The sequence below is a fragment of the Stegastes partitus genome, unplaced genomic scaffold, assembly GCF_000690725.1.
Source record: "Stegastes partitus isolate 25-593 unplaced genomic scaffold, Stegastes_partitus-1.0.2 Scaffold2120, whole genome shotgun sequence".
Classification (NCBI taxonomy): domain Eukaryota; kingdom Metazoa; phylum Chordata; class Actinopteri; family Pomacentridae; genus Stegastes; species Stegastes partitus.
Window position 1 is genome coordinate 12,752 of NW_007579851.1, and position 62,934 is coordinate 75,685.

Consider the following 62,934-nt stretch of genomic DNA (forward strand, 5'->3'; position numbering starts at 1 on the left):
GTAGTAGTAGTAGTCATGCCACAGTGGCTGTCCTTTGAGAATGGCACCAAACACAGAGTGCAACTTGTACAGTCTAAGTGTGAAAAACAGACAGTGAAGTGCTTCACACGTTGCACAGGAATTATCAATGGAAATCCGAGTCTCTGTGACCGCTCAGACCGTGTGAAGGTCGTTGCATAACATCGACCTCTATGGACGGCGTCCAAGAAAGAAAAAAAAAAAAACTGTGTTTGCTCTCTGGCACAAAACTGCAAGATTAAACTTTGCTTAAGAGCACGAATAGAAACCTGATGAATATTTAGAGCACAACCTTTGGTCAGATGATACCAAAGTAAATTTGTTCATCGTGTTTGGCACGAACTTGGCCACGACTACCACAGTGAAAACATAACCCTCACAATGAAGCGATAAGATGTGAGTGTGATAATATGGAGCTGCACGAGTGCAGGAGGTGTTAGGGAGATGACATTTATAGATGGCGCCATGAATGCCTGCGGATATGACAATGAATGAGACCGAGAAGAACTTTAATAATCCCCACAGGGAAAATGCTGCCTGACAAGATGACTCCCAATCTGTAGAAGCTTGGCAGAAGAGAAATATTGCAGCGTGAAAACAATCTAAAGCACGCTGCCAAAATCACACACGAGTTTCAAAAGAAGGAAAAAAGTGAAAACTGTGACCTGACAAGCTACGTCACCTGACTTGGATACAATAGAACACCTTAGGGCTATTTTAAAGAGAGCAGTAGAGCCACAACTCTTCCTGGATATCGCTTCGTTCGACAGTGGATCCCTCCATGGAGGAGAGGAGTGAGTGTGTCATCAGAATGAAGGAGGACGTGTAAAGTATTGTAATGATAAAAGAGTTGAACCTCAGTAGGTAATTAGACATGAGAGAAAATGCAAATTTTGTTGGATACTGTAGCTTGTGATACTGCGTACAGTATCTTTAAAATCTTTTTTTTTTTTACTTGACTCATTAAATGCAAAGAAAGCCACTGCTTCTCCTTTCACAGGTTTCACAGCAGATGGCAGAGGCTCTTCAGCAAAACACTCGGATTATCTTTAACCCAAACTAAAGGGAAAAAAAAAAAAGAGATTGCAAGTGAGGGAATATTTGAAATCTCAAAACAGTCATTCATTGTTTGGAGAGACATTGTTGCAGATAGAGTTAACAGTTTTCCCAAAGGCAGACCGGCGGTTTGGGAGGGGGGAATAAAAGGCTAATAAACAGAAGCTCGGACTGACGCAGGCACCAAGATGCCCAGTCGGTCCTGGAAATATGAGCACCATTTGTGTGGGCTGACAGTGTTGCCAGTCAAAATGGCTCCCACATGGATGTCAAGGTTATTTCAGTGTCTTTGAGCACGGAATAGCAGCGTCATGACTGCAAGCCATTTGTGCCAAATAAACTGCTGCGCTGAAACTGAGCGCTGAGGGTGAGCATCACTTGTAAGGTTTCTCCCACACAGATATGATAAGGGAAAAAAAAGAGACGGCACCTTATTAAGTATTAACTAACTTTTGCGTCTTACATACTACAAATGAGAATTATTTGATTATTAATAGTAATCAATTATACATGATCTAATCTGCATTTTTACATGTGATCCACAAGTTTGATCACAGGTGTGGGGAAAACAGTGGATTAAATGTAATTAATTGTATAGATGAAGGCTCAGCGTCATCGTCTTTGTGCCGCAAAGAAGTCTGCAAGCAGGTTTTCGTGACCCCAAAGCCCCGTGTAAGACCATGAATGATTCATAAGGTAAACTACCTAATTACTTTTCATACCCACTGTTTTATGAAACATGAAACCCAAAACTTCCGCTCAGAACTAATCTAAACCCAAGGGTGGATTCATTTCCTACCCAGCATGCCTTGCAATTTGCTCTGAGACTACTTAGGAGAGCGGTGCTTCTTTTAAGGGAAGGAAAGCCAGAGAGGGGAGGAAAAAAAAAGTGATGTGATGAAAGAAATTTGCTATTTAAAGGAGTCATGTCACAGTTTGACCCTGAAATTTTCCTAATGTCTGCTGCTAACTGCATTCACTCTCAAATTGCACTGTGATAGATTTAGGGGCGCCGAGGGGTCTGTTTTCACTTTGCATAAGGAGCAACAAAAAATAAATAAATGACATTCTCAGCTCTCTGTTTCTGATGACAAACTAATCGTGGCTTATCTCTGACCTGTTGTTGTATTGACACCCTGCAGTAATGATTCTGCCACCACTGTTACCAGTTAAAAGCCTTTAAATAGGGACTGGATAGACAAGCTGTGACATTGATTTTATAGTGCGAGTTTTTAATTATAAATGGATCAAAAGAAGCCCTCGTTTTTCCATGGAAACCGGTGACCGTGGTTAAAGGCGAAGTCATGATGGCGGCATCGGTGTTTCACTCAAACAGTCACAGATACTTGAAGAAACGTGTGGAAATGATGGAAACTGGGGATGGCAATTAAGTGAACTAATATACTGAATGGCATCCAATTTTACAATTAGAGGGGGATCAAAAAGCAGCTGTGCAGGGAATATTATTAAATAAAATATGGATCACATAAGTGTTTTTATGTGGAGGGCGGTCTCTTGGGACAAATGCGTGGAGAATTATTGCCGTTCTCGTCAAGTTTATTGAGCATTTTAACGTGATTGGCTCATTGTTTTGGTTTTATTGCCTGCCGCTTTCTAACTGTGGTTCACTCACATGTGTAGGAAAATCTTTGTCTGATAGAGCACCAGCGATCTAAATTTTTTGACATACTGTGCAGTCGTGAGGCCAGAGAATGGGGACGGAAATTAGTTTGTACAGCACCACATGAACGCATTGTGGATTCAAAAAGTTGCTGCTGTACAAATATATTACCATGTAGGACTTAAGTGACCCAAGAATACACCTTAGACCACTAAGTACCACATGTTTTAGGAGCATTTGACCATCAAAGCGGTCTTTATCTACAAAGCACCATAAAAATCTCCAACAAATTTAAAGTTATAAGCATTTTTTTTTTGGCATTGACAGAAGCAGTCACAGGTTTCGAGTGTTTATCTGTAGCCTGTCAGCCGTGACTAAATGAATTTGCCCTAAACAATATGCAGCACAGAGCCAAGAGTATGATAGTTTTCATTCCAACCAAACACCACACCATCTGATTTCACTAAGCCGCAAAAAAAAAAAACCTCAACCGGAGACTGTTTTACGGCACACTGAGTGCCAGATGGAAGGGAGCGACCAAAGCAAGGGAGTATCTGTCACAAGCTGTTAATTATAGAATATATCAAAGTCTCAAGTAATTTTCCGTGATTAGTTTCTGATATTACTGAGTGTGGTCTCCTAGTTATATTGGGGAGCACTGTCCATCGGATGAGTGCTACATATGATATAGAGGCCTGACACTGACAGAAGTAATTTCAGTGGAGTGTGAAACTGCACTTTTTCCTTTACTACTAATAAGTCAATAAAAATTAATGCTTACTCTTAATGCTACTCCAGTGCCCCTAACCTTATTCATATGCAAAATGTCATTTTTTCGGCTCAAAACATCCCATTATTCTTAGTCTTATATATAATTGAGGTGGCGCAGTTGGTAGCACTGTTGCCTCGCAGCAAGAAGGTCGCTGGTTCGCGAATTCGGAATCTTTCTGTGTGGAGTTTGCATGTTCTCCCCGTGCAGTGTGGGTTCTCTCTGGGTTCTCCTGCTTCCTCCCACAGTCCAAAAACATGTTGAGGTTAATTGGTGATTCTAAATTGTCAGTAGGTGTGAATGTGAGTGTGCTTGGTTGTCTGTCTCTAAGTGTAGCCCTGTGATGGACTGGTGACCTGGCCTTCACCCTGAGTCAGCTGGGATAGACGACTCCAGCCCCCCCATGACCCTCGTGAGGATAAAGCGGTGTGTAGATAATGGATGGCTGGATAATTGAGGTGGTGAACAGCGTTAGAACAACAGAGTGGTGCAGTGGTGCGTGTAACTGTATATGAAAGCGTCAAATGGGAATGTGGCTTCCAAGATTGACTGAAAACTTGGTAGCTAAACCAAGCCGCCATGCAGGATAACACCCTCTTACTAGCTTGGACCCAATCGATAATTTGGTATCATTTTCAGTGCATCACAATTCTGACGTGCGTGCAGTCACATTCATGGATATGCATGTACAAGTGACGTACTTTGAGTTGCATGAAGCAATTTTGGGGACATTTTTTTTCCACACTTCAGCACCAGTGTTGGTTGAAAAACATCACAGAGACCAGAAGACCCTCAGACAGACTCTAAGGCTACCTACAGACTGCAGGACTTTATGCTCAATTCAGATTTTTTTGTGAAATTAGACTTTTTGTTCACATTTCCAATTAGATGTGACTTGTATGTGATCTCCTGTGTGAACTTGATACGACCCAAAAGTGTCCCGCATGTGCAGAAGAGGACACGACGATGTGATGCGCAGCGAGCTTGCTTAATGTTTGCGGAAGTAAACACGGATGGTAACTGTGGAGCGTATCTTGCGATTTTAAAGCTGTTGTCCAACCGGAGCCAGCACATTTACAACGTAATCATTTTAAGGAGAAGATTAAAAAGGAAGAGGGCCAGGTTGGTGTTTTGTGGGGCAGTGGCAGCAATGTCTATTTCAGTGTCGTGTAGTTTGGATAAATGCGACCTGACTGTTCAGACAGAAGTCGCATGGCAAAAGGTCAGATACCTATTGGATGTAGGACCACATATCCAAGTGGTCTGGGTAGCATTTGAAAAAATTGGGTGTTTTTCAGACTGTTACAAAAAGATCAGATACAGGTTGCATCGGGGCAAAAGAAAAAAATCAGATTTGGGTCACTTTAGCCTGCTGTCTGAACGTAGCCTATCAGTTCAAATTAATGAGGCTCACCAATAATGTAAGTAAGCCAAGTTGTTGCTTCCAGCTGTTTGTAGGAGTTTTTCTTAGTTTCTTAAATACCTGCAGCAGGATCCATATAACCGTCTCCAAAGAGGTACACGTTATTTGTGCAGTGGAACAACAGTGGCAGTAACTTCATTAATCCCTTGTAATTATAAATGATCCCCGACACAGAGACGAGATCGGTCAGGATCTAATCTCGAGTCACCCTATGTTCTTTTCTTCACCTCGGCTACGTGAGCTGCCGCGCAGAGTCACATTCTATCAGCCACAGTTGAATCGTTTGTCACATAGTGGACGTCCTCAGGTTAAATCCTGAGCGCCGTGATTTGAGATGTCATGAACAGACCAATCTCACACGAGTGATGAATACTGCACATGCTCCCTTCGTCACTGTGGTGGGTACGTCGTGAGGAACGTTGATGTAAAGACGATCTATGTGTGGAATACAGAGCAGACTGATGAAGGCAGCCGCAGTACGTGTCCCATGTTGAAAAGGGCAGATGAAGTTGAACATTTTGTGAAAAATGACGCAGCATACTTCTGTAACTCGAGTAACAGTAGCTAAAGCGTTTCAGATTAGTTTGTAATCATGTTAAGGATGCTGGAAAGGTAACAATCTGCATACGTCTGGCTTCAAAACATCTTTCATCTCCATGCATACAGGTTTGTTAAGCACCACAATGTAATACCCTTTTTATTATTATTATTAGTATGTTGTGGACATTTAGGTGTGTAATAACATGTAATAACCTTTTAAAAAAAATGTACATAGACTGGCATTTATTAAGTTTTTTTTCCTTTGGCTTCTATTTGAATTGTTTACTTAATAAAATTAATAATTTTGACTTTGCTACAATCATGAACACATAATGTAAAATATTCAAGTAGATTTCATTCGTCTACTTCTATAGGTTGGTGGGTTTTTCTATATAAAACCTTGTTCCATTACGAGTACATTCTGGTTCTTCATGCTCCTCTTGAAGTGTGTTGAGGACACTTTACATCAATGTGAGTAACCCTTAGTGATTTTTTTTGTAAATAACAAAGCTGTCATGCTGAAGTTATTGAACCTTGCGTAATCACAATGGGCCTCCTACATATAATTTGAAGCTTCCCTCCTTTTCCGGCAAGGTTGTCAATTGTTTAGCGCAGGGATTATCGCTCCTTATTTCGACGTGGTGAATGTGCTACTAAATGCAATCAGGGACTTTGGGAGCACAATCAAGAGCTGCTTGAAACTACGCATATTTAACAGCCATGAAAGATTTGGTGAGGACTGATGGTTGAGCTGTATACAAGGTGACCTCCTGTCGCCCCCGAAGAGGGGAACTGTTAATTTGCAACATGCCTGTGGACAAAGGCGTCCCCTGTGGCTCGGTCTCTTGTGCACACACTCCAGCTGAATGTCAGACCACAACATAGCTACATCCAATTAACGGCAGTGACTCTTTTAGACGGAGCTAACACTTAGAGTGGGAGACACTATAGGGTGTTTGTGCCTCCATTTTGTTTTTGGACTAAGCTTTAGAACTTTGTAAATAGACCTTCAGACTGAAGAATAAAAGTGGCCCAAATCTGTTTACTTGCTCATGTGTGATTCAAATCCGTTCAGCACAAATCACGTGGAATTGGGTCTTTTCAGTTCTGAAATGGGCCACTTCTACATGTGGATCTATTGCAGCGTGACCTCAGGCTGAAGAGTCACATCAGAATTTGTGGGAGTTTTACATCACTCGAGATTAAAATTGGTCACAATTTTGTGCTGGCAGGAGTCACTCCGTGGCCCAATTCCTGTCCAGGCCCTTCACACTCTTACTGCTCACTCTCGCTCTGTTTGTGCGTTCGCATGGAGGGTCGCCCATTATGTGCCATTCCAAGCCAACCAGTGTCAAAGTAGGAATGAGTTATGAAGCCCCGACACAGAATGGTGGATACTCCAAACACCGACAAGGCAGCGTTGATGGCAAGACACAGTCGATGGAGGCTGTGATTGTAATTCCATGATGCTTCCACTAGTCTTTAACATGATCTTGTTCTTTAATATTTGTCATTGAGAAGAAAAAAACAAAACAACACGAACAGGAAGAAACTTTGCTAATGGCCTGTAGAGTCTTTTAACACGTCTGACACAGCAAAGACAGCAAGATAACTTCATCAAATATATGAATATATATATAAATATGTTCATAATAAACAAATAAAAAATAAAAAGTAGAAGAAGAAGACAAGAATGAACGCCTGAACGTAAGGGAAACAAACAGCATATGTTAGCACTTGATCCTAATACATTCATCTGACAGCAGCATGAATCCCCACAGACGCTAAGTGGAGGTCCTTGTTTCTGTCGAAGAAAGAAGAGGGCTTCACATGGCTTGACAGTATGTTTGTTTAATTAAGAGATCCTTCACGAAGAGTGTGACTCCATGTGGAGTTACACTCCATGATGGAGTGGGAGGGTATATGGGCCGGGCTGGAATTGGATCGGTCAATCAAGCGAATGGGGGACTTTGCAATGCAAAACAGGTTACAGCAAACATGTGGCAACACTGCCCCTGTTTCCAGCCAATAAATTTTAACTGTTAAGTGCTTTCTCAGGGAGATGGGACACCTGAATTGTTTGTCTTGCTACAAGAGTTGTGTGGAGAGGTGCTCTCAGATGCAAATAGGTCTTCTGCTCTGACTTTCAGGAAAAGCTCCAGCTCTTATTTCTCTTGTTCTGGTTGAAAAAGGGATTCAGTTTAGCCAAAACTGGTCACAACAAAGTTTTTGAGCAGTGGAAGTGGTGAGAAATGTTTGACCATTGAGTTAATTTTAAAGGAGAATGATCAGATAGGTGGTTAGCACTGTTGCCTTGCAGCCAGAAGATCCCCAGTTCGCGTCTGGTGAGGACAAATGGGATCTTTCTGCGTGGAGTTTGCATGTTCTCCCCGTGCAGCGTGGGTTCTCTCCAGGTTCTCTGGCTTCCTCCCACAAGGTCCAAAAACATGTTGAGGTTAATTGGTGGTTCTAAATTGTCCGTAGGTGTGAATGTGAGTGTGCTTGGTTGTCTGTCTCTAAGTGTGGCCCTGTGATAGACTGGTGACCTGTCCAGGGTGTCCCCTGTCTTCATCCTGAGTCAACTGGGATAGACTCCAGCCTCCCTGTGATCCCAGTGAGAATTAAGTGGTGTATAGATAATGGATGGATTGATGATCAGATAGAGTGACCAGACACTCCTTTGACTAATAAAGGCCAAATTTTAATGCAGCTTTATTCAAACAATATGATGCCAGAGGTGACGAGAGAAAGGGGCTGTTGACATGTCAGTTGGGGGCATAACCACTTCAATGTTCACAACTTACCATCTGTTGTGTAAGAAAGCAGGACAGACGATCATGATGCTCTGGATAGACGTATCTTTATACAACATAATGTCCCTAAAAATGTCCATCACCTTCACCAAGCCCTTCAGGAAGAGTGGGACAACAGTCCACAAGCAGCATCAACATCATCAGCATCCCAGATGTGTGACTTGTTACTGACTTGTGATTTCCTGTCCCCCCCAAGACCCCTATGACCCCACTCTCCATCTGCCAGTTTGCCAATATAGTCATACTTCAATCATTCTAGACGCCATGTAATGGAACAACAAACGTTAAAAAAAAGAATGGATATAATTTCATAAAACTCTGCATGCTGCTTTGTCTTTCAGCGTAGTTAAAAGCAGCCCTCCACATCATGACATTTCAGTCTAACCAGTTTCAGTGAAGTCATTCATGTCACGCTTGCATCGTTCCTGCCTCCAACTCTGCATCCACACACACCTCAGCGCAGAAGTAGCAGTCATCGCTCTACAAAAAGCCATAATTAAAAATTTGGCTCTCTTTCTCCTCATCCTCATTAACACCTGCTCACGAATTCATTGGCTTCCACCGCACATCGACTCATGAACAAAATTGCGAAAAGCTGACTTCAGTGGCCTCCATGTTTACGCCTATAAAACATTGTGCTGTGTGTGATGTCTTTGTTCTTCTTCTTCTTCTTCTTCTTTTTTTCTGTGCCTGTTAGGCAGTTCAGGACCCTGACCAGTTCACACTGGGATCTCATATTGGCCACGTTAAAAAAATAATGTGGACAACCAAACAGAAAAATCTGATTTGAGAAATAAATCCAACTGGGGCACTAAAGCTTGCAGTGTGAAGTCGCTAATGTGAAACAGTATAAGCTCAGACTGGAATATTTAACCTCTGGTGTGAAAAGCAGACAAGTGGAACCAGCAGGAGAAGTCTTTAAGGCAATCATTAATATTAGAAGTACTAATTGGTAAATAATCTCTCTCTGGACAGAGAATAGCAGGTAAGATTTGCATCTGCTTGCATGGCACAAAAAAATTGGTAGAGCTGAATCAACACAGTCATGACATTAGGAGCATTATTAACGTTACAGTTTTTTCCGGGGATGTTGCTGTTGATTGCATCATATTGCAAGGTGTTCCCGGTATTTTGTCCACCCCCCTGCACATTCCTGTACGCTGTCAAACATTCTGACAGTCTGAAACAGAAACAGATCCGGACTGCTTTCACTCAAAACACGGTGGTCTTGCGCACACCTTTAACAATAACTCTGGGACGAGCTTAATGAGATTGCAAGAAAAACACTTTTCCCATCAGTTTTAACCAGGGTTCATTGTGAGAGCGCATGTGAGCGTTCGGCACAGTGGGGAAACCACAACCTCGCATGAGTCAGTCACAGATTGTTTGAGGAAAAAATAGCAAATGTCTGTTACCTTCCTAATTGCCATAAACCTGGTCTGCAGGTTGCATTTGGAGATTTCCGGTTGCTGTTGCCTCCACTTAATGGTCATCAAGGTGTGCATTAGTATTAACTAAGTGATCTCACGCAGGGTTATCTTGTCCTTATTTGGAATTAGCCTGACAGAGTATTCAAATGTGCTCATTTGGGACAGGCAGGTGTACGCTGTTTATGTGATGCTGCCCTGCTGAAGCCGGCCCTCCAGTGCGCCGCTCTCCTGCTGGATGTGACTCCGCCTGTGGCAGGGTCAAGAGAGAAGCGGTGGTCTGAATGGATCACAAATCACTGCATTGTTTAAATGCTGCTCAGCCGAGATTTTGTGATCCCAGTCCCACCTTTTAGCCACATACGAACGGTGCCAAAGATGTCTTTTTAAAGTTTACATCCAATTTTATCTACTGGTGATACCAAAATCATTGTACGTGCCTTTAAAACTTTGCTTTGCTCTTGTTTCCATCCATCCATCCATTCATTATCTATACACCGCTTAATCCTCATTAGGGTCGCGGGGGGGCTGGAGTCTATCCCAGCTGACTCAGGATGAAGGCAGATTCACCTGGACAAGTCGCCAGTCTATCACAGGGCTACACTTAGAGACAGACAACCAAGCACACTCACATTCACACCTACGGACAATTTAGAATCACCAATTAACCTCAACATGTTCTTGGACTGTGTGGGAGGAAGCCGGAGAACCCGGAGAGAACCCACACTGCACAGGGAGAACATGCAAACTCCACGCAGAAAGATTCCGGTGTGAACCGGCAACCTTCTTGCTGCGAGGCAACAGTGCTACCAACTGCGCCACCTTGCAGCCCCTCTTATTTCCATTGGGTTCAAAATGCAGTAAAGAAGTTACATCATTTTTCACTTTTGAGCTGATTTCTTACCTTTTCTGAAATGCTACAAATTCAGAGGCCCAAATCAGGCAAGTCTGCAGCATATCTGTAGGTTTAATTCTTCGTCTTGTTTCTCCGTGCTATGATTTTTCCGAATTTCTTTTGCTGACTGAAAGCTCAATGATATTATTGTTTTATTTAACTATTTACCTGCAGTGGGATTCTGTATGTGTGAATATTTGTGTGGATGGAACCCATACTTGTGTCCGATGTACTCCTTGTGGGATATTACACTTTAAACAAAGTGAAACTGACTTGTTGGAACACGTCATACCCCCTAAAAGGCAGAAACAAAAGAGCACTACTGTGGTATCCCTCAGGGCTCCATTCTAGGACCCACATAGTTTGATCTGGACATGCTGCCACAAACTGTCTTGTTGCATTATTATGTGGATGTCACACAGCTTTCTGCAGTTTTACAGAGACAAAGCTGAGTTTTGGGCTAATGAAAGGAGACTTCCCTTTGTGCTCATTTAAAAAAGCTGCCTTTGAATAAATCGCCTCGGTGCCCTCTTTAATTGTGACCTGTCCTTTGAATCCGAGGTGAGAAACAACACTTAAATTGCATTTTATCGGCTCAGAAACACTGGTCATGTGCAAATGTTTCCGTCTAAAGGAGACACTGAAAGACATTTTTTTAACTTTTGTAATTCTCAAACTTCAAATGATCCAGAAGGCAGCAGCACATCTTCTCACCAAAACTAAATGTAGAAAACTTGACTGCAGTTTTAAAGGCTCGTCACTGGTTCTCTGTTCCTTTTAAGATTTTAGTTTTAAGTTTTAAATCACTTTATGGATTTTCTCCTGACTATTTACATCATTCGTTGGCAAGCTATGTCCCTCTAGATCCCGAAGATCCTCTGACTTCTTAAAGCCTCTTAAATTTTGCCCAGAGTAGGACGAAGGTGTCTGGAGATGCTGCGTTCAATGTCGTCAGCCCTCAACTCTGGAATATCCTTGTAGAGGAGGTTGGAGCTAATAAATAGTTTTAAATGAAACCTTAAAACATACCTTTTTAGGCATGCGTTTATGCAGTTTCATGCATTTTACTGCTTTTACTATTGACTCTTGCATTATTTTTAACAATTTATTTCAATTTATTTTAGTCTGTTTTGGGAAACAAAGCTCTGAGTTGCACCTGGTTCATAAAGTGTGCAATATAAATGAAGTTATTATTATGAAGTTATTCTAAATGTTTAATTGGAAACATTTAACAATAACACATCTCTGAAACGATTCACAAAAAGACAGGAGAAAAAAAATGAGGCCAAAGTCAAGGGAAAAAACACAAACTTTATTATCTCCTTTTTACAAAACATTTCAGAATCACTCTCAGTAAATAATAAATCCAAGACGGACCTTCGTGGTGCAAATGATCAAACTCAAACATGATCTGACACCTTTCCTCAAACAGCGTAATGAATCATCTGCTACCTCAGTGCTAACCTTTAATTTTTTGCTGCTCTAGCACAGTAACAAAAAAAAGTGGCAACGAATCAGTACAAATGACAAAAGCAACACGACGAGATGCGTTCGACTTGCACAGCATCGTACAGTGATGAGAACACAAGCAATGCCATGAGTATGAAACACAGAAGTATGGCGATCGAAAAGGCAACTGAGATGTTTGCAAATTGGTCGCACTGCAAAGTGTCTGCGTCTTGGTTGGTCTGAGTGCACCTAACCAGCAGACACCTTGAACCTACAAACCATTAGCGTGCACTTTACAGAAGATATTAAACTGCTTTAATGATCAGGTTCTGCAGATGGTGGATAGGTTTTGAATGACGCCTAATGCTGCATTCATGAAATGTCAGCAGAATGGAAAAGCACCCCGTATACTGACTTGATGGTGTTCATGCATTATTCCAAGGTGGTGAGCCCCAGCGTACCTGATAAATAGCCTGAATTAGCTACTTTTTGTTGTGTCGAGCATTTGAAGCACTTGGCTGCCACATAAAACCACATACGGTGTATAATCCTTACAAAAATTGGTTGTTTTAGTGTTAATATTAGATTCTATACTGATGTGACTGCCAGCAGCAATGCATTTGCAGCCACTGTGCCAACAGTTTGTTGACATGTCTGTAGCTACTTTCACCAAGAGGGACATTTCACCTGTGTCAGAAATTCATCATTTCTGACAGATGTGAACGGCGTTTTCCCCCTTCCAGTTTGAACAATATGACATTAAAAAAAAAAAAGCCCTCAAAAGGCCATTTGTTCATCCGGCTGCATCCAGATGAGTGATAATAATGTACAGATTTACATTTGTACGTGTGCAGCGATGGTACATGTGTAAAAACTAAATATCATCATAACATGAGAAAATCAGCAAATGGCAGGAACATGAGTCCGAGCTGTAACAAATCATATCCCACAAACATACTCATATAAATACAATTTGACTAAAGAAGATTTAGGCTGCAGGAGTGAAGTGTCTCCTTGTTTTAAGAACTTTAAAAGCAGTAACAGCAACAGTGAGATAGAGCAAATATAAATCGTTAGAGTGCCGGGGCCGCCTGACTGCTGAGCGGTGAGGGTGTAAAACAAAATGCCCTCAACAAACGACCCTCAGCAGGCTAGAGCGTTGCTGTATGTCATTCCCCTGCTCTCCCTGTCTCGCTCGTGTATTCCAACTACAGCTACACAATAAAGGCAAAACAGCCAAAAAATAAAAAAATGCATATTTGAAATTTCTGGAGATATTAAATATTTCACTGTAACAATAAAGATAGAATTTTTGATCTGACAGCCAACAATCTGAAATGAGGCCATTCGTTTATGTTCTCGCAGAAAATGCAAGAAAGTCTTGGTTTTAATTTACATTTCATATTCAAGATAACACAAAATAATCTGATCATATAACACTGTGTGTATCTAGTGTAATAAATTGTAATCACAATTTCAAAGAAGCCATCCGTAACAGATCCCAGGTTGAGAGCAATCCTCCCAATCTAATAAAATTCAGAACCTTTCCATAAATAATCACCTGTGTTCTATTGTATACATCATTCAGCTCTGACGCACCTGATTAAAAAGACACCAGTGCAGGAGTTATAACCTACTATGACGTGTAAATTTTTTTGCAGTTAAATGCATTTCAAAATACATTCAGCTTTAGATCAAACAGGGCCGTAAGCTGGGTGTCTGTTCGCTCGTAGATTCGATGGGCAAACATCAGCGAGAACAGATACACAGTCGGTACAGTAGATGGCACCTGCACAGAGCCATACATGTATGTAAGCAAGACTAATAACTGATTTATACGTCAATGCATACATTGAAAAATGTTTCCAATTTGTATATAGGCCAGTGTTTCATACATGCTAACCAGATACACGCTATGTTCCCGTATATCTCAAATGGCTTGTCTCCTTTCAAACTATAATAGGCGTCTGTGAGGACGGAGCTGAAAAACAGGCACGATGACCATGAAAGTCTTTGCAGGCGCTGTTCAGCCCTTTTGACGCACAAAGAAATCTGAAATGAGCTACATGTGACACACAATAGGCCTTTCCATATGGCCCATGCCTCGTATACATAGTTGCTACGAGATGGCAGCATGAATAACATGATTATATGGTTGTGGAGTATAGGTGAATAAAATGGGGCATATTAATAGCATGCATTTGTATTTCACCCTTCGCTGCAGTCATTTTATTCATCATGTTTCCGTCCCACCTCTTTGTCAGGTCTCACATGAAACTCGGAAAGACTGATCTGTGCATTAGGCTGGGTGTTTATCGGCCCGCGCCGCGGGTCATTTTTTTAAACTGGAGTCCATTTTCCTTTCGCCATTCAAGTCTGTGTTTCCACCTGTTTGATTTTCAAAATGGATTTGAAATGCAGTAGGTTTTTGTGCGTCATGCAGATCATTCTATAGTGTACATACAACACTAAGACAAACAGGCAAGTGTCTACAGGCACACGGGAGAACACTCGTCTCATCAATCATGGAATCAGTGTGAAATCAGCTGGAATAAACATTAGTGTTGAGTAATGCAGTGTCACAGCTAGTCGACTAAAAAATGGGTCACTGCATAAAGACGGAGGAGGGACAACCTTGATCGAAACTGTTGTACCAATCGTGTAGCTTTACTTTGCATTCGCTTTCAGATGCCTGCAGCACAAAAAAAACAAGAAGAAAACGCACAGTGACGAACGTGAGGTAAAAAACAAAGGGTGCGGCGCATGAGATGCCAATGAAAGGTACTAGAGTGTCAAAAAAGTAAAGCGACCTTTCAGAAACAGAAACGACAGGGCTTCGGATAGGCGCGAGGAGGAATCAGCAGGAACAGTGCAGATACACATGTTTACAGCAAAATACGAGAAATGATCAAAGTCACTAAAATTATCCGGACGGTCAATCAAACACAGAGAAATCAATAAAACTAGGTGCAATGCCGTTTTGCTCAAGGGTCATGTGATGCACTGAGGGAAGATGGGTAGAAATTAGAGTGTGCCCATTCCAGTGACTTCAGACGTCAGCCTAAAAACAGTTGAAGGGAGAAAGGAGGGGGGGAGGGAGGGAGAGGAGAGGGGAGTGAGGGGTGGTAGACAGAAAATAAAACAACTGTGAAAGAGGAACTTTCGCTTGGAAGTGAAAGTTATGCTGCGATGGCTGGCTTTGTGCTTGAATTTCCTGGCACATTTTGTTCACAGAGACTTGACACCGTGCATTTCATCGTACCCTCGCACATAGAACATTCCTACTGATATGGCGACGTAACCATGCAGCGCTAACCCCCTCGTGAAGCCATGCAGTGGACCGAAAAAAAATGATGGTGTCATGAAATATCCAACTGTTGTATTCCCTGACGGAGGCATCACATCACTCTTCCTTCTAACAGCATTGCTCAGTGGCAGTCATGTGTTCTGTTGGTTTTTTTTTTCTTTGCTTTTATTTTCTTTTCCATTTTTTTTTTAAATTTTACTCTTTGCAGACAATGACACAATAGGACTTAATAGGCAAATTTATCTAATATAGTAATGACAAAAAAAAGAAATACAATATTATTCTTGGAATGAGGCATGCTAAATAAATAGTGAAAGGAATCGTTTGACATTTTTGTTTTGCGCTCACAGAAAGTAAGATAGTACTGTCATGTCAGTCCATTGAATATGAAGCTGGAGCCAGGAGGCCATTAGCTTAGTTTAGCATGAACGCTGAACAAAAGGGGGGGAAACAGCTTACCTGGCTCTGTCAGGGGGCAACAAAATCTGCCCACTTGCACTTTTAGACTTCACTCATTAACATGCCAGAGCTTATTTGTTCGCTCGGTGTAAAACTGACGCCTTAAAAAAAACAGTAATGGTTTTACAGGGTTGGGTCTGGAGTCTTGGGGATATGGAGCAAACTTTTAAATGGCACAAAAATGTTTTAAACACAATTAGGATTGTGTCCATTAACTGTTTCTTGTGTTGTCAGGTTACACGTGGCTGTAATAAAAGTAGAAGCACCTGACTCAGATGTTATCCCATTAAATTGTCTGTGATCAGCATATCATTCCCATGCATATAGGCCAGTAGGGATCTCTTCCATGTTCTAGTCCAACTTTTGGAAGTTGGAGATGATGGAGCAGAGAAGTTTAGGCACTAAAACTACTTGGTAAGGTTTAAAAAAGCATCATGGCTTGGGTTAAAACACACCATGATGCTACATTTACAAGCTCCATTTTGTTAGTTTCTAGGGTGATCAGATTTTAGATGTACTTATTCACACCCCTGCAAGAGGTCGCTGATGTTATCGGGGCTACTTTCTGTTTATCAGTGCTCAGAATGGATGGTAGTGGGCCAGCTGAGCCTACTAGAAGGTGGAGGAGGTCCCTGTTCAACTGTATATGTGGCAATGACATGCACTGATAACAGGCCAGCTAATGAGCTGATAACATCTGAATTGGGTGGTGGAGGAAGAAGCCGGAAACAAATACCTTGTTTGCCAACCTCTAAAAAAAACCTTGAAGAAGAACTGGAAACAAACAAAACTTTGATCAGATTAAAAAAAAAAAAGGATGTATACATATCCCATAATGTGCCTCAACTCTTTATCAGAATTTGGCATGTTATGTCAGGTTTTCCCATTTCCATGAGCTTTCTCTAATGCTCATAAAAACACAGCTGTTGTGAAGTTTCCAGGCAATCAGCACGCTAATTAGTCAGCATTAGAGGTGCTGCCGGGTGGATTCTGTTTGCTATGGAAAGAGCCCGACTCGCTGTTTCCTGCATTTGCGCTAATCTAACCGCTTCCATCATATAGCTTCATATTTAAGAGACAGAAAGTGATATCAATCTTCCAATCAGCCTCTCTGCAAAATGTCAAACTATTCTTTTGTCAATACACTGGCTACATCAATTTTGAACAAATCCCAGGGTTGGTACAGGTCTCCCCACAGGCTAATGCGTTAAGTGTTGTGCACAACCAATTGAGTATAGTGAAAGTTCCACAGGATAACACATAGAGGTTAATTGTGAAGCTGTGGGTGTTTGGATGTCAGCTTCTGAAAACAGAACCAGATTTGGGGGGGTTGGACTTCAGGATGTTGTCATGGATGAGGGGTCATTCCACATGGCAGCCACGTCCCTGAACCTGCCATTGGAATTGTGGGAAAGCAGCAGCCATTAGTTTCTTTGCGGACTCGTCTCCGAAATGCCCATTTCAGAAGTCAAAAACATAAAGTCCTGTTTGCTGAGCGTATGGCTTCTCCTGCGCTAACGCTGATAACATTTGACTTTGAGGTGCAGGTGGCCTGTGGACATCAGTGACGCTCAGTTTTCTCAGAGCAGCGGATTTTACATTTATTTTCACTGTTGATAATGAATTAGAGGTTTCAGTGGATACAGGGAAAAAGAGGTAGCGGAGCACGGCAAGGAAAACTGGCATGCACACTCCAGCCCTGGTTTAGATTGCCCTGGGATTTAACAGATATTGTCTTACACTCATTTGCTTTTCATTTAATTACACTGATGGCTTATGTGCAAAAACACTATCTTGCGTCTGCGATATTAGACATTCTTTATATCGTGTTGCTTTATAGATTCATCATGAACAAATTGGCTAACATTTCAAACTGAGGTAGGCATTGAACATTTGATGATTCATTTATTGATCATCCAATTTACTAATCTGCAGGTTTGGTTCAAAGACACAGCTTACTTGTCTCAGTAGCTGGCATTGCTCCCATGAGCCACTTACTTGCAAAGAGTGTTCTTGCAGAAACTTAATGCATTTTAATGTCTTCACTTGGGTGGAAATAAGGAACAAAAGTAGAAAGGAACAACCAGGAAAAAAAAAACTTGAGTAACCACATTATTCATCAGCCTCTTGTCTAAACTTGACAGATACTGTGCATTTTCTGGCAACTCATCAAAGTATAAGTGTCATGAGTGTCAAACTAGTAAGATATTTCTTTCCTCTCCAAATAGCACAACCACAGATAGCAGAGTTCTTGGATCTTCACTATGAGCGTGGCCATTCAGATGTTGCTTTTATCTTTTAGATTGTGCTGGAGCCCAGCAGTTAGAGTTAAAAGGTTACCTGGCATTGATGAGATACTGGGCCAGACTGATGTTAGCAGGGGTCCCTGTGATGGTGATCTGGCGCTCTGACGAGCCCTCCATGGCATTCGCAATTTTGATCTGCGCCCCAGACATCTGTCGAATCTCATTTATTTTGGTTCCCTGGCGTCCAATAATGCAGCCTATTAGCTGCAGAAAAAAGCAGAAGTCTTTGAACCTAAAGCCAGGAAATCTGTGCGATGTCTCAAAGCATTTATATTTAACACCGAATACGTTTAACATAGAAAAGGAAACCTAATGGGTTATGAAATGATCCGAGTTTAATTTAAATGCAGGAAATTAAGTCTGAATAATGATGGCATGGTCAGTAAATCAGCTTATGGGGGGTATTCTGCTGTGTCAACAGTAAGAACTAAAGTTTGCAGGATCATTGTTGGTAATGTCAATCATTTGCTCATATAGCAGTAATAGGTTTAAAAAGGCAGGGATACCTCACTGCACTGCAAATGTTCCCCTTATCTGCTAATTGCCGATTAACGCTTTCACCCTTCCTACTAAAAATGTATTAAGTAATTAGAACAGTGTGCTCTCTGACAAAAGTCTGAATCATCTTTTGTATTACGCTATCATACAGACTTTTTAAACTGCTTTTTTTGACATCCTTTCAAGCTCTCTATATATCTATCAGTGCTTTCTATCTATCTTTCTATATATATATCAATTGAAAGACACATTATTATCTTCAACTCTCCAGGATTACTCACATCATTAGGAATGGTGAGTTCATGGGTACTGGCTGGTGGACTGGCATCCAAACCTGAGTTGGGGAGCAACAGTATAAGAAACAAAATCTGAATTTATATAAAGTCATTTTAACAGAGATGAAACCTTGAAAAGAATGATTTTTTGTCATTTTGGAATATACATGCTTGTTCGCTTGTGGGGCTGGGGCTTGACTTAGATTAGGATTTTCATGAAACCATGAAGCCAGCAGACAGTTAGCCTAGCTTAGCACAAAGACTGGAAATGGGGGGAACCACTATCCTGACCCAGTCCAAAGATAATTCAGGACGTCTTCCAGCAAGATAGCAGGGCTAAGCTAAGCTAACTTAGCTATCTTGGCTCAAGCCTCATATTACTTAAGCATCCCAGACTCACAAAAAAAATGTGTAAAACCTACAATGCAAAATATATTATTTCAACTAAAGTGAATTGTGAGATGCATAAATTTTTTTCGGGACAGAATTCGTCACCCGAGCAGCGTAGAAAACAACTGAAGCTTCATGTTTACCATTTGCAGGGATGGTTTATAACTTAAACCATCATCTTTTCCTAAACCTAACCAAGTAGGTTTGGTGCCTAAAGTTTACGAAGTAGTTTTATAGTGTCAATAAAAAGAAAACAGAAACTAAATACAACAGTGACAGACCTTAAGAATCAACAATAACTCAAAATGCCACAAAACAATGTTCCACACAGGACATGGACACGAGTTTTAGGCAGAAAGTGAGGCCAGTGTTACACTTAACTCACCCACAGTTTAAAATGTGTGTTTGCTACGAGGACAACAGTGTTCAGAATATGTAGATACGTGCATTTATGGAAGGGAGTCTTCCAGAAAGTAGTAGAAAAACAACAACTGTGTGTCCCTGGATGGAGTGTGGTTCTTTTTATGCGTAAAGAGAAAGAAAGTCAGTCACATGATGTGGATGCAGGACAACAGAACAGTTTCACAGCCTTTAATGTGAAGATAATACGTCTCCGTGCTACCAATGAATGTAGCTGTTATGCATTTTAACATGAGGCGGTGTTGTAATGTGGGTATGAGTATGATCTTCTCAGATAACTCACCACTTTAAAAGTGTTGTTGGGGTACTTGTTCTCCCACAGCATCCAGTGTTTCTGCAGAGCTAAACTAACTGCTGTCGATACTATAGAATTTTCTTAAGATCCCCACAAGAAAGTGAAGGTGGCATGAACAGAGTAAAAAACGTACAGTTGTGACTCGATAATCCGACCCTTAACAATCCGAAAACCTTGCTATCTGACAAGTTTTTAGGAAAAACGAACGGAACCCATTAAAAACAGCCTTAACATACCTACAGCCTTGGATTCCAACTTCGACATGACATTTTATGTCACAAATAAGGATAACGGTGTATTGTCTGACTGAACAATCCGACAGATTGGCTACGTTCAGACTGCAGGACTTAATGCTCAATTCAGATTTTTTTGTGAAATCTGATTTTTTTGCGAGTTTGTTCACATTTCCAGTTAAATGCGACTTGTATGTGATCTCCTGTGTGAGCTTCATACGACCCAAAAGTGTCCCGCATGCGCAGAAAAGGACACGACGACATCACACGCAGCAAACCTGCTCAGTGTTTACGGAAGTAAGCACGGATGGTAACAGTGGAGCGTATCTGCCAATCCCTCGCCGCCACTGCCACCGCCACCAATGGTGGAAACAGAACTGTAACCGCTAACTAAACCGGCATCAGCAGCCAAGCACTGCCTGTGTGTTCCAGCCACTTCCAACCCATTGGAGCGCACTGCCGGGGTGGAAGTGGTCCCCCGACCACGGAGAATATTCAGATATTCATCATTAATTGGATCTGTGTTGTTCAGACTGTCATGAAAAGATCAGATACAGGTCGCATAGGAGGAAAAAAAAATCGGATTTGGGTCACTTCAGCCTTCTGTCTGAACGTATTTACCTTTGATGTCAACCGATGGGCCCGTGCACAATCGCACCGGTCAATTAGGTGTGAAATCCAGCGATGCGTAGTGTTCTAACAATATACTAGTTCTTATAACAACTATAAACAATAAATATTAACAACAAATGACCCTTCAAGCATCAAGCCCTCCTTGTATCTCGACCTCCGTCTTGACAATCCGACAGCCTTGCTATCCGACATAAAAGAAGGTTTTAAATTTAGTGTCGGATTATCAAGCCACGACTGTACTTCCCAAAGGATGAAATTGTTCCTTTAAGAATGAACGCTTATTCCGCTTTGGAACCTTTAATTGAAATTTCACTGACATCTGTCCTTATAAAATGGTATGTATAAGACTTTGTAGGATGGAAGAAAAAAAAATGGAAAAACACATTTAATAGTGGGCCCATTGTCTTGAAGAGCCTCGTTGATTCAACAGCTTATCCCATGTGCGATGGTAATTTCCACGTCCTTTTGGGTGAAAGTTTACTTACAAAGCCTTCCTTTGTTCTTTTGCAAGTAAATATGCAGGGCATGATCCAGGCAGGCTAATACGTGTACCAAGGGCTATCTGAAACAGTTTCAAGTCAAACGTGGAGATTCAGTTGATCGCTATAGTACAATGTGGCTGAGCTATTCCCCTGGAGGTTTTCATCTTTAAATGGAAAGTAAAAAAAAAAATTTGTTAGAGGAAGAATGTATCCTGTTTCCAAGCGATAATGCAAGTTTGAATGCATAATTTTAAAGTGAAGCCCGGTGTCATTTTTTTCCCCCTCCCCTTCGCTGGCATAGTATCAGACAGAGCCAAGAGAAAAATATATACATGGAAAAAATCAAAGGATAGAAACCACGGGGGCCAAGACATGCTGTGCCAAAAGAGAGATAAGGTGCAAGGTAGGGAAAGAGAAAAAATGTTTCTCTGGATGCAAAGAGGAGGAAGTAACTATAGGGCCTTGTGGGTACGTACCAGGGAAAGCAGGGGTGGTCTGTCCGAGAGGGGTAAAGGGGGTTTGCTGCATAGCCAACTGGTGGAGCTTGGTCAACTGCTGAAGGGTTAGGAGGGAAAGTAGAACTAAGAGGTTACTGTTACACAGGACACACCAAGAAATGAAGCCAACCAAAACTAGAGTGAAGAAACGGTGAGGAGAAGGAGGCCATGACACAGGGTGGTGGAGGACAAAAAGTAAGAGAAAAAGAGATACAGAGAGAGGGTGATTGTCTGTCATGGAGAGGTGAACTGCTGTATAATTTGATTCATTTTTTTGTTCTTTTCTACCTGTCTCCTTTTTAATTTCACACACTCCAAAGTATTTTTTTTTTTTTTACAAAAAATGGATCCACTGGTGAGCACATTGACATTAAATGCAGGAAATCATCTAATTTGCCCTCTCAGTTACCATGTGCTTCTCTAGTCGGCACTGATGACTCACACCCGGTGAACCTTTGGTTTTACATGGCTGTCAGAGCCACCGCTTCCCCCCCAACTCCCACCCCCCGAACATGGTCACAGGATGTCCATCCCTTGCTGTATATCATTTCCATCAGGAATGAGGGAAGACGGATGCTTTAAAGGCTTCTTCTCCTTTTAAGAGGAGTTTTAATGAGGGTGGAAGAGGGTGTCAAGTCTGTACTTGAGTGATTGTACCGTCAACCACCACCTCCACCGGCATCAATCACTGCCCAACTTTGAATTAGTGGATCTGACACGAGGTAGCTCTTGAGATGCTCTTACGACAAGGACAGATGAAGGCAGATTATTAATGGAGACTATATGGTCCACTGGAATTAAAGGGGTGTCTACATCAAAACTGCCATTACTGTCTTTGCCTTTATCATTAGCACCAGGCGTCACTGTTTGTTATCGACCAGATCTTCCCGGTGGTTGAGCTGCAGTATGACCTTTAACTATAGACAGACAGCGATTTTGGAAGTGCTAGCACTGTATGACTTCCCTCTAAATCACTTAAAGCAGATGATGTGTCTGTAGGAATAAGATGTCCGCTGTGAATATAATCCAGAGACAAGTGTCGCTATTGGTTTGAATGAAAAGGAGACTAAGAACTCACATCTGGGTGTGGTATGGCGTACTGTCCCTGAATTGTGTAGGCCTGAAAAGAGGGGAAAAAAAATATGAGAGAGAGCAGATTTTACCATCAAGAGGAAAAACAAATCAAATGAAGAACAAATCAGCTCTGACAATCTACGCTCTGTACAAACAACCCTTTGCACATTTAGCTCAAATAACATATCAAAGACGCTGATTGGAAATTCATTATGATTTTCAGCAGCGATAGTGGCGTTAAGTGATATCACACTTATGATGATACACTTAATCATATGCACCGTTAGCATATTTAAAGCAGTAACTGAAACAGCATGTCACATGTAGATGAATATGAAGTCCAGTGAGACCTTCAGAGACCTTCGTCAGAGTCTTAGGAAAACAACCACTTTCACGGCTGGCAGGAAGTGTTGGGCTACTTTATGTTGTACACTTTGTCAGCGCAGAGGACTCATAAAGTTTCATTTTAAGGTCATAAATTCAATGCTACAGACAAAACAAAAAAAAACTGCCAAGGTCTCAGAATTATTAAATCCCAGACTAGACTGTGGAAATTGAAGCTAAACATATCATATTTCGTGCAAGGGTTCACATTTAAATTCCAAAAAAACTGGCATGGGCACAACAACAGAGTGACAACATCAAAAACTACACCTCAAAATAAATGGATTTTGTATGAAAGCCTTGGACAATGTGTGCAAGGACTGGATTGTGCCATATTGTGAGCCATGTCTCCCAAAAATGATGTTTCTATACAACCAAACTGCATTCTCAGTTGCATTTTAATGGAAATGTGTGTCGTCACATTTTTTTCTGTGACATATCATGAGTACTTTTTCATCCAACATATCTTTGCCACCTGATTAAATATGAGACAGGTCAGGATGTACCACCCTGGCAATCCAGAAAGTAGAGGAGAGGCTTCAAACATTAATATTTTAATCCAAAACATGATATTTTCCAAAACATAACAAGGTAGTTCTGGTGCCTGTTCCTCACCAAACAGCAACTGCAGTGAAAAATGTAAAATAATGTTTCCATGTGGGAAAAGACTCCCAGTCTCCTCGGCGTTACCAAAAGCAATATGTTTCTTTCATAACATGAGAATACAGCTTAATTGTAAGAGAACCAACTTTTAGGGGATCCAAGGTTGATATCGCAGGTACTTTCCTGTTCCTCTCAAACCTTTGTTCTTTACTCTCCAAAATTTTTCAAAACAGGCCTTTGTAGTATGTCGTCTAAAGACTCTGATTGCGTGGCATTGATTGCACACTGGGTTTGATTTCCAGACAAAAGAAAAGCTCCCAAATCTGAGTCATTACAAGGGCGCTGTGTATCTCAAATCTAACGCTTTTGTTTGCTAAATTTTCAAATGCATTCAACAGATTTTAGCCGAAATCTGCAACTGCATCCTCTGCATTCGCTGGACAGACATTAGTATTCACCCAGCATCTTTGCTGACATAAATGTCATTGTTGCTGAATCAAACATTATGGTGCAACTGCCTCCCTCTCCCTCCTGTGTGTGCACAGACCACCCAACCAACAATGACTGTTGGTCAGAGACAATGAGACGCAAATTAAACAAACTACAGCTGACCTCCCAAAGACATCTTAGTGGCAACATATTGCATTATTTCTGTCACTGCTGCTGACAGCGAACATCAGTTGCACGACTGCATGAGGTCACACACAGGTTCATTTCAGTGTTTAAACATACAACTAATGCTGTCTAATGGGAACGGTCAGTCTTCTGCTCAAAAGATTGTGTTACCTAAATGAACAGAAAACAGCAAATGTACTTTGAAGGAAACACAATCACAACCAAATCCTATTTTATCAATATATGTATATTATCAAGTGGCAAATACATTGATACTGAACATGTCATTAACATGATCACTGACAGTGTACATTTTTCTGCCAAAATAGCCCTCATTGCTTTATAATTACAAATTATAACCACTGCAGCACTATTCAAATTTTCACAGTGAGGCAAAGATAGCCCTTGGTTGAAGCTGGGGAACGTTCGTGCTCTGGTTTGAGATCACTGTGGTATGAGACACAACACGTTTCCATCCATCCATTAACTACACCCTCTTTATTCCATAGAGGGTCGCAGGCAGCTGGAGGCTTCACTGGCTGACATTCTGCAAAAGGCAGGGTACACCTTGGACAGGTTGCCAGTTCATCATAGAGCTAACACAAAGTCAGCCTCACACTCACACACAGGGCGAGTTTAGAATCATTAATTAACTTACCATGTATATATGTATATATTTAGAATAATCCTTTCCCAACCTCAACCAAAGTACTCTCTTGACTAACCACAGATGGGCTGCAAGTGCAAACTTCGGTCTCAGGCGTGAAAGTCGAGTGTTTCATATGTCAGTCACCTGATTTCATACATGTGTCACTTTAGTCATTGAATAAAAAAAAAAAAGAGAGAAGACACATAATCCAATCCTAGTCAAATCGATTACAATGCCCCTAAATGTTGTTAGGGAAACAATTTCGTTATATGGAAAAGTAATTTCTAGGAGGCAGGGTGGAAAAGTGTACAAGCGTGCATATGAATGTCAAAAAGGCTTGCAGTAAGAGGCAGTGGCTGATGCTGCATTAAGTAAGTCACAAGTTGGCTGTAGGCTCAAACTAATGAGCTAAAGCTAGCTCAGCGCTTACCTGGCCACCAGAAAAAATGACTGGGGTGGAGGCGGGCTTTGGGCGATAAGGGATAGTGGCACCTTTTGGTGGAGACTAGGAGGAAGGCAAGAGAAAGACAACGCAGAGTCAGTCTGAGGCAAACTGCTTTATGTAAAAAAGACAAACACTCACTTAAGGGCACCACTCTCATGTCTATACCCTAAAACAGCGATCAGCTCTAACATTTAAACTACTTGCGTAAATACTGTGTAGGTGACCCTCATGCTGCAAAAACAGCTTTGACCAATTTGGGATTTGACATGAGACCTCTGGAAGCGTTCTGTGGTGTCTGCAGCCGATCCTTTGGGTCCTGTGGGTTGCAGTCAAGCAGCCTGAGTAATGAAGTGCCAGTCAAAGTGCAAAATTGCAGTTCCTCAAATGGCCAATAGAGGCTGGCTCCCAAAACAAGTCAATTCCTATAGACCCCATGTTAAAATGTCCAACTTTACAACAGAAATAAACATTTATGGACTAGTTTAAAAAAAAAAACAAACAAGCAAACAAAAAAACAGTTTTGGTCTCAATAGCAAATTTACAGATTTGTGACAACTGTGAAAGGGTTTGATTTTTGTATGACCAATCTGTTTAACTGTATTAATGTTTAAAACTATGCCTATGTAACGGTGGCAGCTTTGAATGTCAGGCTGGTCCTGTCACAGGAAAGCCCATGGCCTAGAGATGTTTGCATGGCTCCAATTAGTTACATTCATCCTCAACCTGCTAATTTTTGGATTAGCCAGAAGTCAAGAGGAGTCAGGTACAGCCAAGATAGCAACAGGCAGAGGCACCACACTGAGATTAAAGGGAAAATAAACCATTGTTCAGGAGACTCAAAGTCAGTGGTTGCCGGGTGGGGCCTCCATGGATCAGGCTTGCTCTGGTGCATCCTATGAATGCTCGAACAGATTGCAATCTGGGGGGAAGATGTGCTTTGTGTGCAAAAATGTTTAGGTACGTGTCAAAGTAACATGTGCATGAATACCCAAGGTTTCTCAGCAGAAAACTGCTACATACTTAGCCTGTCAGTTGTGTTAATGTGCCGGCTAATTGGTTTACATTAACTGAACATAAAGATTAAAAGCAGGAGAAAAGCAGCTTGACTGGATCTATCCCAAGTCAACAAACTACCAGCACCTCCAGAGTTAGATGACGACATCAATATCCCTCACATACATCCACAAAATATGATAGCACTGGAGAGACTGGAGAAGACGAGGAACAAGTTGTGTCAACTTGCCTGTCAGGAGGAAACAAAATCCACTATAGCGACACCTCTAGTGCCAAGAGTTCAATAAATATCTGGAGCTACAGTCAGGAGCTAATTAGCTTATCTTAACTTAGCATAAGGATGATATGCAGATTAGTATCAGTTAGCCTGGCTCTGTCCAAACACAAGCTGAAAGATTCATAAAAGTCTCCTAATTGTACATCACCCTTTCCATTTTCCAGACCACGAGGCCCAAGAAGTACTCCAGCATTTAATGCCTAGTAAAACCAAAGTCCTTTTATTCCAACACAATTTTGTGGATCAGACAGACAAGACATACAGTGCTGATCTGTGAACCCTGGAGATGCTGGAGACCTCCAGACAGAGCCAGCAAAGCGGCTTTCACCTATTTTAATGCTTTCTGCCCTGTTACACCACGTAGCTGCTGGTTGTAGCTCTACTTCATAGGGGACAGGTGGGATAGTATTGATGTTCTCATGTAAGTCTCCACAAAGGAGCAAATTTATGCATTTCCAAACTATTTTTGAAATACAAACACCCTGGTTTCCCATGTGGTGTGTGTTGTAACGCATGCGAAGCTGGACGCTGATTATAAAACACATGTCCAATAATCCATAGGGCAACATTTTCATTGATTCAGCTGGAAATTCACATATTTCTACTCTCTGTTATCACATTTCTCAAGGTGTTATACTTCCTTCCAGCTGTACCACACTAACAGCATCAAAATTATTCTGAGGCGATGTTGTGTCTTACTGTGAGAAATGTTAAAATTTGCTGGCAGGTTGTGAAAACAACTGGGAAAAAGGAGTCATGAAGATCAAAGGTATTAGCAGTCTCTATTCACAGAGATTAGAAAAATATAAAGACCTGGCATGTGCGGACTAACTAAATGCATCGCCACGTGTTTGCTTTCTTTCTTCAAATGCACGGGCCAGCAGGGAGGTGGTTTCGATGAGAGGGCAGGGAAGTTCCAGTTTGCGAGTTTGCTATAATGACATAGAGTTATTGATTCATTGTGCGCTGCAGCAACAAGGCTATTCAAGACCGTAGAGAGAGCTTAATCAAATTTCCTCTGTAGCTGCTGTGCTGTAGTGGGAGGAGTATCCACTTAGATATATATGTCCCAATAGAACATCCAGTACAATCTCCAGACACGGCACTGGTGCTCTTAATGTTACTGACAGTAATGATAACAGGGTTTTCCTAACAGTTCAGTTGGATACCTGCGTACAAAGACGACGTGGCACTTAGAGATTGCATCCTCTAAATTGCGTCTTAATTCTTGAAGTACTTAACTACAAATAATTCCCAAGTTACTTTGTGATACAACTGCAACAGAATGGAAATTATAGAGGCACAAGTTGCCCTTTCACTGCCTCAGTTATGCAGGCAGATTCCCTGTCAATTCACATTCATGGACAACAATCGCCAGGTGATTTTGAACCATTCAAAAAAATCATTTCCTGAGAAAATGTGTTCTACAACCCCAAACACTGCCGATAAGTGTTGCACTTCAGGAGACAAGGTTCATGTCTGCCAGAAATGGAATGCAACCCAGATAGCCTCAATTTGTTAAATACAATTTTCTCAGGGCCTCTAAGAATAATATTAAATTTAGCACTAAAATGAAAATCTTTACATACTTTACCTCCAGCATGACCACACAGATTTGTTTGACACACTGGATGATGGCTTCAGGGGTCCCAGAGATTGTCACTGCTCGTTCCGTGGAGTTGGGCAGCATGTCTCCTGCCACCTGAACCTGGGCCCCTGTGGACTGGAGTAGAGTAAGGGGACTTTGAGGGATTTGCATGTTGACAGGATTCAATTTAAGCACGCAGGCTGCACTGTGCAGCACTCTCAAGAGTACGGGCGCTCACTTCTGCAAGGAAATTGAAACTGAAAAGAATTTATCAGCCTTTTTAACCCACTCTTCCATGTGCAGGCTGTACAAAAGACCCTACCCCTGCACGACCACCTTGTTATTCAAGATGCCTATCTTGGCCTCGTCTTTGATATTGGCGTCTGCTGTGACGTAGCCATCTGGAGGCACAACATGTCGCTTTTTGGACCATGCTTTTCGTGCTACATCTTCGTTTTTTTATTTACCCGCTTCCATTTGGTGACATCAACCTGAAGGCAGCGTCAAAGCGCTCCCCCACTTTTCAGATAGTGGAGCTTTTATACACAGTATGTTCATAGTGGTTATTAGACGATAACAAATGTCACTGGCTACCCTATGCTGTCACTTAGCGTGTTTAAAGCTGTGTTGGTTATTTAAATCATACTGGCAGCGTGGCTCTAGGGATGGCAGTGTTGGATGGTGGTTCCACCACTTTGATGCAGTTTGAAACAGCTCAACAGTTACGGAAACGCTTTGCATCAAATTTTCAACAAACATTAATGGCTCCCGGTAGATGAATCACACCAACTTTGTTGATCCCCTGTCATTGCCTCTAGCCCCACCAAGAGGTTGACATTTATGTTGTTCAGAGACATGCCTCTGAACTGTTGGGTGGATTGCTACAAAACTTTGTACAGATGGAGGTGCCATGGTAGCCCTATTCCTAAAGCACATTACCAAAGAACTGCAACATCTATCACCTATCCCGTCTCTTCCCGGCCCTGTCAAAACATACATTCCCATACACCTAGGCTGTGTTCTAACTTATGTTTCAAAGGTACATATTTTATATATTTGTTTATGACATATCAAAAATGTACTTGAAATCCACATGTCCTTGCTGTTTATCTTATTGCCTTACTGTCACTTCCTTTCAACCAATCATATATCAGATGGGGTGGGACTTATCACCCTGGCAACCCAGACAATGGAGAAGAAGTGTATTTTGATCCAAAGCTTGACTTTTCCCAAACCTAACAAAGTAATTTTGATGCCTTTGCTTTACCAAGCTTCTAACATATAGCTGTAGTTATGAAAGTGTCAACCAAAGTGTGATGGTTTGGGGGGGAAAGTGTCTTTTAAAATTTAAATACAGTTTAGTTGTATAGGAAACAAACATATGCTCTTCCTGGACTCAGTGTCACAACATGGTGGTGGTCTGGTGACACCCGGTTGTGATGTAGCACTGTGCTGTGTTACCTCCCTACATCATTGCGCCGCTCTTCTCTCGATGGCGGTGGAAGTATGATTATGAGACGGGTATGGTTTTATTTTTTTTAAATGATCAGGCTCAGCGTGTTGGCACGGTGACATTAGCATTTAGGTCAAAGCACAATCATGTAGCCCCAGCAGAGCTTCTTGATCATAATCTATATACGAGGGCATCCTTATCTTTGTGTAGATTCCCAGCATGTTTTGTGCCACTGCAGGCCTCGAAGTCGCTCACAACAGAGATAATCATCTGCTGATGTCTCCCTAAGCTTGGAGACTACACTAAAAATATTACACAATATAGCCTTACTTCCTCTGAATGAGTGCATGTCATCCTGACATCATTAAAGCCACTGATGAAGCAGTAGATAGAAGCTAAAACAAGCATTTATACAAAATATAATGAGTACTGCTTGTGCGTCCATCCTATGAGACTCATCAATCAAAGTTTGATTAATTGGAAAAAAAAAACAATTTCAAAATAACATGAATCAGTTTTCACATTTATCCGACATTAGACTGTTAATGATGAATGTAACGTTCAGAAAACGTAACTAACACAAAGGGTGCATCTTTTGCTGCATTGCATCTTCTCTTTGTCTTAAAAAAACAAGGGAAAAAACTCATCTATCGTCATCGTAATCTATTGGTTATCCATAAAATGTCTCACATACCTCTCTCATTTCTTTTATTTTGGAGCCTCCTTTCCCTATGAGGGAGCCGCACTGGCTGGCTGGCACAACAAGCCTTAAGGTGACGGGGGGCTTGCTGGTGGCTGGGCTGTTGCTCATGGAATTGATTATGTCCTGGAAAACAACAACACATATTTCATTTTGCACGAATAACATTTTCTCAGTGTGACCCCAAACATTCACGGTGTTAATTGTGTTAGTAATGACTATTCATACAAATCAATTTATAAACTTGAAAGTTGGTACAAATGAGCCGCTAAAGCGCATTTGTTTCACTCATCATCTCGGCGTTTTTATCTTCTCCGCTCGCCGAAAGAGCTCCGTTCGTTAGTTTGAAAATAACTAGCCTATTGGTCCTGCACATTTTACACAGATCAGTGAGGACACAGCAGTCAGTCTCCTCTTGGAGGTTCCAGTCACAGTAGTTACACAGCATCAGTTTGATGAGTGGCATCAAAGACGAGATCAGAGGAAGAGATAGCTCAAAGGAGACTACTTAAATCCCCCTATTAAAGTTTAGCGGTAACAGATACCTTAAACACATCCACTGTATATACTTTACATGCCCTATCAGACAAGCCTGCTACATTTTTTATTGACGACAAGCATTGCGTATGTAAAATAAAAACAAAAAACGTTTGCGGTCCAGTAACAGACAGTTTGTATCTGCTGTTTTAAACTGAAATATCCATCTAAGCAGACAAAAATTCAGATAAAATGACTGTTAAAACTCATCTACAGTGACGCAAGTTTCACACAACAATAATCCTTTCATCAATACCTCCTCAAATTTGTAGGCGATCATAGCGAAAGCCTTGAAGATGGTGTCTGTTGGTCCAGTGATGGTGACGATCCTCTCCGGACAGTTGCCTTCAGAAATATTGATACGTGCTCCACTCTGAAAAACATAGCACACACATATAGTTGATGGAGTCGATGCAGGTGACCTTAATCTCGGAATGGATTTTTACCGAATTTGAATAATCTATTCACCGATACTGAACATGATGCCACACTAGAATTACATGACAGTAGTCTGGAATAAGATGTTTGCATTGTTTACTGATTTTTTTGTGACTTTGCTGTGGAAAAAATGCACATATTGCTATTTTTTAATAACGTAGACGAAGCTTTTAATAAACTAAAACCCACCTCTTCTCGCATCTTTTTAACTGTTTCTCCTTTCTGGAAAAAAAAAATTAAAATTAATAATCACGATTATGAAAATAGTGAAAACAATGTATGGTTTTAATGCACAAGTGTAAATAAGAATGATCTAAAAATAGTAATAATAATAAATGCATACCTTTCCAATTATACTTCCAACCTCCTGCAATAAAAACAAAAAGAGAGAGAACAGTATGATAACTGCTGGCTACTGTTTGTCCTGAACAAGGTGTGAACTGTGCAGAGGCATGCAGAGGATAAACACAGCTTCATGGCGGTGTTGAGGGTTCCGTATGCATGTAATCACTTGTGATGTGCTTAGTGTGGCACAGTGGTTAGAGGGCAGAGAGGCAGTGCTGGCTGCAAGCGTCAACACTCCCTGACCTCACCTCAGTGAATGTGAGGGTTACAGCCATTGTGACGTTAAAGCTGCAGGCTTCACAGCGGCAGGTTCTTCCTTTGGCGTTCATTTATCAAGCACTATGCAAAATTTCACATTCAAGTCAACACTTTCACTTCAAGAGAAGCCCCAGCTACGACCCTTCTTACAGTACAGAGCTTTTATCTCCCCCTTCTGGCAATGAGAGAAATTACACAAACACTGTTTATGTGTGCTTGTGATGTTTGTCTTCACCATTGATCGCTTTCTCTTTCAGAGTATGATCCTTCCTCTGAACATGAGTTTCTTGTTTACCGAGATGCTTCTTAGGTTTTTTAGCCCTACTCCTATTTGCTGTAGCCTATTCTATCTGTGACTGCTTCCATCTTCAGCTCTGGCAAACCAGTTACTGCTGGCTGACAAAACACTCATCACTACTGGTGCACCAATGAAGGAATGTCACCACAGAAACCAGATTTTAAACTCTAGTATACTGCAAAATCCAGAAAGATTTACCAGGCACTGATAGCCTTAATCAGCATTGTGTTAACTTGCTTATCAGGGCTTTGATGGAGCTGTGAAAAAGTATTTCCCCACTAAAGATATGTTCTATTTTTGCACATTTGTCACACTTAAATGTTTCAAATCGTCAAACAAATGCTAATATACGACAAAGACAATGAAAGTAAACAGAAAATGCAGTTTTAAAAAGGTGGTTTAATTTATTGAAGTAAAATACTGTCCAGCTATATCTTTCCCAATGCGGAAAAGTAACTGCCCCTTTAGCTAACGATCTACTAAATGATCAAGTTCATTTGGCAATTGGTTTCAGTTTCACCGGCCACACCAACATATGACTACTGCCAGGTTTGTTGAATCTAAACATCACTTAAACAGAACCAAGAACAGAACAGCATGAGACAAGAACAGCAGGAAGGTACAACAAGAACAGATGAGAAACAAAGTCATTGACATTTACCAGTCTAGATCTAGAAGGTTACAAAGCCATTGCTAAGGCTCTGGGACCCAAAGAGAACCACAGAGAGAGCCATCATGCACATATGGAGAAACATGAAACAGTGGTGAACCTACGAATGGCCGGCCGACCAAACTTTCTCCAAGAGCAGGTCGACATCTCATCCAGGAGGTCTCAAAAGAACAGCAGGCCTCACTTTCCTTAATGTAGGTCTGTTTACATGATTCCACAATAAGGAAGACACTGGACTAAACCGGATGTATGGGAGACTTGCAAGGTGAAAACCATTCCTGACCAAAAAGAACATCAGGGTTCGTCTGGCATTTGCACAAAAAAAAAAAAAAAAAAAAAAGATCTAAATGAGCCCAATAACTTTTGAGATAACATCCTGTGGACTTATTAGTCAAAGGTGGAACTTTTTGGAAGACATGGGTCCATCTGGCATAAAGCTAAATACCACATTCCACAAGAGGAACATGATGCCAGCAGTGAAACGAGGAGGTGTTAGTGTGATAGTTTGGGGCTGCTTTGCATTCACCGGACCTGGACGACTTGTCATAATTGATGGAACCACGAATTCTGCTCTCTATCAAAAAAATCTTCCTGGAGAATATCCCCCCCATCAGTTCATGACCTGAAGCTCAGCTGTTATGCAGCATGGCAGTAATCCAAAGCACAGAAGCAAGTCCACCACTGAATGGCTCAGAATGAACAAAATTAAGGTTTTGGAATCAAAGGCTGGACTTGAATCCAACTGGCAGGCTGTGGCAAGACATTAAAAGGGAAGTTCATGCTTGAAAACCATCTAATGTGGCCGAATTAAAACTATTCTGCAGTGAAGAGTGGGCCGTTTAGCTGCAGTTGTTGCTGCCAAGGGTGACCCAGACAGTTATTAGGTTTAGGGGGGTAATTATGTTTTCACAGGGGTGATATAGGTTTTCAATAAATCTTCAATAAATCATCATTTTTTAAAATTGCATTTTGTGTTTTGCGCGCTATCTTTGTCTAAGTACATGTTAGTTTAATGATCTGGAACATGTTAGTGTGAGAAATATGCAAAAACACAGGACATCAGGAAGGTCGCAAATGCTTTTTCACAGCACTGTACACATAAATGGATGTAATAGACTTTAATTTATACGTTGAAGTCCCCCACTCTAGCTGTAATGTACAACACTCTTCATTCCTACTCAAAAGATGTACAGCAGCTTAGAAAAAAAAAAATCTCTTTCTGCTTTAAAAGGGCTTAGATGTAGCTCCACACCATTACTTCGTTTAGAATGCCTCGATCTATATAGTGCCTGTTTCTCTCTTCAGTCAAGGCAGCTCTGTTCAGACAGTAAAGCTACTCTACCCTACACAATGGCAAGTTGTGACATTCAACCATACGTGTTGGAACTAATTCTGAAGAATAATGACACAGAAAGGCCTACAGCTCCACAAGCTGGTTTGTTACATATGAAACCCCAGAGGTCTGAATCTGCATTTTTAAGACAGTCATTGATCATGATGTATCTTTAGCATATAAAAAGTTTAAAAACATGTTGAGGTTAATTGGTGATTCTAAATTGTCTGTAGGTGTGAATGTGAGTGAGCTTGGTTGTCTGTCTCTAAGTGTAGCCCTGTGATAGACTGGTGACCTGTCCAGGGTGTCCCCTGCCTTCACCCTGAGTCAGCTGGGATAGACTCCAGCCCCCCGCGACCTTAGTGAGGGTTAAGCGGTGTATAGATAATGGATGGATGGATGGACATGTTAACAAGGTAAAAAAAAAAAAAAAAGAAAAAAAGCTTTTTATCGGAGGGGTTGTTAAACAAGACAAGAAAACCAAGCACTCAATTCAGACAGCTAACCTAACAGTAAATCCATTAAATACAATCACATTTTTAATGCAAAAGTAATGCTTCAAGTACACTGAGAAACGTGTGCCCAAAACAAAGAAAACAGCTCGAAAACTAAACCACCACTTCTAGAAAACACATCTGCTCAAGTCCAGCAGGGCACCTGTGATGCTATATATACTCTACCACCAAGTCTTTCAAATGCTGTGGCCAGAAAAGGGGGCATGAATACGTAATCCAACCCAGTAGTTGCTCAGTTTGAAGGATAGGCTCTTCCTGTGCTGTGGAACAGGGATGTGGGTCATTCTGCCAAACTCCTCCCTTGTGGCAGTCGTGGCTGTGGCCCTGCCTGGCTGCAGGGTTATTCAAACAATTGCCAGGTCACTGGGTTTGCAAACACCTACATGAGCAGCCACGCAGCAGATGAACCACATGGGTACTCATGGACTGCTTGGCACACGAGACAAAAGGAAGATGTTGGCTCCAATCTTCGTGGCACACAATCCACCGACATGGCAGCTCCGTGGAGATGTGTAGTGCAGGGTTTCCAGCTGCCCAGCTGCCAGCAGACCTCCCTAAAGACTTTAGTACTGAAACTGAGCTACTGCTACCGAACAGTCATTCTGTTCTACGCATACTTTGCCCTTTCACAAACTCTGGGAGGCCAAGTGCTTGCAGCTATTAGGTGTCAGAAAATCATGTGCAGCGAGGGCAGGAAACCACAGATTGATCTTACACAAGCAGGCAGCACACATACCAACTCTAATCACCTCCTAAACAGAAGAAAGGAGAGAGGATGCTACGTAGAAGTGCCTGAAAAAACAAATCGACAAGATGTTGGTGCCCATTTACGGGTTATGCCCTGGGAAATCTGGAAACACTAAGGGTAGACGGGAACACACTGAGCGGAGTCGACAGATAAGAAACACCGCAATAGAAGTGTATCGCTCTTAAAGCTTGGAAGTGGAGTCTCTACTTGTAAAAGCCTGTGAACCTCAGTAAAACTTGTTTGTATAATCACACAATAAAGTTAAGTAAAGCTAGAGCAGAGCAGTGCTGTGGTAATGGAAGGATAAATACATCTGCTGCCACTTAGTGAGCGCAGAAATGTTCTTCCACCAAGAAACAGCAATTGGTGGAAGAGTAAAAAGAGCCAGCAAGAGTCCTGCATCTCTTTCAGTGCCATTATACAGCATAAAGGATTAAGAAGCTGCAAACTACCATGGGAGCTGCAGAACCAGCACCTTTGTTTTACTCCCAGATGGATGCTGCTGTTTAGATGGAACCTGTTGCCATGGTGAGATTGGGCAGAACATCGGACCAGAGGGATCGGATGAGATGATTGTCTTATTTTGTTGATCTTTCAGAGCGAAAGTCAGGGTCAGGCGCAACCAAATATAAATATGGTTCTTTCTGTCAAACAACTCGAGACTGTTTTTTATTTATTTATTTATTTATTTATTTTTTACAAAAGTAAAGCTATTGTTGTGCAATGATTTTAAATTAATTTTGAGAGCGGCTGAGATTAGTGCGACTTAAGAAAGGCCCTTCAGGGATTTGGTACTGCATTTCCTAAATAATGAAAATTGGAGAGGCTGCTATTAGGCACGACTGTGGGCCAAACTCCAAGAAGACGCTGGATCCCACATTTCCAACAAGGCAACCAATTGCATATATTATTGCTTCAATCTCCATGCACATAACTTGTTTATCGGGCACCTTATGCCTTCGTTGGACAGTGGAGAGATGAAAGGCAATGAGGGAGGAGAGCGATTGGGAAATGCATGCAACAGAGACTGCTATCTGGACTCGAACATTTGCTGTTCATGGCCGCTGCCTCAACCCACAGGCTAACAAGATACCCTCACAGGTGATACTATGCAGCCAGGTCTATAGGTTTTTGGACAGTAATAAACTTTTGATCATTTTGCACACCACCACAGTGGATTTGAAATGGAAGCAATCAAGATGTGATTGATGTGTAGACGTATTGTGATAACCGTTCAGGAATGTTTACATAATGCAGCCTCTATATTTCCATAGGATTAAAAGTAGTTGGACAATTGACTGATAAGTGGTTTTATGGTCGCCTCAAAATTAAGGAGAAAAAGGTCGACATACAAGTGGTGTTCATGGGAAGTCTGTAAATGTGTCCCAAAGAGATGGTGATTCAAGTGAATGAGGCTATGATAAGACTAAACAAAAAAAAAAATAGCCCTATCAGAGAGGTAGCAGAAACTTAACAGTGGCCAAATCAAGAATTTCTCAAAACAAAGAAATGCACTGCCAAGCTTAGAGGCAAAACTGAAGGCAGAAAGACCCACAATAGGCAGCAACTGAAGGCAGTTGCAGTCGGGGCCTGGAAAAGCATCTCAAGGGAGGAAACTCGGCATTTGGTGACGTCCATGGGTTCCAGACTTCAGGCAGTCATTGACTGCAAAGGATTTGCATCCAAGTATTAAAAATAATCCTTATATTTATAATTATGTCAGTTTATCCAATTGCTTTTGAGCCTGTGAAACGGAAGGGACTGTGTAAAAAATAGCTGCAATTACGAAACAGTTAATGCGATATTTTAGTTAAACCCCTTGAGTTAAAGCTGAAAGTCTGCGCTTCAATCACATCTTGACTGATTCATTTGAAATCCACTGTTCTGGTGCACAGAGGAAAAAAAGAAAATGACAAAAATGGTGTCACCGTCCAAACACTAACACATCTGTGTATACATGTGAATTCCCAGGCTGAGTCCTACTCTGCATATAACCAGTAAACTGGCCTCAAAAATCAGCAGTGGAGTGGAGCAATATGTGTGTGTAGAGGGACCTCATTTAAACAAGTACTGCTCCGAGTCCGGCTGGTTAATGAAAAGATCATCAATGATTTAGAGGCCCCTGCAATGAAGAAAATAATCCCCTCTATGTCATATCCGCAGCCACTCTGTGCCTACTTACTTTTCCATGCATGAGGAGGCGGATGGTAAGGGTGACATTGAGGCCACCCTCTGACTGGACTTTGGTGGGCTCCATGCTGGGAGAGGCGAGACTGGTCCCGTTATAGGATGTCCTCAGAAGGAGAAGGAGTACGGTGGTGTTCCAGCCAGCCAGTCACCTGCCGAACCCAACGTCACACAAACATACATGTTAACACCGTCACACGTGGCTAAAACAGGCAAAAACGTGCAAGGGGGTGCAGTTCTGTTGCACTGGATGCACAAACTCAACTTTGCAGTCGTAGTCAAGCTGTAAGAATCACAGCACATTAGTGTCAAGGAAGTCCAGTGCTGAATCTTTAACGGATCTTTCTTTAATGGTTCATTAGTTTGTGGCAGTGTGTATTTCTCATGTCTGCAATAAAGAATCATTTGGGTCTGTTTCTTGGGATTTATTATGCACGAATGCTTAAACAGTGAAGACTTTTGGTTAAAAATAAAACACTGGAGTGTTTGCAAATGCAGCACAGCTAAAAATCACTTTATGAGTGTTTGCTCCGTGAATGATACATAATTGTGCAGAGAGATAACCAAGTCACACACAACCCCACTTGGTTATGTATTTTTTAATTTGCTCTCTTAAAATAACTAAATAACCTCAAGTTTTGTTTTTAATTGGAGACCACATTAGAAGAGAGAGGACTGCTGCTAAACTCTTACATGGCCGATGTAAGGATACATCAGAGACACGTTCCAAATTATGGTACTGACCACTACAGGAGCAAAATTATTCAAATCATTTGTCACTGAGGACTGGACTGTGGAGACTAAATGATAATGAACACATCGACTAAACTCCTGAACATGAATGTCTCTTTGTAATAACGTTCGCTTGAAGGTGCAGCACGATGACTTGCAGAATCCTCAGTGGCAAAGTCTTCACTGGTAAAAGGCTCTTTGCTCTGAGTCAGACATTAAAGTCTTCCTCCTGTGCCCTCATTACAGTTACTCAAATTACTTTGCTCTCCTCTGCCTTTGCTATTAAGGCAAAGGCAAACAGGCCAGTCTGTATGCATGGGCGGCTGTGCCAAAAAGTCAAAGCTACTTTTTTGGTGTAGAATAAGTTATAAGAAAGGACTTTGTGTTCCGGTGTGCTCTGTCTTGTTAAGTCTATATTATGTATAAGCCTATTACAGCGAAAAGACCAAATAAAGAAAGAGTTGCTGCAGAGTTGCCAAGTTAGGACTGACCTTTATTTATGTGATTTTTTTTAACACCTCCTGTATCATATGATAAAGAGACTTCATTTTCTCTTTTCCAAAATCCCCAAGTTGCTTGAATAGCCGTCCCTCCGCCACAAGTGTTGCTCTGTAAACCTCTGGCTGTTGTCATTTCACACAGACAACATGATCCAAATGCTTATTTCAAGTCCGTATCCGATACAGTAGACTGCCTGATGTAATCACCCACCCTGTTGAATTTCTGCTGTTATCATTACCTGCAAGTTTAGTGTTTAATGTTGCTAGAGATATCAAACATCCCCGGGGTATTCTCCCCAATCTCTATTTTCTGCTATTCTTTTTTTTTGTGTGTGTGGCTTGTTTGGCTATGGGTTCTAATTTCCAGCCAGACACAACCTTAGGCTACTGTTGTTCTTGTGCTCATATGAAAAAAAAAAAAAAAAAACATATTCTGTGAAAAACAAAGATGAAGAGAGACTGTATAAATCAGTGTAACAGCCCCTCTTTGGATAACGAGGTAAAGTTGGTATTCATGGAGAAAGGAAGGATAAGGGTGGCAGAAGAAATGGTGCTATCAGTTCTGAGGCGAGGGTGAAATCTTCAATCAGATACTGAGTGGGTAAAGGGTGGGTGCTGGTGGGTGACCTCCAAAACTCCACCTATAAAATACTGTGGAAATGGTTTAGCCACTTTAGATGTGGATTCTTATCCATCACACAACACCATCAGGAAGGCATAGGATTGGTCCTAAATTCATTCTGCAGCATGACAAGAGCCCCACATGGAGCCACAGTCATAAAGAAGCATGTGCAGAGTCCCCACAGAGCTGTGACAACACGGGAGATACGTCCCCCCCCGACACTTCCCACAGCAAAAACATAAAAGAAACAGAAGACTGATGTAACTGAGAGATGCAACAATGGCTGTTTGCCAACACCTATACAATCATACAACATAGTATGCCAGAAAAAAGATTTAGTATGTCCAATACATCGTATATCATATGCAACGTGCCAAAAATACCAGGATGTCCCAGTACATCTAGTCTTATCTTGCAGTATGCAAGCCAGCATGTTTTTCTGATAATGCGCAGTGGAAGAAATGTCACATAGTTAAGTGTTGTGAGTGTTGAAGTACAAAAACATGTTATTTCAAACAAATATCAAAGCTTAAGGCGACCTTTTACAACAAAGTTGTATGCAGACTGCATGCAACAGTAAGTTCTTTGTAAGGGCAGCTGTATTCTGTACTTAAAGGAGAAAAAAAGAAGAAGCATGTGTTGTGGAATGCAGGGAATGTCTTAAACAAGGCTGTTTTTAATTTTTAAAAAATGAACTGTGAACTCATACAACCACTGGATCTATTGTGGAAAATGATGTGGGTCAGGATAGATTTCATGATATGTTAACTTGTTGCCCAGTGCATGAATGTGATGCTTTCCTTAATGTAGATAAAGACAGTTCCAGCATGAACTGATGCAGACATGGCACAAATTGGACCATACAAACAAACAAAATTAAAAAGAAAGAACAGAATGCAGACCCTCCCTATGAGTTATGTCCCCCCACTACTCAAATACAACCTTCATGGAACCAACTACTTAACTCTTGAACACCTGTGAATACCAGTAAACAGGTGAGCAATGGTGGCTTTAAAGGCAAAGGACTGATACATCAAATTTTGAGGTATTTATATTATATTGACATATTATTTTTTTAAAAAATAGCTTTTAGAGGCTTTGTCATGAGTGCCCTTAAAAATATAAGGCACTACATAAATACAGATATATTCGCGGATGTAAATATTTGGGGTCGTGCCACCACTCTCACGCGCGTGACAAGTTGCGCTTAAAAGGCTCGTGCGAAGTGACGCGTTACTGTTTCCTGTTTAATTTAAAAAACTAAACTTATTGCCATTAAAATGGATCCAGCGTGAAACTGAGAATAAGCCGAGGAAACTGTGAAAAAACGGAACGAGGCCAACAACACCGTACACGGCCAAGACGGACACTTTCAGGTGAAAAAAAAAACGCTTGCATCCGACAACACGGACGTAAGTTAGCAAGTGTGCTATCGAAGCTAGCAGCGAGCTAACGGTTGCTGCGCTGCTGCGATGGAAGCAACACACCTGGACACCTGTGGACCTCACGTAACTATTCATCAACAAGTCCATCCTGGAAAGGAGCTAAAATGAATGTTCGTCTCCATGAAGTGCCTTCATCTCATAAACGTGAGTAAAATAACCCTCTCTCCATTTCTTGTCTTATGGTGTCATTTTGGATACTCAAGTTGTCCGTTTAAAACGCTTTCAAACACATACTCATCTCCCTAAACTCAAATTAAACACGCGGATTTTTAAAATGTATTTATTTTTTGGTGTGTATGTGATTTGTTGTTGTTTACACACCTTCTGTGCTTGTTGTGTGGTTTGATATTGAGCTGTGGTGCAATGTGTAGTTGGCTTAGCAAATAATTAAAAAAAGAAATGCTGTTATTTATTTATTTATCAAGAATAACTGTGAGGTGTCAGTGACTTGATAGGTGCACTTGTAACACTGGTTTGATGTGAAGATGAGCTTTAAATATTAGGTGTTACAGGGTACGTATTCCATCTGACTTTTAATCTGTTTAGAAAAGACAATGCTGACCTCTTATGTGACTGATATGTGGCTGCTCTAAACCAAAAGCTCCTCTTATGATCTTGTGTGTGCCTTTTAGCATTAGTGTGACCGTCATAGCACGCCTGGATGTGCTTTTCAAGTTAGACACCCTTCAGAAAACCTGGATAGGCATAGCAGGGTTTTGGATAGGAATCAAATTAGACTAAACGACTGAAGTGACTTGGCTCATAATACTGTTAAAAATGTACTCAGTCCATGTATGACAGTAGGTTTAAAAAGAAGAAGAAAATGCTTTCTGTTTCTTACGTTATTGAAATTAATTTGGTTATTGCAAAGTGATAGATGTGCTGTCAAAACACATTACTGACAAAAAAGCAAATGTTGTGCTCGGCTGTGCTTTTTGCACCTCTCGGTGACACAATCTTTTCAAGCCAATTAGCAACACCTAGAGAACAGTGAACACCTTAATGTGCTGACTTATGGATGGGCAAAAAGAAAAAAAAACATATCTGCTCAGATAAATGTGTCTGACTTGCTTGCTTCAGGTCTAATGATCACAGTGTGTTTGCTAAAAGGTGGCAGACAGCGGGATGTGTGTAGCGACTAGAGGCGTTAACAAGCTCATGTGTCAGGTCACCATCTACACTCTGTCCTCACGTGGATCAGCTCACGACAATAAACTATTCAGATGTTGTATTGGTCTGTTTGCCACCCCTCTACACATTAGATTGCAGGGAAGCTGACATCATATCATGAGTATTATGTACTGAATCTTACTGTACTACTATTATAATTTTCTCCACATTCATTTTAAGTTATCTGTATCTTGCCCGTAGTGGTGCACTAAACCAAAAAAAGCAATGTTTGCGCATTTTTGCTTGTTTTTTTTTTTTTAAAGAGGTGTCCTTGTACCTTGGCATAACTTGTAAACTTAGGTTTAAGAGTTATTTTTTAAAATCTTTTTTGGTGCAGGATTGATGAGCTTGCATGCTGGTGACCTTGATGACCATTTCTTTCTCAGTTCACACTTAGTGTTTTGGGTCGTGAAGGTTTTGTGTTTCTTACTGTCATTGCTGACTCGACTTTAGAGTTGCCTGCAACGGAAGGTCATTGTCGACAGCACACAAACAGCATGGTTTTACCTCTGTACCACCATCACAGATACTGCATTAGCTATCAGTTCCTCGGGGGCTGAGCCGAGGCACATAAAGATTCGAGGGTTTGCTCTTGCAGCCAACAACAAAACATTTGACATGTGCTGCTTGTGGCTGAGACATTTTACAGCAGGGATGGCGTTCTGACGAGCTTATATCTTGAACGCTCTTAATTTGACATAAGACTGCATTATTAAATAAATAAGCAAAAGTATAATAGATTGTGACACCATTAGGACGAGGGTCACTGTACTAGACATTTAGGATATGTCACTGTGAACTAGATAGTTACTGTTTACTTAAATTAATATATGCAAACAAAAGTGCAAATAAACATTTTTATTGGTCGCACCAGTGTGCATTGATCAGGCCTGTCTGCGTGCTGCTCTTGGGGCAGCCTGAAGGTAGATGAAATCACTTGTTTTTAAATGAGGTAAATCTGACATTAGAACACCTTAGTTTATTCTTTTCAAACCTGTTGTTGGTCAGACACCTGCTGGAGTAACTGAACTCTGCCCCACTAGCTGGATAGTGTCTACTTATCCATGTGACGCATTTAGGGAACATCAGTAAATTGAAGCATCTACCAGTAGTCTGCATGTGAAGCATCAAGGGGACAATTCATAAATTGTAGCTTCGGGGAAACTGCATGAGTCTCTGCATGCACATCTGTTGCGCCATGGCTCTCACTCGCACAAGTAAATTCTCAACCTGGGAAAAAAAAAAAATGTGTATATATATAATAAAACAGCCAACATTAATGTATTGCATTTATTGGTAAGACAGTACTGAAAGCATGGCTGGGAGCAGAGCTTTCTCTGCCGGACAAAAATTTACATTCTGAATTGAAACGTTAAAAGACCACATCACCAAGAAGTCATCATGTGCAATGACAGGCGCTGCCCCCCTCTACGCAGCATTTCAGCGCCAGGCAGTGGAAAGTCGAAGTAGTGAGGAGTCGGAAATGACAATAAAATTTACCATTGCTTATAATGTAAGAATATGAGCGATATACAAATTTTAAATCCCAGATTATTGTAGTGAATACCAATGGGTAAATGTGCAAAATATTAATCGACTCCTTCATTCTTGTTTACAGTTATTGACATATTGTGCTATTAAAATACCAATATATATGGAAGCTGACAAAAAGAAGAGAACACATAATATTTAATACCAAAAGGTGCATTAACAGTGTAGCTATTTTGGTGCTATTTTGTTTAGTCTCTCAATTGATTGTTAATTCCAGTGGTTGTCTGTGCAGAAGTCAGGGATAGTGTACGTTTTCTCCATGTATTTCAGCAATTGTTCTGGTTAATAGTATGATGTTTAGGTTGGTTTTACTTCATACATTGATCAAATAAAATGTTTAACTTAACATGATGTGTAGTATAATGCATTTTATGTTGTTTTTGACGCTGAGGGTTTCATTGTGGCAATGCATGGTACTAGTTGGGGCCGTGCATTTACAAGTAGTAATTTACTAACATCAGGCACTAGGTTGTCAGTTATGTCACCCATAAGCATTACATCTTAAGATGAAACAATTCTTGTGTTCCCTTTCTGGCTGTCTTAATGTTAGAAAATAACTCTAAAAAAGGAGCAACCTCTTTTTCTGATTTGTAAGATGAAGTGACAGGTTTTGTATCCAAGCACTGATATGCACAACTAAAAATGTCATCAGTTGAACTAATTGTATGAGGACAATATGTGTTTCAGCTCAGGAATCATGATTCTACTCCAAAAGATTGGCACACAATCTTTTCACCCTCTCCTTTATTATTAGTATCAGAGTTAGTCACAGTAACAAAAGCCTGGTTGGTGGATCTGGGTGTTCTGGTGGCATTGCTGTATAGTTGTGACATGACAAGGTTATGAAGGACTGACAGCTTGTTTAAAAGGAAAAATTTCTGAATGACAGCGGTGTGCATTTTGAACAGTTTGATACTTTCCCAGTATATCTACAACATCTTGACCTGCTTTACTGTCAAACAAAGACATGGAAATCTCCCTTTCTACAATCACATGTCAATCCTCTTTCTGCGATTGCAGAGGCAAGGGGAAGAACTGAAATCCTTGTGGTTGGTGCAACAGGTCAGAGTCAAGTCGTCTGTGAGCCCTGCAATCCAGATCATTACAAACATTGGGTCTATTATGGATGGTGTTTTTAATTTTTAAAATCATGTCAATGGCGTCACGAAGATTTCCTTTTACCAACAAAGAAATATTTCTAAAATCAGAAGCTTTCTGTCTCAGTTTAATTCTACAAAATCTGCATGCATTTGTTCTGAACAGACTGGACTGTTTTCATTCTCTCCAATTAAAACTACTCTCATTCAAAATGCATCTCCACAAGTTCTAACCACGGCAATACAAACATAGCAATCAGACCACCACTAGCTCCAGTTGTCTGTAACCTCCATTGGGTGTCAGTTGCTTTCAGAATGCAATTTCAGATTCTCCTCCTGGCATATAAAGGTCTTAATGGTCGGGCTCAACAGTACGGCATGAGCTCAGTCTACACACCTGGAGCCCGCCCAAGTTACAAGGTGCTTCTGCTTCGTATAGTCTGTCCAATCTAGCATATGGTCAGATAGGATTTATCATCAATGAATGAGTCCATCCTTTTTAAAAAGCTAAATAAAGAGCTTGTGTGTGTGAGTGTGCAAGTGCTTCTGTTGCGTGTGATCCTAATAAAGCTTTATTGTGAGAAGTACATACCTTGAACTGCTTCTGTATAAAACTGTGCAATACAAACAAAATGTGATTTGATTTAATGCAGAGTAACAGTCAAAGCACCCTGTGTGGTAAAGCTATCGCAGGAAGACTGTAAGAGCTGCTTTCACAGAACATGTTAGTTTTCAGCAGCAGGACAAATGGCATCGTAATAAAAATTAGTAACCAGTCAAACTAAAGACCACAAAATTCATAGGGAATCGTGAGCCTGAAGTAGACCTGAGGTAATTTTCACATCATGATATTTAAACCACTACATTTGTCAGGTCTGTTGCTACACGTCATCAACCTGATGAAAGTTAAAAAAGAGGTTGAAATGATTTGGGATTTACAGAACAAGATAGCGAAAGAAAAGAGACAGAAACTGATTCTGCTGATAGAGACATGCTGGTATGACATTCTGAAGAAAACTCCTGAGGCCTAAGATATTGATTTTTTTTTTTTTTTTTTTTTGAAAGTCATAATCTAAAACCAACCAAGTTCAAAACTCAAGCTTAGAGCCTGCTATAAATGAACTGAGCAGTTTTATTGCAAGAACTAATGCACAGCTACAATTAAAGGACTTTTTATTAAGTCCATACAGTAATACCACAGATGTGAAGTTACTGTTTTGTCTCAGACAGCTGTTAGCTTGAAATTTTTTAATAAAGTCTGTAGGGCAGACATATTCTGAAAGCGGTGGACAAGAGTATATCTTCCACAGCTGCAAGAGGGCCACGGGGGGTCCCATCTATCTTGCAACTTTGCCAATGTGGACATTGTGTTCACTGTCATGGACTCAGCACCACACAGCTCCTGAGTCACGGGAAAGGTCATCTAGACTCTCCCAAACAAGTCTGGGCTGGTACATCAGGTCTAGGTCAAAGCCAAGACTAACACACTGAATAGACCCATCACAAAGTTTTGCCAGGAATCCGAATGAGGCAGTGCTAGGTGCTGGTAATGTCTGGCTCCTTGGATAATATTTGAGGTAAATAATAAATCAAGCAAAGAAGAAAGAAAGCTGCTTACACAGGAGGTCTTAGATTCTTGTATTTGGATAATTGTCTCCAATTAAGGGCACAATTAGGGTCTGGTATGCATATTTTATTTCTGTTTTTAAAAGAGTTTTCATTAAACAGGTTGATTAACGGTGTTCTTTTAAAAGTGAGCTTATAATTGGATTTATTTCATGTTGATGTAGGATATTCTGTAAAAGGCAACACTGTGGAAGCTTTCTGTTACCATCACTTGAAAAGAAAAGTAGGGGCTCCTGTGCTTATTGTGGTGATTACATACTTTTAAGCAACTCATGAGCCTTGTGTTTTGAAGTAGAGTTTTCTGATTAAATGAGCTTTACTAGAAGAAAAAAAAAAACATACCATAGAACTGTTGACTAAAGCATTACTTTTATTAATACATAACTGATAAATAGTGATTCACACCACAGGCATAACCAAATAAATCAATAAATTGTCAGTGTTTTAATTGTAGAGGTTGTGGAAGAGGGTCAAATATATCTATTTTTTTGGTAGTAAAGCTAATCACATAACCTTCGTCTGTTACTTCAGATTTGCTGTATTTTATTTCACCTCCTCTTGTAATTTCTATTCTGTGTTTCAGATGTCAGATTGAACACTAAGTAGTCAGTCTCCATCACAAAGCATCTCTGAATTTCTGTTTTATCTTAGAAAAGTCTTTTTACTAAAATACTGATGGTTGTCTTTGCTGATAATTGGAAGTACGTATTGAATTCCCAGCTTATCATTCCCGATGTCCATTTATTGTGTTCCCAAGGACGGCCGGTGCTTTAGGGATACCATTATCCTTCGACATACAATGACAGTACAGCAGCAGCAACATGAAGCTTATTCAGTGACGTCAGACAAGCACGGGAATAAAAGATAACGCAGAATGACAAAGGAAATGCAGCTGAGGTACAATGTTCAAATGAATCAACTGGCACACATTTTAATATACTGACATATATCTAATTGTTACGTTACCGATGATAAAATGCCTGCTGTATACATTCAATCCATGCAACTGTTCTCTAAACTGTTCCCAATCTCTATTTTTTTTTTCTTCCTGTGGGTATCCCAGCCTTGAATAACCTTTGCACTCAAATTAAAGTCAGCATATCAAAATGATAATATTATTGCATATATGTGCAAATAACAGTTACCACTGCCAGTCGCCAGTGTCACAGAATTTTACAGTATGTCCTCAACATTCATATTATTCAGACATCTGGATCAAAGCTTCCGTTAACAACCTTGTACCTTATCCATGCAATTTTCATCTTAATCCCTAATTAGCTGTGTTAGACGAGTGTTCTCAGTTTTCAGAACTGTAACATTTGCCCATTAGACGTTAACAGTTTTGGCAGAAAATGACACAAAGCACTCTAGAAAGCATCACGGCTCGTCTGCCTCTTTTAAATCACCACAGTATGCTGTGTTTTTAAAAGAAATAGGAATTGACTAATTAAATGCGTTTTGCTTACAGGGAGCATCTCTTGAGATGATAAGCTTGAACAAGAACTGTCATCCTTTGTTCGGGTGAAACCTCACCTACTAGCAGCTGTGGCCTATTAGCGCCGTCCCTCTGTAGCAGTGCACTTTCTAAGATTTCAAAATGGTTTCTCAGCCACCAACAGCCTTTATGCATTTGGGGGTATGAGTTGTAGGAGAGCATAAAGAAAGGAACGCATACGTGTACCGAGAAGCGTTTTGTTGCTGCATTTCTGTAAGCTGCCATCCTGCCGGACCCTCCCATTTGCCCCAAAAGCGGGCTGTAACCTGTCATCTCCAATCACTCGGCCTGGTTAAGAGCTCAACATAAATAACAGTCACAAGCCGACAGCCCCTTGCATTGTCCCTCCGCCACTGAGCATTAGCTTGGAGGGCTCAAACAGTTTATTGGTGCGTGTCTGCTAATAAGCTATGCGTGCTGATAGTTTTCTCTTTTCTTTTGTCTGACCAGAAAATACAATTAAAAGACGATGCTTGTTTTCTACATGGCGTTGGTAATTGTTAATGGAGAACACAGATCACTCCTGTCAGTTATTAGATTATGATGCACTGCTAACAGTAAACTGCCTCTGCCTTTTCTCTATGAATAGCAATGCTTTAGTTACCTTTTGCATTTGTATTTCTTATGAATAAGGCTCTAATTCAAACTGAACGTGTCACTCTACAATGCACACATATACTGGAAAACGCAACACACATCGCTGCCACTGTATTACAAGTACATTAGGCAACTAACATGTTTTTGTTTTTATTTATTTTTTTAACCAAGCTGATTTTATAACAGCAAAAATAGCAGACAAGATTAGAAGTGATTCATCCAGGAACAAAAAGATTACACAGAGAACAACAAAGCCAGCGATATGTTATTAATCGTGACCCCGTAGTTCGATGACTATGTGAGAAATAACATGGTCGGACATAGCTTGTCATTCATTCGGGGTGATTAACCGGAAAACTTAAAATTTGTGTCTGATCTGATTATTTTTATCCCCCTCCCCAAGATGTCACCCAACAAATAATCGGGAAGCACAAGGGGCCCGTAATAATACATATATTATTCGGGAATCGTAGTTCTTGGCCAAAGACAAACTGTAAACACATCTGTAATGTCATCTATAATAATTTAGAAAGATTTTACCTTTATGCAGCTCCAAACAGATGACCACCACCTCAGCTGTTAACAAAAGGTTCGTAAAATGGAATTGAAATTTTATGCCCTCCTGCCACTAAGACAAGATACAAAGCTGGCAGGCCATTGGCCAAGACATGCAGTCACGTGGGCGATGAATCACAACCCCGTGATGCCGTATAGCCCGAAAATACACCCCGAGTTGGACAAGCGCTGCAGCCGATCGAGTCGATGTCGTCATGTTTTGACCACTGCATGGCCAAGTGTTGTCCTCTATATGGGCATAAGACTTGATGAGTGCCCCAGATTAGGGTACCCCTCAGGGTCTGGGGGGGTTGGAGGTGGCAAACGATTGAGATGGGTGCCCGGATATTCCGAGTGACATGTCTGCAAAGCTATCGAACGCTGTTGCTGAGTGCTGTTGTCGCCTCGTTGCTAAAATCTTGTTGTACCGCTTTGATTTTGCGTATTGCACCCTGCAATTCTGACGTGGCATAAAAATGAAGTTGTCTTTAAACAAATTCTCTGTTTCCATGCCTTGGAATTCACATACAATTTAAGTCCAGGATCATACCACAGTACCAATGTTCAATACAGTAGATATATTATTGATAAAACATTGTTGATGCTACCTAAATTTGGTGACTTCTTTTGGCTATGTCCATGCAGTTGGGATTTTATGCTACTGTGTTGATATATGCAAAAAAAATCCTCCAAAAAATGAGTAGCAGTGAGCACTGATTGACTGATAACATGTGCAATTATCATCCAGGTCAGTAAGACACTTCCAGATGTAACCCTTATCTTATTGTGCTTGTGCTGCTTTTATGTCTGTTTGTGTTTAATTTCTCCCCATTCTAAAAGCATTTGCTCCTTTCAATCTCTGGAAGTCATAGATTGTCTTGTGCTGTAACCATCCTGATAGAGACATTGTGCAAAATAGATTCCTACTGTTGGATAGTGGTTTTTTGTGTACAGTTTTTCTAGTACGGTATCCTCAAGTTAGACCCATGAAATAACAGTCTTATGAAAATCTAGTCCACCACTGCAGTACAGATTTTAGATCTCAGACACTACAGTAATCAAATTTTGTCACCCAGTGTTTACTTATTTACGCACAGACAAGTATTTTGTTGTGCACTTTGAAATATGTTTACATCTGTACACCCACTCTGATCTCTTTTCTCTGTTGTCTCGTTCATTAACTAGCATGCCTGTCGTCCACATTTTGCCTTTTTAATTGCTGTTAGCAGTGCTAATTAAGGCTAATGGACATTGCATACAGTTGGAATGAATGTGTTTTGTAGTAAAGGGCACCCATATAAATTTTAGAATAACATCTGTTTACCACAGGACTGCTCACAAAATTAGTTATAAGATCAACTTGAGTGTAATTTTGCAAAGTTCCCTATCTCAGTAATTAAGATTAAGTAGCTAAGTTTAGGTTTATGATTGTGATTAATGTTCATTTAATTTTGCTGCCCTGCTACTGCGTACTTTTTCCTTCTTCACTGGGTCAGTCAGTATCTCTCTGCCTGTACCAGCATTCTCATCATGTTGTCCTCTCGTTCCTCCTCTTTCTTTTTTTTCTTTTTTTCTTTTTTGTTAAATTAGCTACAGACCACTTTACTTGTGGTGACAGCTAAATGGATTGTTCCTTAGAAACTGACTGAACCAGTAAAGAAGAAAAAGTACTACTCCAGCCACAGTGACTAGCACAATAGCTACTTGTGCTAGCCACAATAGCTTAGTTATCATCATATTGACTCAGACGAATTCGGCCACATGAAACTTTCACACTCTGAAAATTAGGCTCTATGTCCCCATGAAGTCATTAAATGCAGACACTACCTGCAGCCTCATGGTTTTGGTAGCTACTTGTGCTAGCCACAATAGCTTAGTTATCATCACTTTGACTCAGACGAATTCGACCACATGAAACTTTCGCACTAAAAAATAGGTTGTAGACTGTAGTAACGTCAATATACAGACACTACCTGCAGCCTCATGGTTTTGGTAGCTACTGTGCTAGCCACAATAGCTTCGTTATCATCACATTGACTCAGATGAATTCGACCACATGAAACTTTGACACTCAAAAATAAGTTGTAGACTGTAGTGACGTCAATATACAGACACTACCTGCAGCCTCATGGTTTTGGTGTCCGTAATAAACACTTTTTTCGTGACGCTATGAGTAAACTGATGTAATATTTTTAAACTAAAATATAACCCTGGAAATAACCCAGTGTTTTTACTTCATGTTCCTCGATCTTATTGTAAGTTACATGGTCCTCTCTCCAAGGACCTCCCAGGTTCAAGTTATTATCTTTTCTTATCGGGTTAATGTGGTATCCAGCTGAACTCTGACCTCCTCAGAAAGGTTGAAAGGGTCAAGTGAGGTAATAATCACAGTGAGATATATCCAGGGATCTTTTTCCACGCACACAAATCATCAGTCTTAAATAGGCATTCTTCTGAAAGCCAGTGTAAAGGGTAGAGTAACAAAAGGGAGGCCAGCGAGAGGTCAGCTTAATCTTAAATACATCATTTTCTCCTGGACATAAGATTATTCTTTCTTAACTTCAAGTTTCTGAAGTATGGCTTGTATCAATTCTAAACAAAATACACCGTTAGTCTGCACGGCCATCCACCTCCACATCTCTACCTGCAGAGGAGAAACATTAAGGTCTATTAAAAACAAAACAGAAGTGCTTTTATCGGATGTAATGTGGCTTTACACTTAAGTGGGACAATTGACTCAACAGGCAATATATTTTCAGTGGATAACAGATGACTTGGCATGGAATCTAATTTGATTTCCACTGTAGCATTTTTCTTCATGACTGCATTTTCAAAGATGAATTGCAGAAATCAAGTGGTTGAGCTTTAAAATGATAGATAATACCAGCAACAGGAACAAAGATAAACTCACGGCAATGTTGAGCCCAAAACAGAATGACTTCCCCAAGAGCTCCAGCCTTTTTTTCCCCCCTTTTTTTAATAGCGCAAATGCCCCTAGCTAGTCTGAACTCTCTAATCACATCCTGCCACCACAAGCCACATACCTATTAGATGTTGTAGATGATGTAAATAGTCTAGTTTTCTTGCATAGTAAGCAGCATATACAGTGACAAGAAAAAATATGACCCTTTGGCATTACCTTGTTTTCTACATTAGGTGAAATGAGATCTGATCTTCCTCTAAAAAAACACAATGTGCTTAAGCTGACAACACAAACAACTCTAGTCTTTTGTGCCTTTATTAACACCTAATAAGCATTTCTGGTGCTAATGGGGGAAATTGTTAGTATTTGAACCCTTGGTTAAAATGACAGCGATGCCTGCAAACAAGCATGTAGCTGATTATCAGATCTGTGCAACAAACAGAAAGAATTTTTGATCATTCTTCTTGCTTTAGCTCAGCCAAATATTAGGATGTACTGATACCAGTAAGGTTGGATGATATAGCTAAAAATGATATCATGAGAAATGTTTAATGTCAGTCAGTTTCAACAACTATTGATCATTTTAATGACCTATTTAAAGTAAAGATAAGGAGAAAATAAGGTTTAATTTGAATCTACCCATCATTACTCTGTTTATCAGGCCCACAGGGGAAAATTTTGAGGTCAACACAATAATGAAGAACACACAAATACATTTACACACATTAAAAAAATAAGGATAAATTGTTACATAGGTGGTGCCATGTCCTCTTTATATCTATAGGTACTGCTGGGTGTTCTACTCCCACAACTTAACTATACTTAAGTGGTCTGTTTTGTGCACCCCACAAAACATTTTCTCAGTTATACTGTAGAGACTCTCATGCAGATATTTCATTATTTATTTCATTTTGGGAGAGCAGTGGTTTCCTCTGTGGTGTCCCATCGTTTCTGTCCTGCCTGTTTGTGATTAGTGAAAATAGTCCCTATTAGTACCTTCCTTAGATGTTGTTGAAATCACACAACGTATAAAATCAGATACTATATCCGCATTAAAAGCAACCATTAAGTGTTTTTAACTTTTGTTCTAAATGGGAGATTTTGGGTGTTGGTGCATACTGGCTCACTGGTACACGGTCATGGCTTACTCGAGCGTAGTGAATGTTATTACACCAAGTTTCCTACCATGATACGTCAAAATATTTGGTGTGATAAAGACTTCTTTTAACATTAGCTTAAATTTATCAGAGAACAGTGTTGGGAGTAACATTAACCAAAATCAACATTTTTGCTTGCTCTGTATATCTATATATATATATATATGTGTGTGTGTGTGTGTGTTTTTTTCTTCTTTTTTTAAATAGGTATGAATAACGTCAGAGCTTCTGGCACTACCATTACTGTTTCCACAGGGTTTTTTTTTTTTTTTCTGGAGCTCAGCTGCACCTTTTTACTGTTTCTTCAGATCAGCTGGTTTGAAACAGAAACTTTCTGGTGAAGAAATGGAGAAAAAAAATGCTTTTAATTCACCGAAATAATCAGTTAAATGACTGTGTTTGCTCTTTTTAATATCCAAATTAAGTCACGTTATGTTGCCAACTCCAAGCAGTAGGTAAACTTTTCAGAATGTTTGACTTTGTGTTATATAACGTTAGGGTTGCAATGCTGACTGACCTGTGAGGCTTTATATCAAAGCACATTACATGCAAGAAGGAAGTAGAAAAACTGCTTTGTCTGGATGTAGTATTATCTAGTGGCTGATAAGTTTGTGTTTAAAACATTCATTTTAGTTCATCACTTTGGGCAGACATATATACCCTGATACTGGGATTTAATTTCGGTAATTGCGTGATTATGGGTGGGTCTCAATAGCCTGTCTGTTAAGGATGGCATCCTTTCATTAAAACTCTGTTAGTATCAAACAATCAAATGTGGCCGTTTCATGCAGCTGTGAAGCTGTGAATAGTCAGGAAAAAAATGAAGTGAAACCAGCTGCAATCTGGCTTGTTGTTTAATTAAAACAGGCCACAGCACAAAGTCTACAGCTGCATTATCTGATCTGAAGTCTAATTTAGATGTTTCTAGCTAGAGACACAAATGATTGTACTTAAAATACTTGATAAGAAATGCAGCTCGGATTCAACTGCATCCAACTAAAGCTACAATATGAAAGCCATGGGCTGCTGTCCTGATGGCTCTCCTTGATATGTATTTTGACAAAAAAAATCAAGGGCAAACCACACCTGTGTTTGATGTCCATCAAAGCATCCATATCCTTTGTTTTCTATGTATGCCACCACTGGCAGCATCTTGATGGGGGTCAGTTTTCAAGTAAAACAGCCTTTTTTTCCCTCCCCATTTCCTTTCAAATTATCACATCCCAGCTGCTGCACCTTGAATACTTTTGCCTTTATGACACATTCAGTCTGGGTTATGTGCGTCATTTAATGACGCACAAGTGGCTTTTGTGGGCTAAACTTGAGTCTGATACACACAAATGTGACCTTGATTACATGTCAGTTTTTTGATCAAATTGAAAATGAACAGATTCCCACATATGTACTTCCTAAGTTAACAAGTATTACAGTCCATGTGAGTAACGTTTTCCCTTTTAACAAATGTAGGAATCATTAATAGTTTAATGTTTAATTACACCGTACACATTTTAATAGCAATAACAAAGCTTGGTTATGACTGAAATTACCTCACGGTGCCCGAGTTCTCTGTAACAGCAGCTGGGATTAAAAGCCTCTGATTAGACATTATCTAAGTATTGACAACGACTGACTAAAGCCTCTGCAGTTCATGTTTTTATTCACCTCAAGTACATTTGTACTTGATCTGATATGATATGATATAATACTATAATACTAGAACTGAGGCTTTTGTGACAAAGTTAATGTCATGTTAACTGTGTGAGCACATGATTTCATGATAGATGAATTTACAGGAGACCCAGATGACTTAAGCAGAGACATTTACTGAGGCTCAACAATGAGGACACTCGAGATGACCAGTTTAAGTCAACACCATGTAATGCCCCCCATTTCTCAAGGTTACCATCGTCACGGGGGTACTACAACCAATGCAAAGCTTATGCCAAGCTTACTTTATGTTCAAATAACGGTAGTCTTCAAGGGGACACAGTACACATCCTTACATGTGCAGGGAAGTCATGTTACGCAATTGTCCCCCAAGGCCTCGCTCTCAAAGCCGTTAAACAGAGGCTCCTTGATATCTTTCTGTTCTTGGGTGAAACAGACAACTAGTACTTGTAAGTGACCTGTTAAAAATCCATTCAAGTTGATAAAACTGACATTATGGCACACTCTTGAATCTGAAACATATATAGTTTTAGAACTAACCAGACAGATAGGCAAGATAAGCTGTTCAACTGGCATGTGGCACGTGGGAAATTCCCTGCAACATGAGAGAGCTAATATTAAGTCTTCAGGATCAGCTCATTAATATTTGACTTAATTACATTCCTACAGAGCAGCTTGTATTGCTCCTTGGCCAGTTCAGGGATAGTGCCAGAGAGGGCCACACTAATAGCAAAATAATGAGGGCAGGACTGCCACTGATATTTTAGAGCTAAAAAAAAGGCTCTGGTAGAACTGTACCTGCTACTGTAGAGGAAGCATCAGTGAGCTGCAGTGAGTGCACACACACTCGGCAAATCCTAGTAAATACTTCCCACACTATTAGTCTTTTTACTGTAGTCTACGAATGCACTTTGCTGATGAATAAGGAAACTCTGTGGGATCAAATGCTGATTTTCTGAACAAGTTCCACAAAAACTCCCATTGTGCCCTCGTCTACTTGTTATATGTAGAGCTGCTCAGTGACCACAACAATTGCACTGAGCAGTAACAATGGTTACACTGATATACATCTACTGTCTATCAATAATGAAGCGTGAAATTGCTGAGAAAGAGTAAAATAAATACCCAGTCTTAGGTTTTTACATGCCTGTCTCAGCACATACCTCTTTGCTTTAGTCTTGTCTACTGCAGTGGATTCATACTGTAGCTGTTACTAATGGGATATAACCCTGTTCAGAATAAGTCAACAAACCAACAGGGATCTTACCGTACTCAGCATGTTTTCTGTTCTCTTTGAATGTCTGATGTTTGAAAGAATCAAAAGTATCGCACATGAAATCAATGGTAATTACATTGTTTGTACGTGAGCACTTAGATCAGCACTATTATTATGTTAATTACCATACTTTAGTCAGTCAAACAAATGGTGTTGTACAGTATAATAAACCATTATTGTTACAATCTGTCATTATGCTACAAGATTATTATTCTGCCAAGTAGAGCTACATAGTGGAGCTTTTGAAAGGAAAATTGTCTGAACCACATATCTACGTTTCTATGAAATCTGTTTTGTGTTTGTTAATCTTTCTGCATGGCATCTGCTCCAGACTCCATAATATGGTCAGAGGTAGCAGAGGCATCGTGTTCCTCCCCTATAGGGTTATGAAAGGAAGCCAGTATCTGCTGACTTAGTCCTATCAGTCCAAAACAGGGCTCTGTACACAGAGCCAGTTTAGATATATATTTTCTCTGAGCATGAATCTACAAAGCATTGCTGCAAGTATTAACTAGTCAAAACACACATACATGTGTATGCACAGGCACGTACGACATGCTCAAAGGATTTGAATACAAACAGGCACACAGACTTATGTAGAAAAACCTGAAAGGAAACTTGTGCACTTTTATTTCATTCTTCCTTCTCACTTTTAAGAGAGCTGAAGCTGGGCAGTATCAGTCACAACACACATGGGTTCCACTGTAGTGTGTGGCAGGCTGACTTGGGTATTATAGTCTGCTGTGTTTAGTTGGTGGCTGAGCACAGCTTGAATTTGTCACACAATTCCATTTGTTATGTTGCAGGTTGACTGTGCATCAGAAAATCAGCTGAGCTGGAACCCTGAGTGGGATTGTGCTAGTGGGAGCAATACTCAATATCACTGCTATATGAGTATATGTACCCTAAATCTGTTTATAGTCTTTCCTTCCCTTGAAGGCACTAGTCTGTAGTATTAGAAATGTCTAGAATGGCAAGGGGTAATAATGTACAGTCGCTGAAAACACATCAGGGGAGTTTGAAGGTGAGAGTTTGCTGATAGAATAGAAAACATGAGTCACATGCCGAGAATGCAGTGAGAGCTGTTTGGGAATAAGAGGTGTTCTGCTCTATACACTGCTGCATACCTTTGCATTTGTCCACCACCATCACTGAAACTAGTGGCTCTCTCTAGTTATTGTTGCTGGGTCTTTGATCCCTGCAGAGTTAATTGACTTAAAATTTGAGTCACATGGATAAATCCCTTAGTGAAGATGGAAAAAAAAGAAAAATGTTTTCTAGTTCAAGGGCTGCCTCATTCGAAAGTCCACATTTCAAGGCTGAATATGATATTACAACCAGCAAGGCCCTTCTGTCCCAGTGGCTTCACCAACTATTGTTGAAATGTATTGCTTTCTTTTGCCTATGGCAGATACAACAGGTATATCCTTGACGGCTCATGAAATCCTTCAGCATATGGAGCCCTGATTCTTTGTTTAATGGTGCATTCAGGCTTTCTCATCACCTACGGAAGTTGAGAACATGGCGTAAGCTAGACCAAGAAAAAGCCACTTCCAGGGTGGTGTAATGAGCTATAAAGATAAATTCCACAATTTATTTCACTTTACTCTTTGTACATTATTTGTCCATCATCTGTTGAAATGGATCACGTTTTATATTGCAAATTGCATATTGGGTAGCATTGACTTTGTGAGAAAGATTTTTTATTTTGTTTTTTAAATTGTGGGTATTTGAGTGAAAGTAGCTAAAATATTTTAATATTTGACTTCTCAAGGTGACCAGAACAGCACAGATGTGTTTTCAATTTTGGTTTGTGCAAAGCTAGACTGTCTCACTTAGGGCAGAGGTGCAGGTTAAGACAACTTGCCTTTAGTCCATTAATCTGTATTTGTACCTGATAGCATTACAAATGTTGATTCATCCAGTTAGATAAACACATTCATTCCAACACCTAAACACCCCGGACGCTTGTTCAGAGTAGGTGTTCAAATGTGCTTCTCTCAGAACATCAAGTACAGCCGTTTGTTTTGTTTTACCTCACTGCTTTGTGTGTATTTATTGAAACATAATGTTAATGTGCTATTTTCAAACCTGTCAGTTGTGCCTTTCCTTGGTGTAGCCCTTAGCCATGGTGAGGTGGCAGAATGTATTAAAATGACAAAGGCTAAAATCTGCCTGAAGGAATTCCTCCTCGCACTCTATGGTGTAAAGTGGTAAAGAGGACTTTCACTGAACAAAGGGCAGCCCAACCTGTTGATAGAAGGCACAATGACATTTTGTAAAATTGTGATGAATCTGAAGGCCTTTCCATGGAATTTGTCTATATGACTGATGTCACCATATCACCGGGGATATTTTGATGGAGTGAGCCAAAAGATATGTAAAAGTTCTCATTGACAGTTGTCAACTTGCAACCTAACTAAATAGATGGACTGCATGCTACAACTGATCTACTCACTTAAGTCTCAAGTTTCTCCTTTTACTGTGGTGCAGAAGGCAAGCATGCCCTCCTAAAAAGGAGTAATTATGTCCCTGGTGAATCGAAGGAACTGTAGCAGCAGGGAGCTGTTTCTGTGTTCGAGGCTGATGACTGGGAGTAACTGCTTTTTCCATTTACTGACATTAAAGAGGCTTTTGGAGATGGGTCAGTCAAGCACCCTGTGCATGACTGTACACAAGACTCAAGGAACAAGAGGTCTGGTATGTTACTAGAGGATGAAAATGTTCTAATAGAGTAATATGTTCAAACGCAGATAGTTCCTCAAGTCACCTGCCACACATTGGAAACCAAGTCAGACATGTTTCTGTCAGTAGGAGTTGCATGTGAGGGTTCCGATGTGGTTCAGCAAGCTAAAACTACTTTGTAAAGTGTTTCTGTAATGATGGACGGGTATATAGAGAGCCCTGTTTAAAAACTACACTTGCTTAACTGAAATTTTATTGAAATAATATTATAAAGAAGAGGTGGTAGAGTATGAATGATGACTGAACATTTGCTTGTTTTCCTGCCAACCAAACAAAATCATATGCTTGAAATGTAGGCCTACATTTATCAACTATCTTTTAGTCTAAAACTTTAAAGCAAGGACACCTGTTAGACATCTTTGTAAAAGAATGGAGTAAATGCCATCAATTCACGTTGGCAGATCTACTAAGTTCTGTAACTCACCAGATTTGCGCTGGGTGTTGTGTTCCCAGGGCATATAGGACACCAGAGCAATGTGGTCTCACACGGACACAGGTCAGTTCATCAGCCTTTGGACTTCCCTTCAGGTTGAAATCCAGCCCATGCTAAAGTCAGCCAAAGAAAAATAGACATAAAGTCAGGTTGCAGCAGAGGGAATAAAAAAAGCTCCCTCATTGTGTACAAAACATCATATCTATTGTGACTGTTGCTTTTTCAGATAATTCCATTGTTTTTACTTCAGACAGGTGTATCACTTCAAATTGCTTTAAAACTACACTGAAGTATACATTATCAGTACATTGATTGATTTTCCTGGTGAAACCTGTGTTTCTGCACAGGATCAATTAATTTGAAGCTAATCGAGCCACTCCCACCACCCACTTTTAATCAGAATAGAACAGTCCATTTGTCATGTTACTCATAGTGTGTGCAAGAAATGACAATGAGAAGGTGTTTCTGACCGAAGAGGGATCCCAAAAGTCTCCTAGGTTTTTTCTTCCAGGTCATGTGACCTGTGGCAATCAGCCTTCCAGCAGAATGGGGTGACTGGACGTCTGGCCGATAGATCTAAACAGATCAGAGTTAAAACATGAACGCAGGGCAAACGGTCGTGGTTAGTTGGACCGGGTCTGTTTGTAATTGGGTATTGACTCAAACTGAGCCAAACGTGGGGATCTAAAAGTATAACACAACATATGTAAACATGCATTCAAAATGAGTCTTTTAAGTTAGATGTGAATTGCAGACACATACCAAACGTGTCGACTCCTGACAGAAGGTTGCTTATTTAAACTACTTTATATATTTCTGGAAGCCACAGCAGTCAGAAGTATACTTGAACAATACGTGAATTATATAGATTCATCCATGATTAAAACTGCTGATTCAATGACCCGGTAAACAAAATATATATAATCGGCAAGTGGGACCGCTGTAGTATCAGTAGAAAAATACATTAAACATGGAATAACCAAATTGAATCACAAATTCCCCTTTTGCTTCACATTTTAGGAGAGAGATCCATATTTGTATTACTACAGTACTACAACTTTTCTGATAGTACTACTGCTGGCACTGGGAATATTAATGATATTATAGCTAACTGCTAATTAGCCCACGGCACCACCCATCAGTTTATCATCATTATTGCGGGGTGCTTCCACATTATAGTTGTCAAGGTCATTTTATTGCCTAACCTCACTGCTCACATCTTTAGTGCTGTGGCTTCTGCCGTCACTGCCACAACCACAACTCTCACCACTGCTGAGAGTAAAAAAAAGTGTGCTGAGAAATCTTCAAGCTAGCATCACTGAACACATTTTAGAGGGCTGTCCAGTCCAGAAATAAAAGTTGTCGCCTTCCTATCAACTGGTTAACTTTTCTCTTCTTCAGAAATGATCAGGGAAACGTTTATTTTCTATGAATAATTGTTACTAATGCAATATTGTGATGCAGAACTAAATACAAGAATTTGAGTAGTTTCATCAGTGATAGTTGAGTTGAGTCATAAAGTGCAATTAAGTTAATGTATAAATGTAATGGAGTGGGAAAACTTGAGAATGTACAAGAAGCAGATTTATATTAATTGGTTCTGATTACAACTGATATACAAATTCATACTTTAAAAAAATAAATCCCTTTCCATTTTACAGGGTAATTATACTGTTTGGCTACATGACACTGTACAGTTCATTGTACATTTATTAATGTCATGTATTATGTGTGACTGAGGCATACTTAACCTCTGTGTAACAGATGCATACACCTAGTAATTCATTCATTGTACTTGTGTTTACATCTCAAAAAGTGCAATCAGAGCGCCACTTCTTGGTTCGGTTTCCTGCCATTAAAAGCCAATCATTAAGAGAAAGCCTAAAAGTAATTCTTAAAACTGAACTGTGATTCAGACTGTTGGAAAGAAGGGTATTTATTGTGTGTTTCGGTAAATCAGATTCAGTACATCCACTTACTTTGCTGCACCTGGTCAGCTGAGGCAGATTTATATCAGATTAGTTGTGGCGACTGGATTCAGTGGATCTGTTGGAGAAAGGAAAATACAGCGTTGAGAACAGTGTTGAATATCTCAAAGCACATGGGTCACACCACATAAAGGTTTTTGTTGTGAATGAAAACTACCAAAATAATCAAAACTAAGCGTGGGGGAAAAAAGCACATTCTGAAATACCTTGAGACTTGACATGAAACAATAACTAACCTTAATAAACTAAAATTATAGAGAAAATGTCTTTAGTTTACATCTTTAGCAGTTGATTTCATACATAATTCTCTTGGGTAGATACAAAATCTAATTTCCATTTTTCTTTTTTAGCTGTGTCAGTTTTACGCCAGCAGATGGCAAGCATGTTACGTGTCTGTGTTGCCAATCTATCAACGCCAGAGTTATGGCGGCAAATTTCAGGGGAAACCGACCGGCAGAGTCTTATTTGGAATTACCTTGAGTGTGTCTTAGATAAGAGTTTTAATAATTAAATAAAGCTCATCTAACATTGAAAAGAAAAAGTCAAGATGAAATAAAAACAAAATTAAACAGCTACATATTGTTTAAATTACTTTCTATGATGTCACACCAAACTGTGAACTGTCAACTTAAAAGGCTTTTAGTTTTAAAATAAGCACAATTACAGAATAGTTCATTGTTGTGTGTTGGGCTGCTGTTTCTTACTTTGTACAGGTGAGATGTTCACAGACAGCACTCCAGGGGAGGAGGACACTGGACAGGAATCCCTGGGAAACAGATTAATTTATTAATTTTGAATTCAGTGCGACTTCAGTTTTGTACAGTAACGGCTCCTTCTGTCACCATCTGCCCATATCCCACTGAGTAGAGTGATCATGCCGGCTCATTCATTCCCAGCCACACCCAGCCAAACAACAAATACACAAACAGATACACACACTCCCACGCACGTACACAAACAAAAACACAAGTTTCTGTGTGCGCTGCCAGTCCTGTTTTTCTTTAGAAGGGGATTACTGCCCTCTGCTGGTGCTTCATGTGGCTGGCACCCTACAGTTAGAGGGCGCTTGAGTTAAATGGCTTGGGCTGCTTGTTACTGTAAGAACAGAGCAGGTGCAAGAATAGTAACAGGACCAATGATTCTCCGTGGCTGTATTTTTTTCTCCAATGCTAACAGTAAAGTGCAAAGTCTGATTTCACACAAATAGTTGGTTGACAGAAAAAGAAAATGTTGTGAATTTTGAGAAAATAAACTACAAATTAATTCACAATAAAGCTAAATGTTACTATAACCCTACTGAACATGAGCGTGCTTCTGTTTTACACTTAAATATTGACCAATCCACACAAAGGTGAATTAGTAAAAGATGTGCTGATACAGGATAGAACCATATGAAAGAAATTAGTTTGATACTGCA

At 40.4% G+C, this 62,934-nt stretch overlaps 1 protein-coding gene across 1 annotated transcript; it reads right to left on the bottom strand.

The window, feature by feature from the left end:
- Window positions 1-15,035: 15,035 nt before the first annotated feature.
- LOC103374015 (poly(rC)-binding protein 3) lies at window positions 15,036-59,601 on the bottom strand. Its single transcript, XM_008304029.1, has 13 exons — window positions 59,521-59,601; window positions 37,933-38,089; window positions 31,927-31,950; window positions 31,773-31,805; window positions 31,402-31,518; window positions 30,603-30,734; window positions 28,462-28,590; window positions 25,562-25,636; window positions 22,885-22,926; window positions 21,786-21,864; window positions 18,863-18,915; window positions 18,118-18,287; window positions 15,036-15,072 (listed from the first exon to the last, which is right to left on the bottom strand). Exons 2-13 carry the CDS (start codon window positions 38,005-38,007, stop codon window positions 15,036-15,038), a joined length of 966 nt encoding a protein of 321 aa, XP_008302251.1. The 5' UTR covers window positions 38,008-38,089; window positions 59,521-59,601.
- Window positions 59,602-62,934: the final 3,333 nt, after the last annotated feature.

Coding starts and splice junctions, on each gene's coding strand:
- LOC103374015 (XM_008304029.1), bottom strand. CDS start 38,007: ATGGAGCCCACCAAAGTCCAGTCAGAGGGTGGCCTCAATGTCACCCTT. Junction 31,951..37,932: donor GCCTCCTCATGCATGGAAAA/GTAAGTAGGCAC, acceptor TTTTTATTGCAG/GAGGTTGGAAGTATAATTGG. Junction 31,806..31,926: donor TTGGAAGTATAATTGGAAAG/GTATGCATTTAT, acceptor TTTTTTTTCCAG/AAAGGAGAAACAGTTAAAAA.